The sequence below is a fragment of the Lycium barbarum genome, chromosome 8, assembly GCF_019175385.1.
Source record: "Lycium barbarum isolate Lr01 chromosome 8, ASM1917538v2, whole genome shotgun sequence".
In the NCBI taxonomy this organism is placed as follows: domain Eukaryota; kingdom Viridiplantae; phylum Streptophyta; class Magnoliopsida; order Solanales; family Solanaceae; genus Lycium; species Lycium barbarum.
Genome location: NC_083344.1, coordinates 95815162 through 95874340, shown reverse-complemented (window position 1 = coordinate 95874340; position 59179 = coordinate 95815162). Strand labels below are relative to the sequence as shown.

The following is a 59179-nucleotide window of genomic DNA, read 5'->3' as shown; positions in this document are numbered from 1 at the left end:
GAAAGACGCATTTTTTCATTTATACAAGGGGTGTTTTTACATCAAAAAACCAAAGTCCTACAAAGGCAAAAAATAAAATAACAAAAGGCTAAGTACAGGCCCAAATCTATCCGGAATGGCTGGAGCCAGAGTGCTCGGACACTGTCCGCTCGGAGTCATCAGAGTCGGTCCCGAGGGCACCCTTTGCCTCTTCCTCGATTCTTTTAGCCTCGAGAATAAGGGCCGGCAGATCCGTAAAACCATGCTCGGCTTGCTCAAGAGTGATCCTCCGATACTTCCATTTTTCGTATTCAGCGGCAATGGTAGCATGAGCCTCGGCGGCCTCGACGCTCTTCAAAGCTTCGTCCAAATCAGCCTCGGCCTGGGCTAACTTCACCGCTAGAGCATCCCGAGCCTCTCCAAGAACATTCTGCATATGGATGGCCGATTGAAGCTCGGCATGGAGAGTGTCATTTGCATCAACCGTCTCCTTAAGCTCATTTTTCAGATCATCACACATCCGGGCCCTCATCTCCGCCTTCTCCTCAAACACCCTTGCACGCTCCTAATATCGGACACTCTCAGATTCGAGCAGCCGATTCCTCTCGGCCAAGCTCACAGCATCCGACTTCACCAAATCCAGCTCCTTCCGGAGTTGGGAGAAGGTGGTTTCGAGCTCACCAAGCCTCGAGGAAATTTGAGCGTTGTCTCGGTTAAGGCCGAATTTGTCAGCTTCGAGATTCCGATTGTATTTGGTCATCGCGGCCAGCTCACTCTTTAACTGACTGTTTTCGGCCTTCACTGCGTCAAGCTCGAGTCGGAGATTGGAAAGAGCGACTGCTCGGTTCAACTCCTCCTCCTTCTCCTGAAGAAGGTGCAGATATTTCTCCGTTTCCCGGCCCTGGGCATCCAGTTGGCCCTTAAGGTCGTCCATCTCTTGCTGGGCGCGGACGAAGGCTTCGTTGATGAGCACCACACTCTGCAAAAGGAAGCAAGTTAAAAACTTGAACGAAGCAAGGTTAAAATTCTCAGTGAAGATATGCAAGGAAGGCTAAAAATCATACCCGGTTGGTTACATGCATACCCTCGTTAATGAGGCATTGCCAAGAGACGCCGGTCATCTTCCGCTTGTCCGAATCTGAGACAAGAGGCCTCAGATAGCTCGCCACACCCACCGGGCGAGAAAGAAATCTGTAGTCCTCGGGGATGGTGACCATAACCGATTTTGTCCTCCTCGGCTCCACGCTTGGGGCTGAAAAAATACGTAGCAAGCTGTCCCTGGCCCCAGATTCGGAGGACCGGCTGGCCGACCTCGTGGCCCGAGGGATAGGGAGATGCCCGAATCTCGCAGCTTCGTCGGTAGCGGGAGGAGTGCCCGAGAACATGTCCTGGAACTCGTCAGGCCTCGGAACTGGAGTAGAGGAACTTGGAGAAGCCTCAGTATCTTCAGCAAAGCTCGGGGGCTCCGTAGTTGCAGCAGGCTCATGCTCGGGCGTCAGATGAACGTCGATGGGGACTTCGATCTCCGGGACCGGCTCTGTCCTTCGACCGACGTCAGCAGCGGCCGCCTCCCCGGGCCTTCTTGCCCTTTGCAGGGGAGTTTCTTTGGAAGAAGTTTCACCTGAAATGTTGACGAAATCAACAGACCTCAAAGGAGCCGGGGAAAGAATTTCTTACGCATCTGTGTGTGAAACCGGCACCAAAAGTCCTTCGCTAGCCGAAGGAAGGGGTGGAACGGCGATAGCCTCCTCCGAGATCGGAGCCACGGGAGAATCGGCATCGACTCTCCGAACAATATTGTCGGGCTCTATTTCATCCCGTAAGGTCCGAGTGACGCTCCTCGCCCTCTTCTTCAATATTTTCCCTTTATCCAAGGGCCTTTTTCTCTTGGCAGCAGCAGCAGCAAGGGTACGAGATGCACCCGCTGAGTCAAACTCGGGAGCCGACGTTGTGGGTTCGGCTGCCGACTCCAACCTGGGGTCCACCGATCCTTTGGGTAAACCTGAAAGTCAAATACGCATTGAATACTAATAGTAGAAGGTGCTGTGTACACAGGGAGAAGCAAAATACTACCGTGGTTCTGGGCGACCCATCGACCACGTGACAGGTAGCCCCACGTCCGGTTATCGTGAACATGTTGGCTAAGAAGTGCAGTGACCCATTCGCTCAGGTTCCGGATGACCGGAGGAATATACCCATTGGCTGATATGAATCAGAAAAACGGTGAGAAAGTGGGATCAAAATTCGATGAAACATACAAAAGCAATCACTTAAGGGTTCCGACTTACGCTTGTTGTTCCATTTCTCCGAGAAGGGCATGTAATTGGCCGGAATGATGTCCTCGGTCCTCACCCGGACATATCGCTCCAACCAGCCCCTGTCTCTGTCCTCGTCCATTTTCGAGAAAAATGGATTCCGGCTACGCTTGGCGAGCTTTATTACGCCACTTCGGAACAACCTCAGGGAGTATAAGCGTATCAGGTGGGCCAGCGTGAGCTCCTTCCCGGCATTGTTGGCCAGCAACCGGAGGCATGCCACGACCCTCCAAACGATCGGACCAATCTATGCCAAGGTCACATCATAGGTCCGGCACATGTCCAGGATGACCGGATCAATCGGAGGGTTGAGCTTAAGGGTGAAAGGGTAAGTATAGACATACAAGTAGCCCTCTCGATGGTCAGTGACTGACTCATCGGGCCCGGGGGCGAAAACTCGGACCGGACGATTGCCCCATCCATAGTCAAACCGGACCAGATAAAGTTTTTCCTCGGTAATGGAGGAGGGATATCATCTCACATCATACCCTCTGTCGGACACCGAGAAAGGTTTTTCGACCTCTAAGTCTTTGTTGAAATTGGTTTTGGCCGGTATAATGTCCGAGGCCGTGGGCTCGAAGGAGCCCTTTGCCTTAGAAGGGGAAGTAGCCTCGGTTCCCGGAGACGAAACCGAGGGAATGTCATGAGAAGTGGTTTCAGACATTTGAAAATGTGAAAAAGAGAAGTTGAGTGGATTCGAAAGAGGAGTTAAAAAAAGAAACAAGGGAACAGACGATATAGGAAGTATTAGAAGATGAGAAGCAGCAATAAACAATAACATAATAGTGTAAGAGAGGGGAAAAGTTGCTTCCTTTCGCGTAGAGTAAACGATGAATCAACAACGAATTTGGAATAGAGGATGAACAACTGTGATGAAGATGAAGAAATGCAGCAAAGAGTGAAAATGAAGAAGGAATGGGTCGTAAAAGTGTTAGAATGAAGAGGTAAAAGGGCCTTATATAGGTAAGGGCTGTGACGGTTACGATTCCTCAGCCAACCGGGGAGCGCCACGTGCCCCACAATTAATGAGGAATGACTTGAAACAACGTGCGTGCGGCGGTTTTCAGAGCAGACCATTCGGGATGAGACACGTGGCCGATGGCAGAAGAACGTGGCGTAACTGTTCCTGCCAAAAACGAAAAGATAACGACGGATAAAGGGAGTCACCGGTTTGGTGATTCATCCACTCCCCGTCACTCCGACAAATCTACGATCCAGGAAGTGTGGGGACTATCTGTATACGGTAAAAACTGGGTATATGTTAAACCGGTGAGACCGAAGGCCGAGGGAAGAAAGGGACAAGAACGTGCATGAAGGCTCCCATTATGAACCGGGGAAATGCTTGGACCGGAGCAAAGGAAGGGCGTCATTTGGTCCAGTTCTTCCATGACCAGTTGTTCGAGGCCGTATGTCCGTTTGGTTGTGGCCGGTGGTCCGGGGGATCCGTTACACGGTTGCCACGCGTCGATGGCGTCTTGCTGTGTTCAATTGCCAATCGTACGGGTGTCAGACCGTACGGTATACCTAATCCAACTCATAACTTTTTCTTTATTCTATTATTTTTTATGTTGTATGAAGCCTATGGGGCAACACTATAAATAGGAGGCATTGTCCTCCTTTTAGGGGGTTGGCTTTTTCATATGAAGAACACTTTGTAATAGCAATATATATATACAAAAATCTCCCTCTCAATATCTGATTTTCGGTCAACATTTGTGGTGTTCATCTCTTACATTGCTTCAATTAAATAACACTCATCTATTAGAAAACATACAAGTATATAGTGAACCATCGATTGTTGGCTGCTCCTTCATACTATATTCATATATTTCTTTTCTCCATCGAATAAACTCAAGATATAACCACATATCCTATACCTCACCAAGAAATTTAATTGATTATCCAAATTCGGGGTAAACAATGTGTACACTAGGACAAGTGTTGAAGGAAAACACAAAACAGAACAAAAAGGAAAGGGTGCAAGACTGAGCGTTGTAGCAGTGGCGGAGCCAAGAATCTGGCTAAAGGTGTTCAAATTTATAAAGTAATTTTTTTTAAGTGAGTGGGTGCACCAAATTTTTTAAATCAAAATAGATAATATTTATCTTTGCCATTTCCTTCGTAATTAAAATTTGAAACGTATTTTTGAGTTTTCACTAAAGTTTTAATTGAGTAAAGAAAATCACTCAAGGGAGTCGAATAAAGAAAATCATCGGGCACCAGTAAAAACAAAAGGTTGAAGGTAACAGAAGAGAATTAGAGAAGAGCGAACCAGACAACCATATTTGACGTCGTCCAATGAGTTTAGACGACGAGTTTTTAAACAAACTTCTTGAGTACTTAAAAATCACGTCAAATATACTTTGTTTTTAAATAAAATTAGTAAACTTATTTGGCTTCAGGTGTATAATTTTAAAATATATATTTTTGTAAATTTAAATAAATATTTTTATTAGATTTAAAATTTATATTGAATTGTAATTTTCATTGTCAAATTTTCTTATAAGGAAAAACATTAAAAAGATAGCAGTGAAACCTTCTTGCTGATTTAATATTTTAATGAAGACGTGTTATTATTATTAGATAGAATACTTCAAACAACAAAAAGTAAAAGAGAGATTAGGCCTACTGTTTAGCAACGTAAAAAGCAGTGCTTCTCCAAGGGGTTTTAGAAAAAAAAAACTATAACAAATGCTTCAGCGAGGGTTTGAACCCATGGCGTGAGGCTCTTAATGAACACCCTTAACCACTGAGCTGCAGTATAGAGTTGTTATAAGGGTGTTCATTGTATATACAGAACTTAAATTTACAATAACTTCACCTATGCACCGGCTATAATTTTTCGGCGAAGGGTGTTCATCTGACCACCGTTGCTATAGGGTAGCTCCGCCCCTGCGTCATAGTAGCGCCAAGTGCCTGGATATTATTGGAATCTGAGGCTGATTATTTTGGCAACAAAGTAACAAATTTATTTTAGATTTAGCACAGACCTAAAATAACAATAAGGTAAACCAAATAAAGAGATGCAAAGGACGGGATGTGCGGATCTCAGATGTTACGTATTACTTATAACTTAAAATGCAAGTGAAGAGGCGCTGGTTGGAGCTTACTCTCAACTGGTGGCGTAAGTTTGAGGTAGTTGTTGATATCTGATATGTTGTCGAAGCTTGCTCTTAACTTGAGGATTGTCCCAGTCTATTGATTCCCAAAATCCTTGTTCTTCCCCTACATAGATATATTTGAGAGCATGTGGAACAAACAGTGGTTCTCCAGCACGAAGAGGATGAAAAAATGGCAGTATTTGAAGCTTTGGAAACTCAAACTCATACATGGACATCTAATTCAAGATTATCTAAGAGGGTTCAAGGTAAAGTGTTAAGGGAATCCACCCTAATTTAACACTAGCTAACCTAACTCCATACAAGGAGAACTACTCTCAAAAGAGTTTCTTCAACATTCAATTAATCAAAAGCCCCCTAATGAAATGACAAGTATAGTATTTATACTAACTAAGCTAAGAAGGCTACTAAAGCTATTACAATAATTCCCTTAATGAAATAAGGGCGTTGTTTGGTTGTCTTCACAATGGATGATAAAAGTCTAGCCTCTTTGCATAACTAACCACCATTTGCATAACTAACTACCACTTTCCAAGCTATTTCCCCTATCTTGATCGCCTTCACATATGCGTCTTCAATGCCCTCCAAAGGCTATATCTCTATCACCAACGAGTGTGTAATATGAAGATACACACTTAAGACCTCTTGAAGAACCTCAAATATGATGGATGTGCTCCATGGAACATCATTGCTTTGAGGACGAGCTCCACCACGAATCCTAGCCCTCATAATCACCCTCGAGCCATTCCGTATCATATCATCCTTCCCTTTTTGACAAGGATTCGTCCTCGAATCCGAACCTTGCAAAAACCAAGGAAAGATACACGGAAACATGGTCCTCAAGGCATGACGGTTAGTGTTAGAATAAACCAAATACTACTATGCCAAGGATGCACAAACTTGTGATATGGCCAAGTATTAATAACCACCATGAATAAAAATCCAATACATGAGTCATCAAGAAGTTGATTCCTCCAAAGGTCATGAAATAAGGATAAAGTAAAGGAAAGAATGGATTCAAAATATGAAGCATGCAATACTACATTGGTTCTAGAAGACATAAAGCACATTTGATCCTCATTTCTCAAACAAGAACACCTCAAAGGTAGTGCCATGCCTAAGTCACAAAGGCATCATTGGGGTCAAAAGGGAAAAACATCCACATAGCATGGTCAAGAACACAACTATCCACTCCGTTAGTACCCCTCTCAACATAAGACGCACTCCCATCACAAACATGAGTGTCATCATATGAAAATAAATAGTAAAGAAAAGTGTCACACAAAACGACTTCATCGATGGTGTCTCCAAATGTAGACTCACTACTAGGTTCAAGAACAAGATTAATCTTACTACTACAAATTGGAACACATAAAGAAGAATTGTCAATATGCAAGTGTCACTCTTTTTCTCACAACAATCCCCCCTAATGACCATGCTATTTCCCCCAAGAGGAGGTTCCCATCATAAGGAGGAGGATCATTGTTCCATAGCAGGTTCCCATAGACTTTGTAGCCCCCAAATGTGGCTACAACTTCATCACCACGAAACATGTAACTATGTAACTCACTATCAATACTCTCATCATTATCAAGTAAAACATAACTAAGGGTTGAGAATCAAAGCATGTAATTTTACTCTCAAAAGGATCATTGTCATAACCTTCTACATGGCATACAACACTATCATAACCTTGAGTCTCATCAAATATCAATAAAGTAAGATCAAGAGACTCATCTTCATATGTATCAAACAAAGGTGATGTGTAGTATTCATAATCATTCACATTATCAACTTGGTCAAAATCATTACTAAATTGAGGTTCATGGAACACATCACAAACTCCCTCAATTAGTGGATACTCATTATAAGCAAGTTGATCAACACAAAAAGCAATACTAGTTGTTAGCATGTCAAGCTCACAAGATTTACTAACATGATTACCACATCTACATTCAACTAGTGTTTTATCATCTCCGTTACATGAAAATGTATTATCATTAGTATCACAAGTGTCAACATTAGGTGGACACAGATCGACCTTGCAAGAAGAATTAATTCGGTCATCAAAAGGATCAACTAGTGTGCGAGCACTCTCAACAATGGCATTATCAATAAATGGTAAAGAATCATTAAGCTCAATGCATGGTAGGATTTCTTTCATACTCAAATCGGCATCAAGATCACTCAAAGAAGTAGGAGTATTAAGATAAACTTCTTTACCTCGATGTGCATTCAAATGATCTTCTTTACATTGAGCTACCAAGGGTAAGCTCATTTGACCAATTGGAGGAATGGTCTTGGCCTTCATTCCTTATTTCAAGCATGGGAGTTCTTCACATGAAAAATTCTTTAGTAATTTATCTCCTTGAGTACCTACAATAGAGTCTTCACAACAAGATGAAGAAGTAGAAAGGTTAGAATGATGTTGTGACAACTCCCTCACATCACTCCGCACAACCTCTCCTTTTTCCGCTCTAGAGTTGTCACATGGCTCTCCGTTATCAATTTTGTATCTCTCATGTCTTCGGAAAGGGAATAAGCTCCCAAAATGCCTTTCGAAGGGTTAGGATAACCCTTCACGTCAATCTTCCATTTGGTTGTACAAGGAGCAACTTTCTTTCCTCCTAGCCTTTTAGGAATATGCTTGGTGTCTTTTTTCTTTCCATATGGATTGACAAAGCGACACCTCCAAAATTCCTTTAAGGCACTCCAAGTCTCAATTGGGTTCCCTTTACTTTCTCATGCTCCCAATGCTTTATAAGAATTCCTTTGAGGGTGCTAGAAGCTAGCTCCACTTTCTTCTTTTTCAAGTAGTGGTAACATTTAAAAATCTCATCCACCTTGTGTTCCCATTCGAACTAATCTTCTTCATTAGATTTCAGAAGCAAGGTTGTCCACTCCACATTGGAAACACTTACTTTTGTTTCAAGAGTCCGCCTCTTTGGGTCAATCCACTCTTGAAACATTGGATTTCTTATTCCGGTACCTACAAAACGATCAAACAAGGTTAGTAATAAAAGCTCCTCACCAACACTTGTGTTTGCACTAGTTTCTACTTAGCTAGCACCACTCGAATATTCTCACCTTCTTGCCTTTTACCACTCAAGATGTATCCTTCAACTCATGAACCACCAACTTGAACAAGTCTAAGATAGTACCATGTATCCGTTCAGAATGGAGTTTATGAGGACTAGTAAAAGCAACGGACAAGAGCCAAAGAAGTATCAATGAAATAAAACGAGAAAAAGCACAAAAAGAATTGGCACAAAATAAAAATACGGACACAAAACTAGACTAACATAAGTATGAAACAAATACTTAATGAAAATCTAGTTAGAACTAACAAGAAAAGACAAGAATTAATATGGAGAAGGCTATATTTGTGAAAAGATCAAAATTCAATTACTGGTTATGTTTCGCAAATTCTGAAATTTCTGGATTTGTGATCATTTTTGCAAAATTTGGCTATTTCTGCAATTACTGAAATTCTGAAATTTCAACATTTGTGTTCATTTTCGAAAAAACTGGTCATTTCTACAATTTCTGTGCAAAATTCTGGAAAATAGCAAATCAGTGGTTATCAACATGTTCTTCACCACCTTCATAATGTTCTTCAAATTTGCTTCAAAGTTTTATTGTCATAGATTCTTCAAATCAACCCAAAACTCGAAACAAAGCTTCTCTATACCAACTAGAACATTCCCCATTCATCAATTTTGTCAAACAAGCAAGAAATCAACAAAACCCATCTGTTAATTTCTAAGCTTTTCCAAGAACACCTATGAAGATATGAAGATCTTCAAGAAAATTACAAACTTGAAATTTGCAATTTCTTCAAATCAAGTCCAATTGACTTCAAATTTCGGATCTGGCTCCTCCTCAACATAGAGAACAAAGCCAAAACAAATTAGAATCAATTAACCCTCAAATCAACAAACCCAAATTGTTTTTTCTTCAAGTTCTTCAAACCTTCAAACCCAACAATGGTGAATTCTTCAAATCAATTTGATAACTCCCCAAACTTTAGATCTTGAGCCTCTATCACTAGATAGTTAAAGTCCAATAACTTTGAAGCTCTAATTCTTGCTCAATCATCAGGATCTAAAGCTTGTTCTTCAAGCTTGAAGCTCTAACAATGGTGAAACTACTCAAAACTCCTCCAAATGCAACCAAACTTTGAATTTTGATAGAATTAACCACAAGGAACTCAAATCTAACCACAATTTCAGTCAAATCACAACATAATACCAATTTGTGATTTTTGTTTTTGGAATTTTTAGATTTTGATTTTTTTGTTGTTGAGATTTTTTCGAAATAAGATGAACCTAGGATTAAAAATTTATGTGACAATTCTTTAGCCTAAGCTCTGATACCAAATGATACGATTTGACTTGGGAGAAACTCCAAATCAAACAACAAACGCAAAAACTAAAGATAGTAAGAAATGAATAGATGATAATAGAAGAAAGAAAGGATTAAAAAAACTAACTGTTGTGATTAATCAACACAGGACCTGATATCTGTAATGGTTCACTTTTTACGCGGATTAAGGCATAAAAGATACTACAAACTCGTTGGTGTTCTTTCGGACTTTGTTTTGAAAAAGAATCGCCACCCAATTTTTAGGAAATTAGGAAAACCGAGGGTGAAGGGTTTGTTCAAATATCGTGAAAAATTCTTCGTAATTTAGAATTCTAGATAAGGGTTCTGATGATCCCCCGGGGAAGGTGTTAGGCACCCCAGTATTAAAGATCCGTACTGTACGATTGACCTTCAAATTTCAATGTATGAGGATTTGCATAAACTTTCTGTTTAGTGTTTATTCTTGCAAAAAATCTTGTCATTTTGAGAAAAGAATTTGAATACGTTCCTTTTATATATAAGATACATAGATTTGGATTTACAATATCTGGATAAAATAATCTCCCTCAGTATACAAGGATGATGTATATATTTTTTTTGTTTTGGAAAATAAGCATAAAGTTGTCACCATTACATATGTTTAAAAATATGAACTTGTTATGTTTTGAGTGTATAATCTTTTCTATGCTTTAACTCATACTTTATTTGGATCGATCTGTTTAATACGTTTCGAACGCTTTATCGAAGAACTCATATATACAAATGTTTTTTGTTTTAAAACATACGTCTTTTGTTATAAGTTTATGAAATTTGATCTTGGATTTTTTAGCCAAATAAATTTCCATTTTTGAAGAGGTCTTTCTGTTTTCCTTCTAGGCTTGGCCCAAATAAATTTGTGCATAGAGTTTTAAATAACTGACGACATCCATTATTTTATTCATAAGTGGGCTTTGGCCCAAAATTTCTCTTTTGTCTTTGCTGAACCTGGCCAGTTCTGGCCATGTTTTTCTAAAACCACTGGGCTTTTGGCCCAATATTTTGCTATATTCATTTGATCAAAAAAACATATTTACCCTTGGCTTTATTTTTAAAACAAAACTTGGTTTTTTTAATTAAGAACATGCTTTGATTTCAAAAACTTAGTCCACAAAATTGTAATACTCATGATTTTGAAAATTTCCTTTTAAATTTAAACCGTGTTAAAAAATACCTGGCTTTGTTTTGAATAAAACGTGGTTTAATTCTTTCAAAGAATATATGCTTTGGTTTTTATAAACTCAGTCTGTTTTTCTTTAACAACGTTGCAACACTTGTGGTTTTGAAGTATTCTTTTTTGTTCTTATTTAAAATTAAACCGTGTCAAAATAGTTTAGCTAATTATCTATTTAAGTTTGCCAAAATCATTACGCTGAATCTGGATTTTTGAAAATACTTTTGGGGACTTAGAGTCAATCTAAACGGCATAAGTACCATTATTCTAACACTACTAGTTCACACAATAAGAATTCCACTATGACATGAGTTTTTTACAAGTTTGTACAAGTACATACAAAGCTTAAGGTGAGGAAAAAGAAGGAACAAATAAAGGAAAAGGAAAGACTGGGGGTGTACCAAGCCCCAAGTTGGTCATTTTCACCCATGAATGGGCCTTCTGCGTGCCAAGCTGTTTAATTTTTATCTTCGGGGACTCAATATATTTGGAGAAAGAATTTTTCTTATTGGGCCTCAGGTCCAATAGGCAGGCTGATCCCGACCCGAGTGATCATGTGGTGAAGAGGAAAAATGAAAAATGAAAAAGGAAAAAGGAACGGTTTGTTTATAATTTTTTGAACTCATCACATGTATAACTTACGCTCATATATAAGTTACAAGTTACATAATTATGGCTTTTGATTACACTGTTGGTTTTACTGGTCAAGTCCTTCACAACACAAAGGAGAACAGTCATCACCACCCGTGTTCTCGACGCCTCACAAGTTCCAAGGGGTTTCATGAACCATAGGCATGGCTGGATATTGGGGAGTGGCTAAGACCAGTCCCCACATTATATCAACTGCCCAGACAAATATAACTAAGGAAGGCATCAAAGTCCCATAATTATACACAAGTGTCACCACATATGGAAACAATTTATTTTGCAAACAAGACTAAGAATAAACTCAAGGCCATAGTAGTAAAATCAAACAGGCATTACAATATGATGACACAAGACAACTAAACAGCTCTAAAAGGGAAACACATTAATCACAAGAAAGACCAAATATAACTGCCCTTTTTATCCCTTTTTTCCATCTGTATATATTCTATCTATGACTGATATGTTTACTCTTATACACCTAATACCTCCCTGATATACACATATGATGTGTACATCAAATGTATATCATATGTATACCCTTCCTTCTTTTTACTAACCTGTACATGCCTTATGTGTCTAGTCTCTAAATCCTTATCCCTAAAGCCCATGGCCTAAGGAATCATTCAATTGCACCAGCATCCCATCAAAGGTCTGAAATTTAGAAGTCCTCTATCTTTCATCCCTTCTGAACCCCTCCATATGTACTTATAGTAAATTAGGCAGTATACTCCTTGTATATTCCTGCCATTACCTTTGTCCTCCCAACTCTCTCTCCTAACCAAAGTATATCAGACCTAAACTAAGGTATACTCAAGTCCAAACTAGTCAACAAGACATCTAGTGAGCTATTCTCATAGGTTGGTATAAACTCTAATTTCTGGCAATTCACAGGACAAATGCTAGAGTTGACCCAGCACACTTCATTTCTTACTTTATTAGACACTACCTGATAGCAAAGGCATATTCACAAACAGGAAAGGCCATTGGAAAGGGTTGTCCATATTATTCAGCAAGCAACAATACAGATGCATATACCATAATTCAAAAGGGGTCAAGTATAACACACACTGAACAGGATATAAACAACTTCAATGTTCAAAGGCAGCATACTAGGCAACTTGCAAACCTTAGACAAACCTCACAGGAAGAGAAGGTACACAGACAGGCATATAGAATTTTATGTGCACTATAGTTCAGACCATGAGCAAAGGGACAGAGACCAGCTATGCTGTCTAAAGAGAGGCTTTAAATGATTCTAATGGCCTTTTAGTGATTTAGCTCATGATTTAGGACTTACTCCAAGTAAGCTATCCCACCTATGGATCTAAACAGTCAATTGTGTACACAAGTTTTATCACTCAGTTTCAGTAAGATATTGTGGCAAGAAAAATGAATTTGGTTCCAACTTGTGCCCTCTTCCTTGGTCTAATGGTGAGATTTGTAAAATCATAAGGAATCCATGTAGTAAGCATATGCCTCCACAGGCTTATATGAGTGCCATGATGCCTTTTATGTAGAGGAAAGGTTTTATGGACCAAGTTATGCCTAGCCCTCCCCTTTTATCCTCTCTCCAAGAAATTCTTTAAAAGACTCCCTTATGCCATGTGGCCCAGTCTACCCTTGAACCCAATTGACCATACCAAAGCCTGCCATTGAAACCATTTCTTGACCAGGTACTCAAATAAATTCAGGTGCACACAAGCTCAATCAGACAGAAATTTAGAAAGAGGCCTGAGTCATTTTTTCATTACTAAAGCCTGGTCGGCCCCTATAAAGTCATAGATTGAGTCAATATGTCATGAAAGGATTTCTAAAGTCAACCTTTATTTTGCCTAAGCCTCATAAGCTGATCTAAACATTAACAGGCTTTGTCATGATGGAAACCGTTCTGAGCTAACTTACAGAGGAGCAGGTAAGTCAACATGGCCAAACAATTGCATTTCTGATCATACAGACAAATCTTCTGAATTCCAAAGGGTCTTAACAATGAGATAGGTTAGAGAAGCATATCATGTAAGGAATTAGTCAAGAGATCTGGGTTTTCCTCAAACATCTAGTCTAACAAGTAAGAAGGAAGTTTTATAGCATAATTAGGTTCTCACAGCCATAAGCTCAATCAATATCATCAAGGAAGCAAGTTTTGAGAAAAAACAAGGTGTAGATGCACAATGAGAACAAGAGGCACCTGATCATAAGTAAAAGTAGGCAACCAACACCATGGTCATTACTTAGTCCTCTAATGGTATTGACTTAGGCCATCACTAGTATACTTCCCAATCCTACTCCCCCACCAAACACCTAACTCAGATGACAACAACACAGACAACAATCACATTAGTTTAAAATCTTTTTAGAAGACATAGTGAGAATTCATGATTTAGACCTTACAAGTACTGACAGAACATCATCCAGCTCTAGGTGTACCCCTTCCCCAGATGTGGTTAAACCTTCCTAATCCATCTGAGGTCCTTTGTGTGTCCCAGGACCATAAGAAGAAGTTCAAAAGCATGGAAAATGCCTCAGGGTCCTGAAAGGGAAGCAGGATAGGGTGGGGTCATCACCTCCCCATCTCCTTTTCTTGAATCTCCTTTTAGTAAAAAGGGATCCTTGGTTCCACTTGTCACTACCTCCAGTTCATGCCCAGGGTCACCTTTTACTCTCCCAAGACCTTTCCCTTCTTATGACCTTATCCTCATACCCCAGTGACAAACACCAAAAAGAAACCTTGGGATGGTTTAGAACAACTTAACATTAGCATAAGACTACCACAGTTGGTTCATTAAGCCTTACATAAGCCTTAAAGGTTTTTTGACTAAGTCACTAGCATGACCACTACAACAGACCCAACATAAATGTTTAGATTGATAACACAGATTAATATTCAAACTTCAAACTAGGGTTCTAATTATGAAATGATTTTATCGTTTTATACCACACAACATCTCAGAGCATATATGTCCTTCTTTTAGGATCAAATCACATATGATAAGCAAGACAGACTCAAATACAAAACCATTTTAACTTTACATACCCTAAACATCACCATCAGTCCTCTTCTTGACCCTGTACTACTTGTTCATTTAAATAAATTCAATCCACAACATCCTAAAAAGACAGTTTCAAGCAGCTTCACAAAGACAACCTAGATAGACTCCTACCAAGGTTTTCCCACTATTCCCCTTTTCTTATTTTATCTTCTTAATTGTCAAATGTTGTGTGATTCAGTCTTGGAAAGATGATTTTTCTACACATAACAAACACATAGATACTTCCACACATGGTAAAACAAGACAGACTCACACACACATGTTTTATGTTAACCTGCCAATCCTTAAAGTTCTTTCTTAATGCCATTTTTCAGGATTTGGCATCTCATTACTCAGTTAAAGCAAGTATAACTATTATCACCACTAAACATGCATATTTCACTAGTTGGTTGACCATTTTATGCAAGATGAAGACCATCTTAAGTCCATTTTACTTAACAGTGTCAAAGACCCTTCAAACCATCCCAAGTACATTCTTATTCAAACAAATTCCACCCAGAGGTCAATTCAAACAGGTCCCAATAGTCATTATCTAAACCAATTGTTACAATCAAGAGCAATCAGACAAGCGTGGGATTAATGAACATCTTGATCATAATTCAAGTCCCCAAAACCATTGCTTAAAACATCCAACTAAGTACATTATTAATATAGAATAAAATATCAATCTTTAAGCCTCTTAAACAACCTTTAGGCCAAGCACACTACTAAATAGAATAAACAGAATCAAACCAAGCTCCTTACTTAATAAACCTGTAAACCCTTAAACAACCTTTAAACCAAGCACATTACTAAATAGAATAAACAGAATCAGACTAAGCATATCACTTAATAAACCTTTCACCTCTGAACTAACCTTTGAGCCAAGCATACTACTAAGCATGAATTGAACCGAGCATACTACTTACTAGACCTGTAAACCTTTAAACAACCTTTAAACCAAGCACATTACCAAATAGCATAAACAGAATCAAACTAAGCACATTATTTAATAAACTTTTAATCCTAATTTAAACACATAAGTTATTGTTCACAACATCAAATAGGCATACCACTAGTACGGAACTACATTTTAACTACACATAGAACACTTAATCATATCAAGCTATCATTAATATAGACAGAAACTTAAATGAAAGAAATAAATTAATAAATGGTTACCTTTTTAAAGTGCAACCAGAGAAAGAATGGACTTGGATGCTTTCTTGTGCTTCCAAAACCAAACTCAGTCACCAAATACCAGGCAACAGAAAAGAAATAAAATTTTTAGAACTAGAAAAGAATCGAACTTTTCAGTTAAAGCTTAATAACAGTGATGAAACTCAAATCTTGAGCAAAAATTCAAAGTTCAAGCTTTTTAAAGTGTTCTAACTTGTTTTTTCAATGAAGGATGGGGCTCTATTTTTAGAACCCCAGAACTTCTCAAAACTTACAACAACAATGTGGGACTTGTGGATTGTCCACAAGTCTTCATTTGAAACCAACATACACGGTGCAGATTTAAAGAAAAACGAAAATCAATGGTTCCTTTCACTTTATACCACTGTAATTGACAGAAAATATAAAGAAATTGTAAAGTTGTACCTTAAAGGGTTGTTTGGCCGGATTTCGTCGAGGAAAGGACAAAGCCATTAATGCTTCGTCCTCTCCTCTGACTTTCCCACGTTATACGCTCCAAATGGCAATGGGACACGACGGGGAAAGGCGGGGGATGGGGTGCAACGGTGGAGGCGGCAATACGGTTTTGCCCAAGCTGCCCCCCCCCCCCCCCTTTCTCTTTTTACAAATGAGACCCCTAGGGTCTGAAAATAAAATGAGGGAGGGGGATATACGTATTCCCCTCTTTAAAAGTTTGATGGACCGGGTCTAGTCCATTATGGACTGGGCCTGGTCCCTTTTTTACGCATGGGCCTCCTTGTCATATATATATATATATATATATATATATATATATATATATATATATATATATATATATATATACACACACACACACAATGTATATTTGCATATACATAGTGTATATATATGTATGGAGGGTCGAGGATAAATGGCCCAAACTAAAAAATGCCAATTATTAACCAATTAGGACTTAATATTTAAAACATGACTTGTTAAAACCATTTTGCAGATATGGCCCCAATAATTAATCAAATTAATTACCAAGACAATTTATTAATTAAACAACTATCCAAACACACAGAATCAGAGTTTGAGGGGTTAAATGGTCAATTATTTTTAATTACTCAAATTACCTTGGACAATAAATAGAATAAATTATTCATTAATTTAATTTTTCTTGATTTAATCAATTAAGTAAATAATTATTCGAAAAATTATTTTGCTTTTGATTAATACCAATAAAATATTCCGTAAATGTCATAAAATATCAGTTAATTTTCACACAATTGATAATGTCCTGAAAATATCCTTATCAATTTAAAGGGGTGAAATATTGGTCCCAACTAATTTTTAAATTTTGACCCTCTAAGATGCAAAACTTATTAATTTGTCATCCAAGGACTCTGAGTAATTAAAATAAATTACTGGAGGTAAAAAATTTGGTGTCAACAATACCTACACCTATCAATCAACAAACAAATACATGAATTAATCCAAGGGAGAAAGGAAACTCAAACTCATACATGGACATCTTATCCAAGATTATCCAAGAGGGTTCAAGGTAAAGTGTTAAGGGAATCCACCCTAATTTAACACTAGCTAACCTAACTCCATACAAAGAGAACTACTCTTAAAAGAGTTTCTTCAATATTCAATTCATCAAAAGTCCCCTAATGAAATGACAAGTATAGTATTTATACTAATTAAGCTAAGAAGACTACTAAAGCTATTACAATAATACCCTTAATGAAATAAGAGCCTTATTTGGTGGTCTTCACAATGGATGATAAAAGTCTAGACTCTTTGCATAACTGACCACCATTTGTATAACTAATCACCACCTTTCAAGCTATTTCCCATATCTTGATCACCTTCACATATGCGTCTTCAATGCCCTCCAAAGGCTCTATCTCTATCACCAACGAGTGTGTAATATGAAGATACACACTTAAGACCTTTTGAAGCACCTCAAATAGATGTGCTCCGTGGAACATCATTGGTTTAAGGACAAGCTCCACCATGAATCCTAGCCCTCATAATCACCCTCGAGCCATTCTGTATAATATCAGGTTGTAATATGAAGTTGCTTAGTTTATTGAAGTTTGAGGAAATCTTACTTTGGTAGTCGTGGTTTTTAATTCCTTGAGCAAGGAGTTTTTCACATAAATATCTTGTGTCATTTACCTTCTATTTTACTTAAGGGAATAAATAGGAAACCTGGTTATCTACACTGTTTGGTGGACTCGTATATCTTATCAATCTTCAAGTTTGTCAAATTGATCAAGCATGGATGGGCACTTAAGAAGCTACTATCCGAACTTATGAAGTCACACCATGAAATTTCAAGTCCTTGCATCCCTTGGCAATTTGGCTAAAGCTTCTCACTTGGAAGACCCGGTCGATTGTTTTGAGAACTGATGCTCTGTTTTGCATGTCATTGATTTGAGAAGCTATGTAATAATTATTTTGACTTGCTTACCAAATTTGAAGTCAAATGTATATCATTCGATTCACTTTCGGAAAAGGTTTCACTTTAGAAATTCCGGCATTCAATTATTTGGATAAATTATTTGTTTTGGGAAAACATGCTCTGATTGGCAATCTGAAGATTCCATTAGATTTGAAATATTATTCATGACCCGTAGAGATTGACGGAGCTAAGTTTTGAGTTCATTTGGTTGGTTTTTGACAATTAAATCGGTTTTAGCTTGACATATGCTTATTTATGGTGAAAAGATGGTCACAGAAAGAAATAAGACCCAGATTCAAAATTTGTTGTTCCGTTAGCTTCATATTGATGTTTATGAATTGTGTGAATGGGTGGCATTATTCTCGAGGAGTTCGGATGAGTTTTGGTAAGGAAAAGGATATTTTGGAAATTCTTAAGTTAAGAAATGGAGAAGTTTGACCAGGGTAAACTAGTCTTTTTTGAAGTTTTGTCGATTTCATTAGGTCCGGAATGTGATTTATGACTTGGTGGAGTCATTGATTCGGTTCCCGAGAGGTTCGGGTGTGATTTAGGTTGTTGGTTGAGAAACTAACTTTTGAGAGGATTTGGAGTTAACCACAGTCAATATCGGGTCAAGATGGTCCCGTTTGGATGTTTTGAGAGTTCGAGCAGGTTCATATGATGATTTTGGAATTTTCCACAAATTTTGGTTAGATTCGGATGAGTTTTGGATGGGTTTAGGTTGTATGGTGTTTTACCGTTATATCTGTATCGTAACTTCGGAACTATAGCAACAAGAATCGTCGCGTTTCGCCATCGTATGAGGGAGATATGACCCATTTACTAAAGGAATTCACTGCTGGTTTTCTAGTGTTTAAATAAATTAAAAAAAAAAGATTGGCCTTCGCGATCACGACACGTGGCATTGCGATCACGAAGAAAGAAAATGCCTGGAGAATGGATAAATCGATCAATATGAAATATTTTGTATTTTGAGCATATTTTGAGTTCTAGAGCTCCGTTTAGGGTGTTTTTTGCGGCGTTGTTCTCGTATCAACTAAGGGGTAAGTATCTAACCTTTATTTTGGTGTTTCCCCATGATTATTCCTATTGGTTATCATTGTTATCCGTGTTTGGTTGGAGAAAATTGGGGTTTCAAACCCCAAAGTTGAAAGTGGTAAACAATAGATTTGAGGAACAAGATGAAGGATTTTTGAATGGGTTTTCTGGATTTAGACTAATTAAATTATGGGTAAACCAATTTTGAAATAAAATTTTAATTTTGCCCTTGGGTTCTCGGGTTAGGTTTTTTGGTTCATTTTTGGGTTCCGAATTAAAGTAATGACATATGGGTATCATTGGACTCGTTTAAACTTGTAGAGTACTATTTTGACTCTATTGGTCCCGATTTTACAATGAAATTACAATTTTACCCTTTTGGGCTCGAAATTGGCTTTTTGAGCGACTTTTTGGACCCGAAATATTATCCTAGCAAAAAGGGTGTCTACGGACTCGTATACTTACGTAGCTTTCGTATTTGAATAGTTTGGGATCTTTCAGAGGTTTTGAAGAAGGACAAGGTCGTGTGGTGATCACTTGAGCTTTGAATTTCAAATCAGGCATGTCGAGACTATGAACCTTAACTTAAGCGTCATGGTTGGTTTAATTAGACTAATAAAGAGGGGTTAATGGGGGTAACTAAGGGGGTCTCAATACTTTTTAGGTGACGAGCACTTGTATTGGGTACCGGCGTCATGATAAGGTTGTTTGTGTAATATTCATTGTATAGTCCGGTCTGAATGCCATGCTTTGGGCATTAGCTGATAGCATAGATTGATTTGTGTCTGTGATTGGGATATGAGATCTTTTGTTTATTGCATCTATTCTTTCTACATGTCTTTTATGTGCTTAAATGTTGTCATCACTTTGAAATACTCGTTATGAAAATGGAAAAGAGGCTAAAGATTGAGTCTTTATTGCTTGGCATTGATTGCTTGTTGTGTGTATAGCATATTTATGCTTTCATATGGTATCTCATGCATATTACACTTGAGGATACATATGTTGGGTCCGAAGGGAAATGATTCCGGATGGTTGACGCGAGTATATGGGCCGAATGGCCGAGTGATCTGATTGATATGACCCTGATTAGCAAGTGACTGGTAATGTGAGCTTAGGAATGGCTAGTGATGTGTTTGAGGGCCAAATATGGCTAAGGAACCGGAAGGGAAATGATTACGGGTGGTATATCGACCTCGCGAGTCCCATATGTGTCGAGTTCCTTATTGAAGGAGCATGTGTGTACCAGAGATGGAAGGCCTTGCATTGCATTGTTTTTCATATCATTGCATATCATACTACTTCATTGATTACTTTGGTTGTGATTTTCTTTAGTTGAACCCCACACTGTGGGATTCAACCAGGTATGTTGTTGTTGTTGTTGTTGTTGTTGTTGTTGTTGCTGCCTACTTGAAAACTTGACGGACTTGTGGATTGGAAGCATTCACCTAAGCTTATAACCTGATATTGTTGAGATTATTGTGATTAGAATTATTGTGAACTAATAGCATTTAAGTGTGGAAGTAGCAATCGTATGCCAATCCTCATCTCCGTTTTCGTTAGGATCGATCGACGATGCTGCTGAGTACACATTATTTCCCATACTCATTGTCGACATCAAAATTTTAATTGAATTAATCCAAACGAAATTTGGATTAAATTCTAAGTGATTGATGTGTCTACCAAGTCAAATTTTGTTTAATAAATTTGGATTAATATTTCAATTAAAATTATATGACTTGGATGAAGTCCAACTGCATTTTAGGTCAGTCCGTTAAATTGACAAAATGAGCCCAACTCACGATTCTTCAAGCCCAAGGTCTGCTAGGGTTTACTTAGAGACCAAAATATCGCCGAGCTCTAGCAAGCGCCTATATAAAGGGGTCACCCATCCCATTTCAAGACATCTTTTGGCTATTGGAAGGAGAGAGCAAAAAGCATCTACAACATCTTCTCCAAAGGCTTCTATTACTCGGAGTGGTTGACGGAGTTCCTTCCTGTAGATCAATCCAATGGCTTCTCGACATTCTTGGAGATCAACACATCTCAAGAAGGTCAACATCTTCTTAGTTCGAGAGAAACACTACTAAGGCCCTCGAATCATGGAGAACTACTTAGAGATTAGAATCAGGGGATAACAACGGAGTTGTACTCACAAATTGACTAATAAAATCACTTCTTTTATTTATTTGTTTTGTGATTGTAGAATTTTCCATTTAAATCCAAGTTTATCGCAAACAAATTTGGCTCGCCCAGTGGGACCGACTCTACCCCTTATCTCTTTATCTCACGAATCAGATCTGCAAAGTCTACTACTGTGATGGCCTCGAAAAACAACCACGGCAGTCCATCCATGAATGTTGATGTTGCTACTAGCCTTGTGACTCGTAGGATGCGCAAGGCTAGTGGTTTTGAGGGACCAAAGTATTTCATCTCACTACAAACACTTGGTTCCAACTTCAACAAATTTGAGGATTCTGCGCATTCTTCATCTTCAAACACGGTGAATGCCTTAATGACAAACGCTACTACTGTGATGAAAAACACACTGCGATGATTCAAACTATTGAGGCGCTCAATAAATTTGTGGAAGACAAGGATCTCCAAATTGCCCAACTAATTAAATAATTGGAAGTGTACGGCGGAGGGAGTCAAGTCATGCACCTACTGATCCACCTCATTATGTACCGCAAGAAAAGATCGTTGATGAGTCGCCCGCTAAGTCCCTCAACATGCAAAGTGCAAACATGCTGCTTCACTTGCAACATTCTCGGTCCATCAACTACAAGACATGATATCAAATACCATCAGAGCTCAATATGGAGGACCATCCTAGAGCTCTTTGTATTACTCAAATAAATATACTAAACGGATCGACATAATGCACATGCTTGCCAGATAATACCGGCCAAAGTTGCTGTAATTTGATGGCAAAGGGAACCTTAGACAACACGTTGCAGATTTTATGGAGACATGTAGCAATGTTGGTACACATGAGGACCTTCTAGTTAAGCAATTTGTTCATTCATTGAAGGATAATGCCTTGGATTGGTACATCAACCTTGAGTCGGAATCGATTGATAGTTGGGATCAACCTAAAAAAGAGTTTCTCAATCACTTCTATAGTACTAGTCGTATTGTAAGTATGATAGAGTTGACTTGAACAAAACAATGGAAAGATGATCCCATGGTTGATTGCATCAATCGTTGGCGAATATTGAGTTTGGACTGCAAGGATCACTTGTTAGAGACATCTGCTGTAGAGATGTGCATCCAAGGAATGCATTGGGGCCTCTTATATATCTTAAAAAGGATCAAGCCACGTACCTTTGAAGAGCTTTCCACAAGAGCACCTGACATGGAGTTGAGCCTCGCAAGTCATGGGGAACCTTCCCCAATGGTAAGGAAGGAAAAGAAAGATTTTAAGAAAATAGAGAAAGTGCAAAGAGGACAAATCAAAGAATCCATGGCCGTGAAGGCGACTTCTATCAAAGTCACCACCAAGAAAAAGGTGAAGGATAAGAAAGAACCAAGTCAACAACTGCGTGAAGAGCATCGTCGTCCAACTTTAAAGGAGCTAGAAGCAAAGGTGTATCCTTTTCCCGACGAAGATGTTCCCGAAATTTTAGAGAGTTTGCTAGCGCAAAACGTCATTGAACTCCCCGAGTCAAAGCGTCATGAAGAAGTTGGTGACTCCAAGTACCATAAATTTTGCTGCATTATTGGACATCTTATAGAAAAATGTTTCATCTTGAAAGCGAAGATCATGATGTTGGTGAAAGAAGGGAAGATCGTCATAGACACTGATGAAATGGCAGAAACAAATCATGTTGCTGCCACTTTCCTCCTGCAGTTTGGTAGCCTTGAGCCATTAGAAATTGACTACTGCAAGGAAAGACCTGAAGATGGTCAAGAAATAAGTAACCTTTGTGATGATGATGAAGGTGGAAGTCGGACTCTGGTTACTCGTAAGAAACGAAGGAACCAAAGGCCTCTAAACCTATAATAACTAAAGCTGAAACCATCAAGGCCAAGATAGTCAAAAAGTCCTGCAAAAAAAATCAACGATGCGTCTCCACAAATGTGTATAAAACCTGTCACACTGTGAGAATTCTTTCCTAAAAAATTTCTTGAGGAGAGTCATGTCAGCACAACTCATGTAGTTTCAAGCTCGGTAAACGATGAACCCAGGAAAAATCAAGCAGTGCCTCAACAGTCCAAGGCTAACATCAAAGATATCACATGTTGTGCCACGATAACTTTCTCGGATGATGATCTACTTTTGGGATCCACGCTGCATAATAGGCCCTTGTTCGTTATAGGTTCAATTCAAGAGCAGTACCTGAATTGCATACTCATTGACGGGGTTCAGCTGTCAACATTATGCCAAAAGTAAGATACAAAAAGCTTGGAGTTTCTATCGACGAATTGTCAAAGATCAATTTAACAATCCAAGGTTTCAACCAAGGATCGCAACGAGCCATAGGTATGATTCGTTTGGTGTTGACCATTGGTGATATAAGGTCAAGAATGTTAATCCACATAATTGATGCTAAAATATCCTACAACTTGCTACTTAGGCGTCCATGGATCCATGAAATAGAATAGTACCATCTACCTTGCATCAATGTTTGAAGTTTAAGAAGGATGGTGAAGAAGTAAAGATTGATGCAGATCTCAATCCTTTCACCGAAACTGAGTCATACTTTGCAGATGATAAGTTCTAACTTGAACCTATTGTGCTGAATCAAGATACTACATCAGCTACACCTCAAGTTGAAGTTGGCAAAAATAAAGAGACCCATGTCGATTCAACGGCCGTCAAGATGTCCACGAAGATCACATATGAGGCTTCTGCAAGAGCTTCATCATCAAAGGGTGATACGTTGCTGAGAGGGAAAACAGAATCTCGAGTTTTGCACTATGTTCCACAATGGCGCTACAAGGAAGGACAAACAATGTTAGAAGAATGCACTATGTCTAAGAAATCTGTAGATCGTGGAGCCTTCCAAAATTTGGAGGGAAATTTGGCTATCCCGATTGCAAAAATTCCTTCAATTGTAAGTAATTACTCCAAAAAGGTTATCAGAGGCAAGGAAATAAAGGAGTACTTTGATCCAAAGTCCTTTAAACTCCACTAGAGATCAGGCTATGATTTCTCAAACCCAATGGGATTGGTCAAGCTTAAAGATGAAGTGATTGGTGAGAAGATACATGGACTTAAAAAATCACAAATGAATTTGAAGAAGCAAGGGCACTATTTTTCCATCCCCAAGTTTGGTTTGGGATTTTGTTCTGCCGAGCCTCTTCGAATTTCATCAAGGATAGTAAAAGAGGTGGTTTCTTCCCAACATGTATCAATGGAAGAAGGAAAAGAAGTCGGAGAAAAAGAGGAAGAACGGGCATCCGTGTTTGATCGCATAGGAAGTTCTACTCCAAGCATATCTGTGTTCAAAAGGCTAACTCAGATCGACGTAGGAGTTATGTCCCAAAGATTAAAAGCAGCTAATGCCGTACAAGGGTCCGTCTTCCACCGTTTAGGGGACAAAATTAGATGACATGCCAGAGATATGTTGGGCTTGTATGAAAAGTCAAACTCTCAAACATATAAAGATAATGGGAAGATTCGTAGTACTTTTCCTTCGCGTATGAAAAGAAAGTCCATTTTGTCAATCACTGCAAATGATCCACTAAAGGTGAAGCTGACTACTATTGTTTACACTGGTCTGCATAAAAAAATGAAGCTGGACCACGAGGAATATGATACCACCATCAAGAAAAGTCAAGAAGAGTCAGACTTAACATATACATGCTATCACATTACTGTAGAGGACAACTCATGCTCGAATGAAATGGAGGAAAAAGTCCAAGAGGCACCTCCGTAGTTGAAGGATGGTGTGAAGTCTACTGTGGACGAAGAGTACACTGCCTTTTATACTCCAAAAGGGACATATTGCTACAAAGTGATCCCATTCGGTCTCAAAAATGCTGGAGCAACTTATCAACGTGCTATGCAAAACATATTTGATGACATAATTCACAAGAGAGTGGAATGTTATGTTGACGACATAGTGGTGAAGACAAAGAGAAGGACCAATCACATTGAAGACCTTCGAATTGTTTTTGAAAGGTTAAGGAAGTTTGACTTGAAGATGAACCCACTCAAATGCGCATTTGGAGTCATTTCGGGAAAGTTTCTCGAATTCATTGGCCGCCGTCAAGGAATTGAAAGTTAACCCTAAAAATATTGACGCCATCCAAAAGATGCCAGAGCCGAAGAGCTTACGAGGACTTCGCAGCCTCCAAGGGAACCTAGCATCCATATGAAGGTTCATCTCCAACTTAGTCGGTCGGTGTCAACCCTTTAGTCAACTTATGAAGAAAGATGTCCCTTTTCATTGGGATCAGTCATGCCAAAATGATTTTGAGTGCAGTAAAAGGCACTTAATGAATCCACCAGTGTTAGGCCCTCCAACACTTGGGAATCTGTTGGTACTTTACATAGCGGCACAAGTACATTCGCTGGGGGCATTGTTCTTCCAAGAAAATGATGGAAAGAAGGAAATAGCCTTATACTACCTCAGTAGGACATTGATAGGCGCTGAGTTAACTTATTTCCCTATCAAAAATATACTCTTGGCTTTGCTTTACGCAATAAAAAAAAATTGAGGCATTATTTTGAGGCGTACACCGTGAGGCTTGTCTCTCGTGCTGACCCTGTGAAGTTTTTCATGACCAAAGCTGTCCTCTCTGGACGTTTGGTAAGATGGTCTGTGCTATTCAGCCAATATAAAATCATATACACGCCTCAAAAGGCTGTGAAAGGACAAACACTCATTGACTTCTTAGCCGATCACCCTGTACCTGCAGATTGGGAGCTTTCAGACGAACTACGGGATGAAGATGCATTGTTTATTGAGGTATCCTCAGCATGGACGATGTTCTTTAATGGAGCCTCATGTTATGAAGAAGCAGGAGAAGGCGTAGTACTTACCTCTCCAGAAAAACACATCTTACCATTCTTCTTTGCATTAGGAGAACCATTCTCAAACAATGTTGCTGAGTACCAAGCCTTGACCATTGACCTTGAAATGGCATCCGACATGAAGATTCTGCAACTATAGGTATACAGAGACTCTAAATTAATCATCAACCAACTCTTAGGGATTTATAAGGTGAAGAAAGATGATCATGTGCCCTATCATCAGTATGCCACTTATTTGCTTGGAAAATTTGATCAAGCGTCCTTAGATCACGTCCCTAGGGAAGAGAATCGCACAACAGACGCTTTGGCTAACTTGGCTATGACAATGGCACTAGGAGAAGATGAGTCCACAAAAGTTCATATATCTCATCTCTAGGTTATTCATAAGATCCTCGATTTACAAATCCATGAAAGCCATCACGTGTCTATTCGAGTGATTGAAGTTGAAGATTGGAGACGACCATTGATCGAGTATTTAGAGCATGGGAAACCTCCGGAATACCCATGACGTAGAACTGATATAAAACGAAGGGCACCACGATTTATCTTTTACCAAGGGAAACTATTTTGTCGCTCTTTTGAAGGAATCCTTCTCCGGTGTCTAGACAAAGAATAGGCTCAACAAGCAATGAATGAAGTAAATTCAGGTTCATGTGGCGCACAACAATCTGGACCCAAACATCACTTCCGCATTAAGTGGATGGGATATTACTGGCCAACTATGGTGAAAGATTAATTGTATTGAGCATGCTAGAAGCTGCCAAGCTTTCCAGTTTCACGCTTATTACGTACATCAACCTCCAGAACCTCTTCATCCTACTGTAGCATCATGGCTTTTTGACGCTTGGGGACTTGACGTCGTTGGACCCCTTCCAAAGTTTTCTAAAGGATAGATGTACATCTTGGCTGCCACAAATTACTTCTCACGGTGGGATGAAGCTGCTCCATTGAAAGAAGTGAACAAAGAAACTGTTGTGGAATGCATCAAGTCAAATATAATATTCAGGTATGGAATTCCAAGATACATAATCACATATAATGGCACACCTTTCGACAACAAGCTTGTGAAAAGTCTTTGTGAGAAGTTTGGTTTCAAGCACCACAAATCTTCAATGTACAACGCTCCTGCCAATGGCCTAGCTGGAGCTTGAAACAAGACACTTGGTAACTTGCTAAAAAAGGGCGTGGCAAAAAGAAAGCGAGACTGGTATGAAAAGATTGGGGAAGCCTTGTGGGCTTATAGTACACCATTTTGGATAGCTACACAAGCAACCCTGCACTCATTGGTGTATGGCATAGAAGCAGTTCTTCCACTCGAGCAACAAATTCCATCATTTTGCATTTCCATTTAAGAAAGACTCAAAACAGAGGAAAATGCTCTACTTCATCTGACAGATGTAGAAGCGTTGGATGAGAAGAGATTAGATGCACAACAAAAGTTGGAATGCTATCAAGCTCGCCTAGCTAGAACCTTCAATAAAAGAGTGCAACGAAGGTCATTCCAAGTGGGAGACCTCGTCCTAGCTGTTCGAAGACCCATAATCCTCAATTGACTCATGGGTGACAAGTTTACTTCAAAATGGGTGGTCCATACATCGTCCAAGAAGCATACTCAATTGGGGCGTACCAGATCATGGACAATGATGGAGTGAGGATCGGCCTAATCAATGGGACTAAAGTAATACTTCCCTTGAAAAATGTTACGCTCCTCAGCACACGAGCCTAAATTGTAAGTTGTTATTATCCTTTTCGCAAGAGCTTAAACTACACGTTTCAACACTCCTGGTGTGCATTAGTATAAACTGTGTACGACTTAAAAAAAAAGACTCTGTTAGGTTAAAAACATCAATGGAGGCGGCCTATGCAAAAGTTAGGACAATTAAAAAAAAGTCTGCTAGGTTGAAAACCTAGAAAGAGGCGACCTAGGCAAAATTTAGGACAATTAAAAAAAATAGTCTGCTAGGTTGAAAACCTCGAAAGAGGCGACAAAAGTTAGGACATATAAAAAAACTCATTTTTCTAAACTACGGTATGACTTGATCCTCTTCACCGAGGTACGTAGGCAGCTTAGAGTATTATTTTAAGATCAGTCACATGAGTTAAAAAAAAGAGTATGACGTTACTTGGTTGTCATATTAATCCTTTCAAATGAAGAACCATATATGGCGGAAAAAAGAAGACAATTTGCAACAAAGTGTAAAGAACTATTTTATTGCTTCAATCTTGAAAGAATTTGAAACATCAATGGTTCGAAGAAAAAAATGGATGAAAATATTTACACATCATCCAATATAAAGAATCTAAGTCACAAAGGAAGATGAAACCAAAAATTGTTGCAGCTTGTCTTAAACGCCTCTGTCAAGTTTGCGTTATTCCAAATGATAATGCCATAAAACAAGTTGTGTAATGAACCCAATGTGAATTATGCCTCTATATTCGGCATATTTGTATCATAAGATCAAGTAGTGGGTAAGTTGAAAGCATCAAGCTCAAACTATGAATTGTTCCGCAAAAGTGCGCAGAGTCTGGTCGAGCAAGGCAGAATATGAGCTAAATTTCAAAAATTATCTGTACAAATACATAAAGCTTTTGGCCAAACCCATCGACAAACACCTGTGGCCGTCCACTTCTTTCACTTGAGCACCTAAAGTGACCCTTGTTCCATTTAGACACTTCAGGTGGGCCATTACTATTCCACTTAGACACTTTTTGCACCGTTATCGGAGCAAAACCAACACCAGTCGTCTCCTACGTGGATTAAGTGGCCAATTAAATTGTGCCAGCTCATTTAAATTGTGCCAACTCAATTAAATTGTGCCAACTCATTTTAATTGTAAATTCACTAATTTGTAAATTCGTGGAGTTTTGACCATTAAAAATTGGGGCTTTTGTTACACCTCAGAAAAAAAATTGAGTCCATGAAATAATTCTGCGGGTGAACAGTAGACGCGGATGAACAGTACCTATGAACAGTAAAAATCAGAGACTAAAAAAAAAAATGAAAAAAAACTGATTTGTTTTCATTTTCTACCCCTCTCTCACTCTAAACTCTCTCTAAACCCTCCCAAAACCCTCCTAAAAGCTCTCTAAATCTTTCAAGTTGAACTCCTCCAAATCAAAGCAAGATTTCATCTTAGGAAATTGGAAACTAGTTAGGAAAGGATTATAGTATTTGGTGCTTGATGTGTGGCTGATTATTGAAGCTTGGAGCTAGGATTTTAGTTGAGTTTTCTGGGCAATAAGGTATGTAATATACTCTATTCTTGTTAATTAAGTTATTCATGGGAGAATTCCCTAGTTTAAAGTGAAGGGAATTATGTTATGAAGTCATAGATTAGTTGGTTCATATGGTTGCCTTGAGGGTTGTTTTTTTATTGGAACTTTGAGAGATTTCTAGGTGCTTATATTGCTATATGAGGTTGTTGATATTGTTGTTGATGTTGTTGATAAGTTGTTGTTCTTGAATTTGGGAGAATAAAGTGTATAAAGATATTGTATACAAAGCGTATACCCGGCTGTTTTGTGCCGATATTTGGGGCTATTTTATGTAATTTTCGTGACTGTTTTGTGACAATATTTTGGAGCGGTTTTATGTAATTTTCGTGGTTATTTTGTGACTATATTTTGGAGCTGTTTGGTATAATATTTGTGGCTGTTTTGCGATGATATTTTGGGGACTGTTTTATAGTCGTTATGGACTGTTTTGTGGGCTGGAATATCGGGGGATTGGCTGTAGTTGTTGTTATATTATGGATATACAGAAATAAGGAAGTGTATACAAGCATTGGCATCCGAATGCATGTTGGGCTGTTTTGGGAGTAATCTAAGAATGGATTTAATCCTAGTTTGATATGAAATTGTTGTTGGTATTGTGATTGATGTTTGGCTAAGTTGGAATTTCGAGGATTGTTAAGTTTACAGGGGAAATGCTGCCCAATTTTCTCTAGAATTTACGACGCGTTCTTATAGTCGATTAACTAATGTTAATACAAATTCTCCCGTGAAGGTAACGACGTGACATTGGGAGAGAGCAAGTGAACGATAACATAGCTAAACGACAAAGGTATGTGAGGCTAGTCCTTTCTTTCTAATGGCATGAATCCTATAGCATAAGTTCTTTTCCTCTTCATGAGTTCCTATTTTCCGGAAAGCTAGAAGCCTAAGTCCATAAATGTCTATATAAGATAAGAGATATGATATGATGATGCCATATTGATAATGATGCTATTTATTTCTTACACTCACCTTATGTATTAATTCCTTCAAGGTGAGGCAGAATGTCAATAATTGCTCCATAATGAAATCGGGGGATCACGACCTTACGCCACCCCGATAGAGTATAGTTGATCTTGAGTCTTATGCATGTACTATGATAAGCATATTATGACAAGCATATTATTACAAGTATTTTTTATGAGCATGTCATGATCATATTACACCGCGCCTAGTTGGCCGGGCAGTCACCGCCAAGGCGGGCAGCTATACGGATACACCATGACCTTTTGGCATGGGCAGACACCACTAGTGGGCGGCATGAGATGGTACCCCGGACGCGGGAGGCCTGGACGCGGGCTAATGTTATTGATTATTACACCGTTCCGATATGGACGGGCAGCTTGCATATTATGCATATATGAAATTATGATGAGTATGAGTAAGACATCATGCATTACTTCTTTTATGATTGTCATTCAGATTTAGATGTTTCATATTGATGTTCACATTATATTAACACTGTCTTTCTTTATTATTTATGCCTCTCATACTCAGTACAATGTTCGTACTGACATCCGTTTTCTTTGGACGCTGTGTTCATGCCCACAGGTAGACAGAGAGGTGAGCTTGGTCCAGACCCTTAGTAGCTGTCAGCTGATTGAGAGCACTCCATTGTCCGGAGGTGCTTATGATTCTTCTTTTGGTATATATGCATATTTTGGGCACGACGGAGTCTTGTGCCGTCTATATGTTTAGTATGTCAGTAGAGGCTCGTAGATACGCAGTGTGGGTCAGATGGTCTCACAAGATGTTATTATTATGTATATATTATTTTGATGACCGGGAGGCAAATGTATATAAGTATTTATGTTTCTATATAAAATATGATTTTCCTACAATTCGTGTATAAAATTGGAAAAAGGGCATTAAATGAGTAAGATGAGTATTAGAATGAGTGGTGCTCGGTGGCTAGCCCCGGGTACCCGTCACGGCCCCTAGCTGGGTCGTGACAGCTTTTGGGCTGGCTGGATGTGCAATGAGGTGGCGCCCCCTTTGGTGTTGGTTTTGCTCAGATAACGGTGCAAAAGGTGTCTAAGTGGAATAGGAATGACCCACTTGAAGTGTTTAAATGGAACAAGGGTCACTTTATGTGCTCAAGTGAAAGACGTAGACGACTACAGGTGTCTGTCGATGGGTTTGGCCTAAAGCTTTTGGCTGTGATTGTTATATAGATTATTGTTTGGGGAGTTATCTTTCTAAACAAACTGGAATCTCATCATTTCAGCGCTCCTACTTCGAGTTATGAATTTTCTACCACCCAAGCGTAAATCTGATGAGTTGAGCGAGGCAAAAGTTGAAGCTAACTTTCAAAAATTATTTGTACAAATCCATAAAGCTTTTGCCGTGATTAGATTATAGTTTTGGCATTTCTCTTTCTAACGGAACTGGAATCTCGTCATTTCGGCGCTCCTATTTCGAGTTATGAATTTTCTACCACCCAAGCGCAAAGCTGGAGAGTTGGGCGAGGCAGAATTTGAGCTAACTATAAAAAATTATCTTACAAATTCATAAAGATTTTGGGTGTGATTTTTATTCAAATCATAGTTTGGGGAGTTTTCTTTCTAATGGAATTGGAATCTTGTCATTTCAGTGCTCCTACTCCGAGTTATGATTTTTTTTGCAAAAGTGCGCAAAACTGTTGTGCTAAAACGGCAGGCTGACATGTCAGATTCAAAAATTACTTATGAGCAGGGGCGGAGCCACATTGGCTCCGGGGGGTTCATCCGAACTCCCTCAGCGAAAAATTACAGTGTATTTTCAAAGTTAAAATTATTTTGTTATGTATATATAGTAGATGTTGAACCCCCTGACTTTTTCGTGTATTTACCTTTTAGAATTTTTGAACCCCTAGATGAAAATCCTGGCTCCGCCACTGCTTATGAGTTGCACAGAAGGTATTCAGTGCTAAATTTTTTATATGTTGCAGGTCTTGGCACTTGGTTTCTATAAAATATAAGTGGTTCCAAATTGAATGCTGGTGCAACAAGATATAATTTTTTTGACGACACTATGCTAAGCCGTAAAGTCAACATGCAGCAACTAAAAGAAATGCACACAATTTTGGTGTATCCAAGCAGAATGTCGATGCAAAAGTATCACTTTTATTACTTCAGGGAAAAGTATCATTACATCATGATCATGATCCGAAAAAGAAAGAAAACCCAAAACAAAAGAAAAAAAAAAACAAAAAAGAGAACGTTCATATGCAGAAATCAAAATCATGGAAAAGGCTTATAGCTAAGGATTTGTTTGCGACTCTCTCAACTTCCTCCTTTAGCTTAGCTTGTTCTTCTACCTTTTCTTTGGACAATGGACTAGTTTCTTCAATGGCATGAATCTCGTCTTTAGTGGCGGTGATACTCTTTTGATTCTTGGACAATTTATTTTGCTGCTCATCAATAAACAATGTGGTCTTCTTCTTCTGAGCAGTCAAGACCTCTATCCCTTTCTCGATTTTTGCAAGGAAAATTTGTAGCTCTCCTAGATGCTTGTCATCTTGATATTTTCCTTGGTGGCAGTATGAAGTCGTTGTTGCGCAGCAGAAAGTAGCTCTTGGTGAGAATCTCTAGTCATCTTTTGAGATGTAGACAACCTCACGACATCATAATCTCCATGTTTCTTGAAACAAATTTCAAAAAAAAAACCTCCAATGGAGTAATGTCGATGATGTCGAACTCCTGAATCCCTTTAAGAGTCATGGCAACACCTTTTTCCAACTCTTTGAACCTGTTCAAGGATTTCGCAGAAAATTGTGTAACCCATTCACATAAGGTACGCCACATTCCAGATACATAAGTAAGTTTGAAGTTGGGAATAAACCTTTGCGGTTCGAAATTTGAAGCAACATGCTGTAAAAGGCGGACAATATTCTTGGAGACATTAGAACACTTAACTTGATTCACTCCAGGCTTCACTGCATTAATTAAAGCAGGTTAGGAAAGAGAAACATTTTCTGAAAGAGGGAGGTTTAACTTTGTTGATGGATCTTCGTTTGTAACTTGAGCCTTGACGTTATCAAGCGAAGGGTGAGAACTCTTCACCGTGTCGGAAGGATTTGGGCTTGTGATACAATCCTCAAACATATCATCACCAAATATATTACCAGACATGTCGCCTAGACCAACTGAAAAGAAAATGAAAGAAATAGATTAGTATCCAAGTAAAGAAGCAAGAAAGGGAAATATAAAAGAAATAAAGTTTACTTTCTATCCATATTCTGTCAATGGCATTGTTGAAACAGAGGCACCATCTCCAAATATTGCGGTATCAATGCTAATTGAGTCCAAATCAACGAACTCGTTATTTTGATCACCTAAATCCTTAGGCTTTTTCTTCAGACGCTTTCAATGTTGTTCTTCACTAACATTGCTCTCATTTGAACTAGAGGCTGCACTAGTGATCCCAACTTCATTGGGTGAAACAGATGGTTTAGTTTTGTCCTTTCAAGGCGACACAATGCTTGGTGATTCTTCAACACCTTTGTCCGACGACTGGTAGGCTGCTTTCTCTTATGAGAGACGTTGGTTGCCTCAAATGTGGTGGCAAGTGCCTTGAGTGTCAATGAAGGATGCTTAACTCCTTTATCCACTTGTGTATCCCTGCCCGTCAAAGTTTTACACTTAGAAGCAGCCTTGGCAGTTTGAGGAGGATTGTTCAATGTCGCTTTGGACTTGGAAGAATGAGAAGACTTTACCTGAATATTCAGCTGACGTTGGTCCTTTGGTTGATGAAGAAATATAATTTTTCTTCGAACCTCTTAAAATAATGTGGGTACTTCATCTCAACACATGCTCTCGATGGGTTGGCCATCAATCCGAATACTCACGATTCATAAGAGGCCCCTCGTTCGATGGACATATTGGTATAATGATTTTCGAAGAGCTTCCAAGATGAATGCAAGAATCCGAGAGCTGCATCAAAGCTAGTAGGGAACCATCATAATGTTGCTCTATGAGAACACCATGAATATCTCGACAAAACCTGAATTGTCGACTAAACCTGCGTGGGCTATAAGGTTCCACAATCAAATTTTCATCATGCCTCAAGGTGACGAAACTTGAATGAAGACTTATGAGAAAATCACTCCAGGAGTTGGAAAGTATTCCATTATCATCAATACGCAGCTCTTTTCCTTGTAACAAGGCGAGATGGTGGAGGTTTTGTACATTTACTTGTTGAAATAACTTGCGAGCATCAACAAGTTCAAAATGCTTCGCCATCTTTTCTCCAGAAATCTGCCACATTTGCACACCCTGTTGCGGACGAGTAACGTGGTAATAAGTTTCAAAACACTCACCTATCCATACATACACATATGAATGGGAAGAAGTATCTTGCAGGTACCCAAAGTCTAAAGAAGTGGAGATCTCTCCACGATAGATACTTGCAAGGACCGGGACCGCCAAAGAAAATTTCTCTCCACGAGCCATCAAGCTTGCAACTTTAAAAACACTATCATGGACGCAATCAACCTTCTTGTTTGGAAGCATGAATTTGCAGAGCCAACATGAAAGGAAATTCACCAAATAAGTCTCATCTCTTAGTGATTCTTCTACGCCTAGCTCGACAAAGGGGGCATTCTCCTCTTCGGTGCGTGGTAGAAAAATCATGTCAATGTTTCTTGAAGGATCACAAATCATCCTTGGCTTAGTCCGGTTCTTAGACACCTTTGGTGAAGGCTCGACATATTTTCTCGGTCCTCAAAACTTGAACTGATAAGAAATGATATGTTTTGATGACATGAAAAATCCTAAGGAACCAAATACAATTAGGTTCATCTGTTTGAACTTGGTTAACCTTATGATATCTTATATGCTGCTTATCTAGCATGCTTCTTGAAGGATCATATGCCTGCAGGAACTGCTCATATATGAGAGACCAGATATGTTGATTCAGAAGTACCAGATGGGATGAGATCTCCAGCCTGCTCAGCCAACAATGTAGTTGTAAAGCTACTCACAGTGTATCAAGAACTTACAACGTGTTCGAAGAACAGATAAGGAACTAGGTTCCTCTAGATAAAGGTTCTGGTCACTGAAGTTGAAAGTCCAAATCCACAACTGCAAAGTGAGCGGCTGAAAGTACAGTGCAGTTGTACAACAGTACCTTATCAAGGTCGATTGATTAACGGTCCAGATTTCACGAGTGGTCATCTCTACTCTCTGTCTGTCTGTCTGTCTGTCTCTCTCTCTCTCTCTCTCTCTCTCTTTCTCTCTCTCTCTTTCTCTCTCTCTCTCTCTCTCTCTCTCTCTCTCTCTCTCTCTCTCTCCCCGTGCATATAAAGACATCATCTTCTAAGAGAAGACTTATTCTTGCACAATCTAAAAATTGCTCCATGCAAAGTGCAAGTATCCACCTTTCAAGGTATTCCTCAAGAACAGAGCCACAGCAACTCGAAGGACCAGGTCCAGAACTGAAGATGTTTTAGGTCCTTAGGTTGTTGAGTCTTTGTTCTTTTGTGCTTAAACTATAAGCCTACTCTTCCGTGAAAAGATGTTGTTTGAAGGTGTCCAAAATTCTCAAAGTTGCTTCCACAAGCTCTTGAGTGGTACACTAGGCTAGAGTTAGCTTAGTTGTATTAGTGTGTGGCTAGAGTTAGTCACTGTGGTGAATTTTCAAAGGGCGCCTTTGAGTGGTACACTAGGCTGTGGTAAGTCTAGGTGTATTAGTATGCTTGGCTAGGGGTAGTCAAGAGTGAGGGTTGCATAAGTGTTATTGTAAGAGTGAAGGATTATGGGAGTTAATTCCTAGCTTACGATAGAGTTGTAACCTGAGTTGCTCGGTTAGTGGAGTTGAAATCCTACAGGGGTAGGTCGTGATTTTTAATCCTTGAGACAGGAGTTTTCCATGTAAAAATCTTGTGTTGATTCTCGTACTGCATTGCATAAGGGAACTGGTACACGACCAGGTTCCTCATATACTGTTTGGTGGACTCACGACCTGTAACAATTGGTATCAGAGTAGGTTCATTCTAACACCTATAAAGGATATCCATCACGGCTAGTTCACTAAGCCTAGAGAAAGGAGAATCTATCACAAGGACACCAAGATCCAGCAGAGAATATCATGGATGGTGGAAGGGGAGAAGACATAACTTTTCATGGCTAAGGATCTAAATTGTGGGACATCATTTGTAATGGACCTTATATTTCTATGAAAAGTTACGGGGATGGATCTGGGACTAGTCAAAAGATTCAGAAGAAGCCAAGAGTTGACCGACCCAATTTTCGGAAAAGGAAGAAAGCTGAAGTGAGAGGAGGCAGTCAAAAATTACTTTAATAATGTTTACTTTGACAGTGACTACTCAAGGCTTATAAATAAAAGAATGAATGATTTCCTCTCACTCAAGGCCTACCAAGGAGGGAGTGTGTCTTGTGGAAATGGCAAGAAAGGTCACATTGTTAGCCGTAGCAAAAATTGGTAAGACATCCTCCCATGAACTGAAAATGTGGCATAAAAGAACCTAGTCCCTCTATCACTCTACTTGCTAAAAGTTGATTCTGCAAGACCGAGGACCAGGTAGTAGACATCTTCACCAAGACGCTAAGCAGGGAGCAATCTATAGGAGATGGGTTTGATCGAGCTCAACTTGTTGCCCTTCCTCAAACTTCTTCAGCTTAGCTATGTCAAGAGGAAAGGTACAAGGTTAAAAGGTGTTTTTCAGAAGCATCTAACACGCTCTTGTACCGTTACAGGTACACACACTTGGCAAGGTCAGGACAGCGCAAGAATAAGTAACATTGCACATTGCACATCTCAGAGCTCTTGCCTCTTCTTCAAAATTGTCAAGGGTCCTGGTGTCCATTACTCAGGTTAGTAGTCTCTTCAGTGCTTAATATGTCAAGAACTATCTAGAATGCAATGTCATTAAGACTCTTCCGCTTCCTATTTCGATTTGAGCCCTTTAAATGCCTGTCCATCCTGAGCCTCTTCTTACCTCAAAAGAAAATCATTCCTCTTCAGATCTTGCCAAAAAAAAATCTATATTTGAAATCTGAATCGTCCTTCCCAACTCGCTAGAATCTAACCCCACCATATCATTACCAGATCCTAAAGATAGTCTGAATCTAGTAAGTCCCACTTCCATCAATTATTCTAGAATAGATAAAGGACTCTATGAGCCTTGTGTTGACCTTCTCCTCGATGACTCTAAATGAGGGGGAGTGAAACAGGTTTAATATCATGGAAAGTGGAACTGAAATTGTCAAGGGGTTTGAAGAGGCATTAAAGGCAAAAGAAAGCGATGAAGGAACTCAGAAGGATATGATGATGAAACAGATGAAGGGGAAGGAACCTATTAGGAAAAAAATGGATGCAATCCACACTGCATGCAATCCATTGGAAGAAAGATATATGTCACGAGTAATCCTTGTGGTAGTGCAGAAGAGACATCATGCACATCTTCTCCCTGCGAATCACAACGATCCTAACATGACAGACAAGGATGGAAAGACCTTGCCAGGTACTGTGATAGATACCAAGATGTGACACTTTATAAATCCTAATGTTTATTGGTATAGCCATGCTAAAATTCAAGGTACTAGCCACCCAGCTTATTACCATGTACTGGTTGGTGAGAACCGAGTCGGCGCAACTACAAATTGGTGATGCTACATATGCAAGGTGCACACGTTCGGTCTCCATGAATCCACCAGCCTATTATGCATATTTGTTCTCCCGTTGTGCATGACATTACATTGAGGATGCCTGTGGAAATCATGGAGAAATGAGGATGCTCAAGAAGGCAAAAGGACCATGTCTCAGTGGTGCTGCAAAGGAAGCTGACTCTTAGCTAAAGACTGGAAATCTTTATCTAGACCCACTAATTCTTCGTTCTTGAGCCCTTCCTAGTCCCCCTGAATATCTGACCCTTTGTATTCCATCGCTTAATGACTATGGCACTCATGGCAGTTTCAGCATCATATTTTGTACTAACTAATACTACCATGTTTTTGGTATGCTTAATCTAATCTGGGCAACTACTCTGATTTGTGCAACGATCTTAATACTTATTGTTTAGTAGTCTTGCTCTTTTTATGTTGCCCGAGTGGCCATGAGTTAATGCTACTGAACTTCTTTTTGGCTTATGCTTTCTTTTATTACTCTTTTCAATGATGCTAAAAGGGGGAAGAAAACAAAGGGGTGGGAAGGGAGGAGGAATGGTGTGAGAGAGATAGTTTGTCATCATCAAAAGGAAAGAGGACTGCAACCTGGGTAAGTGAAGGATTGATCCGCAGGGAGAACAAATGGGAATCTGGTTCTCAGGGGGAACTTATGAGTTTATCATCATTAAAAAGGGAGAAATTGATATGTTATGTCATGATTTGTTTTGATGATTTAACAAACATTACTCAAAGAACCAGGATACTACTATGTATCTCGAGGTCTGAGACTCAGGGGGAACAAATGAGGTATCTGGGTAAGGGATTTGGTCCTTAAAGGAAATATAAAGGATGTTTCTTTGTCATCATCAAAAAGGGAGAACTTGATAAGAAATGATACGTTTTGATTACATGACAAACCCTAAAGACCCATATACAATTAGGTTTATCTGTCTGAACTTAGTTAACCTTATGATATCTCATATGTTGCTTGTCTAAAATGCTTCTTGAAGGATCAGATGCCTGCAGGATCTGCTCATATATGAGAGACTAGATATGTTGATTCAGAAGTACCAGATGAGATCAGATCTCCAGCCTGCTCAGCCAACAATGTAGCTATAGAGCTACTAACAGTGTATCCAGTACTTACAACGTGTTCGAAGAACATATGAGGAACTATGTTCCTCCAGATAAAGGTTCTGGTCACTGAGGCCGAAAGTCCAAAGCCACAGCTGTAAAGTAAGTGGCTGAAAAGTACAATGCAGCTGTACAATAGTACCTCATCAAGCCCGATTGATTAACGGTCCAGATTTCATGAGTGTTCATCTCTACTCTCTCTCTCTCTTTGTGTGCATATAAAGACATCATCTTCCAATAGAAGTTTCATTCTTGCACACTTCGAAAATTGCTTAATCCAAAGTGCAAGTCTCTACCTTTCAAGGTGTTCCACGACAACTCGAAGGACTAGGTCAGAACTGAAGATGATTTAGGTCCTTAGGTTGTTGAGTCTTTATTATTTTGTGCTTAAACTGTAAACCTACTCTCCCATGAAAATAAACTGTTTGTAGGTGTCCAAAATTCTCAAGGTTGCTTTCACAAGCTCTTGAGTGGTACATTAGGCTAGATTTAGCTTAGTTTTATTAGTGTGTGGCTAGAGTTAGTCACTATGGTGAATTCTTGTAAGGACCCGCCTATTCGTTATTGAAGCTCCCGTAGCCCGTGCATGAAAACCCAGTATATCGCCTTAAATTTAGTCCCCGGGTGGGTTGTAGTGTTGTATTTACCCGTCAATTATTTTAGGCAAGAGTTTAAGAGTTGTGGGGCTAGGGAGTAGGTTCCCAATATAACGGGTAACTAACCGCCATAGTGAGTCCGCGGTAGCGGAGGTCAGTCCGCTACAGCGGTATGCGTGGACTAGAATTCGCGTTTAAAGACTTATTTTGGGATTCTTCCACTTTTATCCACAAATCCCTCTCCTAAGCCGTCATTAGGGTATTCTCAGAGTAAAACACTTTGTGACTAGAGGGATGAGGCTCTCTAAACATCCTTCGGGTCATCTTCCTTAAAGATTTCTCCATCCCGATTTCCGGCTCCAAGACGGGATGATAGGTGCTTCATGAACATTTGCGATAGCTGCTCTATAACGAAGTAGGTTATGGTTTACTTGATTTAGACTTTGATTAGTAAATCGCATATATGTTATAGAATTTATGGGACAAAGCATGATTAGGTTTTAGGACACGGAGATCAGATGGATAATTGTTATGTTAAGATGAATGCTAACTTCTGTGTGCATCGTTCCATTAAGTAAATAAGTGAAACTAGATGCGTAGTCGATATAATGGGAAGGGAAATAATGTAGTAATTGTGGTTTGTTATAAATCTAGTGAGAGGGTGGTTATGTGCAATTATCGAGTTGGCCATAATAGGGCCTTGTTGCACCATGGGCGGGGGCGACCTATTCCTAAATTATAGGTGTCCCCACTAAATATTCACACTGTCATCATTCTCTGTATTGAGCATGCGAGAGTCGTCAGCATTTACTCCCTGGTGGATTTCAGAGTGATTCCTTATTCGTATTTTTGATGAGTTGAGTCGGAGTCTGGGCTTGGTTGTTGCATGATGTGGTGTATTCTTAATGTATGCGTCTACGTAGAATATCGCCAACTGTTAGAAAGGAAACTTCTTAAGTCCTGTTGTGGTTCATGATAGGGTGATCGTATCTTGATTTTCATATGATTCATATTGTATGACTGATTTATTCATGTGATTAACTTATATGAAAGGATAGCGAAAGAGTTTATATATACCCTTCTTGTGGACTTGGAGTACTCCCTCACTCATGATTATTGATGAATTGATTCTTGAGCCTTGATATTACTTGTGATATGGTGATTTGTGTTCCCTGATATTGCTTCATTAATTATTTACACTCCTAATTGATTGTGTAACGGAATTACATTGTGATGAGAATGATATATAAATATGAAAAGGCACATTTGATAAGGGGTGAGGATGTGGCCTATGTTAAAGGCTCGTGATCCGAGGTAAGATTGTGAAGCGAGGGTACATGGACGCCATGGGTCCCCTGCAGGTCATGGCTAATGGGTCAAACATCACCATTTAGGATGTGGGTACGGATATCATACTAACATTGATTGCATTATACTTGTGTGCTCATATTTTGTGGTTGTGGCAAGGCTGATCCCGATTGGATGGCATATAGTTATGGTTATTCCGGTAAGTGCAAATGATCTCCCCTGATTGTGAGAATAAGGCGTTTACAATTAACCTCAGAACCCGTGATAAATAAAGTAAGGTGGTTGAGTTGACCCCGTTAGCGTGGCTAAGTGTTTGGGAATTATATGAACTTGCTATCATTGACTGCATTGATTTACTCTTATTACTTGATACTTGATAAGTGGCTTGGGTCTGGTGTCCATTATGGGATATGGGTTGGTTGAGTCTAATCATTAAATTTCGAGTAGGGTAAAGTAAGGGAAATAAGATAAGAATTAGTGGTCCCACCAAGTGTTAGTTGATAAAAAGGTTGAGTTCTATCCCGTATTTATTAATATGGTTAAATTGGCTGGGGAATCCTTCATAAAAGTGATAATGTGATGACTGTCGGCCGTACTTCCAAATATTACTTGGTGTAGTAATGAGTTATGAACCTGTTAATTCAGAACAGTTTAATTATGAGTAAGAAATAAAGAGGTGTTACGATTGCAATCGTCTATTTATTCTGTTGATCTTTTATCGTGTTGCGTGAACTAATCTTAGTCGACCTATGATGCTTACCAGTACGTGTGGTGTACTGATATTACTCTTGCTACATCCTTTTTGGGTGTAGGTGGGTTTCAGGTGTTGCTTGAAGGTTTCTCTAATTGCGGTGGTAGATATCTTCCTTCAGCTTCTGTACATCTCATTCCTAAGGCGGAAGCTATATCTTTTTTAATTATGTTATCCCTCTAAAATTTAGAAGCTTTTGTACCGATTTAGACTAGATCTTTGGGAAAGTGAAATTGTTTTTAATAATTAAAGCATGCCCTCGTAAGGTTTACTTTATTTCCTGTTGTTAGTTGTATTTGTTTTCAAAACAGCGTTACGACGGGGTTGTGTTGGTAAGGGTTTGCCTATCAGATAGTAATATAGTGGGTGCCCGCACGATCCACAATTTGGGTCGCGACAATTCTCAAAGGGCGCCTTTGAGTGGTACACTAGGATGTGGTAAGTCTAGGTGTATTAGTGTGCTTGGCTAGGGGTAGTCAAGCGTGAGAGTTGCATAAGCGTTATTGTAAAGGTGAGAGATTTTGGGAGTTAATTCCTAGCTTACGATAGAGATGTAACCTGAGTTGCTTGGTTAGTGTAGTTGAAATCCTACAGGGGTAGGTCGTGGTTTTTAATCCCTTGAGCAAGGAGTTTTCCACCTAAAAATCTTGTGTTGATTCTCGTACTGCATTGTATAAGGGAACTGGTACATGGCTAGGTTCCTCATATACTGTTTGGTAGATGCACAGCCTGTAACAAGAACTTTTCCCAATCACATAATGGATTTCGTCGATGACACCTTTTGTAAGTCGGTAAAACGTCAAAAACAAGTACGAGCAACTTCCAGGGAGAAAAGGCTTTCCTTGATTATCCACATGTGTGAACTCCTTAGCAGACGGATAACTTCGTTGTAGAAGGACCCATGAACAGGAAGACCTCCAATGGTTCTCAAGTCCCACAAAGATATCGATAACTCTCCAATTAAAGCAGAAACTATGTTGGTGGATGGACGCCAATTCTCACAAAAATCCTGAAGCACGTTCTCATTATGGTCGTATGTGAACAATGACGCAAAAAAAGCATCATAAATCTTTATGTGGTCCAGAGTCTCTTTGCTGTGGGAAAGCACATCTTCGACCCACTCCCAGTAGCTTGACATATATCGGACCTCACCAAAGCTGGAAGGAGGAACATGCCAAGTGCTGAAACTTTCATAACAGCGAGGAGAACTAGCAACAACAACATTTTGATGAGTGGAAGGCTTCAAAAGGGGAACCTTAGCAGTCAAGACTTTGGCCAAAAAGTTGTCCATGACGTCCTTCGTTTCAGTTGTCTACCATTCTGGGAGATAGAGGGGAGTGTCCAGCATCTTTCTAACAAGCGGGAAGGCACCAGTCACTGGAGGATGAACTTTCAGGGTGAGAACTTTGGCTCGCGAGTTCTGCTTCTTCTCCATGATCTCAAGATAAGGGTATGGCATCTCACGGTCACTGAAATACATTGTCATTGCGAGGAATAAAGATCTCACACCGTTGTTCTAAAAATCACCATAAAAAGAAAAAGTTACTTTGGTGAAGACATAACTTGAGGAATCAAAAAACGTCAAAATCTGAAGTGAGTTCTAAAAAAAATTAGCTTTAGCCATGCAGGAGGAATTTAGCTTCAAATATTTGCTATGTTATAATTCCCCTTTTCTAGTGTCTCAAAAAATCAAACAGCTTGCGATTTCAATTTTTCTACAATGAGATATGGATTTTGCACGACAAAGGTATGAATCTGTTGAATTGAAAAATAATCCAAAACGTGATATCAATTTTAAGGTGTCACCTGAGAAGAAGCAGAGAGTATTTTGCTCTTATTTTTTGACATGTTATAGCCTTATGAGTCTAGATTCACAACAATCAAGCAGTTTGTGATTTCGATTATTCTTTTATGAGATATGATTTTTTCACTACGAAGGCTCGAATCTGCTGAACTACAAAAAAAAAAAAAAAAAAACATAAGACTAAATTTAGGGTGTCACTTGAGAAGATTCAGCGGATGTTTTGCTCTCATTTTTTGACACGTTATAGTCTTACGAGTCTAGGTTCATAACAATCAAGCGGCTTACGATTTCAATTTTTCGACAGTGAGATTTGAATTTTATACTACAGACGCGCAAATCTAAATGATTGAAAATCCCAGACTACTAAGCGAATTTTGAAGAGTTACCTGAGAAAGTACGAAGTGTATTTTTCTCTGGTTTCTTGATATAATGGAGGGCTACGTATCTAGATTGAAAAAGCATCAAGTGGCTCGTCTTTCCACTACTCCTGCGGCAAGATACTAATATTTTCCCTAAAAGCACAGAAAACAGTCAAGACTGCACAAAGCATAGCGAAAAGCTTAAATCAATTAAGGCGGCTGTAAGCATTGAAACCTAAAAATCACTATAGACCCATGGCTTAGTTAATTCCAGGAGTTCCTTTGGTTTGCAACTGAAATTCTTATGGAATAGGCCTTTACCAAAGAAGTGCTTATATAGAATTTTGAAGACTTGCCCTAGGTCTTCTTTCCATCTTAAGCTTGATCTATTAACGGTATTCTCAAGATATTCCAACTTCATAAGGAGATTTTCATCCATTGGAGAAGGAAATAATCAAAACCGTCAATTAGATCGTATGTTACCATGGTAAACGAGTAAGAAAATCTTTTCTTCCTTACACACAAGAAATTTCATTTTACGGGAAAAGAAAATAATTTGTTCAGTTGAAGTTTTTAAATGAAATGGTGGTTGAAACTTGAAAACCTCGCCTTATTGGAGTAAAAAAAAAAAACTCACACATATTTATGTCACGACCCAACCCGCCATGACTGGCACCCACACCAACTCCTAGTGGGTGAACCAATACGCCTAACCATCTACTCATTCAATCCATTTTTGGTTAACCAATTCATAACAGTTAAACACCAGATATATCAATAATTAGTCATGCCATAAAATAATAACGTAAATGCAGAAGTCCTAACTCTGACAACCCTAAAATTCGAAAGTCACCATACAAGGAATCTAATCCAAAACATGTCTAAGGAATGTATACTATCTAAAATAAATAACCGTCAATGTCTGGAATAGAAATAGACATTAGATAAAGAAGATCTTCGGGCGGTCTGGCATGGATAGAAGCTCACCCTAAATCTATCAGCGAACGGCCTCAACGCTAAATAAGAGGTCGGGAAGCAGTCTCTGGATCACAATCTGCACTAAAAAGAATGCAGCAAGGTAGTATCAGTACAAACACTATGTCCGGGTAGATATCATAGGCCGACTAAGATTAGTATCATGCATGAATCACAAAATAAAAAAAATAGACAGACCAGTCAACAACACATAATCAAATAGCACAACAACAAGTCAACCAAGGATAAACACAATCAAGTCATCCAATGATATCAAATCAAATCAACGAAAACAAACACGGAAATAAGTCTACCAACAAAGACCGGATACACATTGTACACATATGCTAACTGATGTAATTGCCCAGTAGTCATGTCCTGCAGGGGACCCATGTTGTCCATGTACCACTCATTCTGGATCCACTCCTCGGACCCTAGCTCACAACCGGTCAAATGTGCCTATTCATACCTAGGCCTCATCCTCACCCCCGGTCAAATGAGCCTTTTTTTTATATTTATGGTCGCATCGCTTTCATTAGTCAATTTTATCATTTTGTACCTCAATCTCACCAAGAAGATCATATTAACTTCTTACCACAACATCATCAACCTGTAGGTCCCAACATATCGAATAGTGGCACGAAGCCCACATAATCACTCAATCAATAGCATATAGGAACTTCAATCACACACATTGTGCTTGAAGACCAGACATGCTTTCTCCTATCAATTTCACAACACATATATTCAACTAATCAAAGTCTAACTCAAGTAGACCGTAACCTACCTCAACTGTAGAGCTGGAACAATACGGATTACTCCGCTATAGCCTTTCCCTTCCGTAAAGCCTCGGAACGCTCAAAGTCTAGCAATTAAGATGCTAAATAAGTTACAAACACTCTAGTCAACATTATCAATTCAATAAACACCCTTCCACCTTACACTTTTCTAATGGGTGAATGATTACCAGGTGTAAATCATCCTAACATTGGCCTTAACAACCACAACTATCAATTTATGAGGCTATTTAATCAAATTATCTCATACAAAAAGTTTCTATGGTCAAGCTACCATTTTTATGAAACCCTAAGTCTCAAATCACTTAGTTCATGCCTCTAATGGTTCAATTCTCTACTAGAAAGTGATAACCCAAGATATTACATGAATAACACTCAAAATATTCATAACCCACCAACAATTAGAAGTCTATTAAGTTCTAGGGTTACTATTCCCAATTCACTATTGTAGACCCATAAAAGGGATGATAAACATAGAGATGAAAACGTAATAATGGAAGGAATGGTTGAGACTTACCTCTCAAGGATATTCTTGCCCTATCTTTGAATTTTGCCCTAGGTGCTTGTGGGGAACTGTTTTGGAGTTTTAGGAATAAAAATCGAAACTAAGTGTTTAAAAATCGAGATTCTGTCCCCGCCGATCACTGCGGCGGTGCACCCGTCGCTGCAGCAGTCCCTCTATAGCGGGCAAGTGCTCGCCATAGCGGACCAACCCAAAACCAATCCTCCACTACGGCGAGCCTGGTCGCGCTGCAGCGGTCCCGCTACAACGGTCCAGTGCCCGCCATAGCGGACACCCCGATTCCTAAATGACCGCGACGGCGAGAGGCCGATCGCTATAGTGGTCCCGCCGCAGCGGTAATCCTTCTGCTGTAGTGGTACTACTGAACCAGTATTCTGGCTAATTTCCCAGTTTTTCAACTCTACTATGCAACATTTCATCCGAGATCTCACAAACATAAACAAAACATGCATATAAACATAAAAACACTATACGAACTCACCTGTGGCCTCGGAATTCCCAACGGGGTTCTAATTTCCTACGCCACCCCCAAATGAACTAAAACACAACAAATAATAATCACCCATAAGACAAGTTTTCAGTTCTTAGACTTATACAATCGAGTTTCTATTAGCTCGTTTTGCCCTTGGGAAGGTTTTATTTGGTAGGGTGATCCTATATCTGCTATAATGACCGAGAGGGCTGTTACACCAAATACCAATTAAAATACCGTTCATCCTCGAGCGGACAAGGGTGAGGAATCTAGGGAAAAGTACCTGTCTCGGCGAAAAGCTGAGGATACTTGCTACGCATATCTAATTCTGTCTCCCAAGTAGCTTCCTCGATTGGGCGATTCTTCTACTGAATCTTCACAGAGGCCGTTTTCTTTGATCTCAACTTATGAACATCTCTATCTAGGATAGAAACAGGCTCTTCCTCATATGTCAAGTTCTCATCTAGCAAAACCGAATCCCAACAGATTATGTACGAACCATTTCCATGATACCTCTTTAACATCGAAACGTGAATATCGGATGGACGCCTGATAAGCCCGGAGGTAAAGCCACCTCCCCCACATACTTGAGAATCTCAAATGGCCAGATTTATCTCGGGCTAAGCTTTCCCTTCTTCCCAAACCTCAAGATCTCGGACTTTACGGTCCGCATACTTCTTTTGCCTACTCTATGATGCCAGAAGCTTATCTTGAATCACCTTCACCTTCTCTAAGGGCTCTTTCAGAAGGTTTGTACTCCAAGGTCTTACCTTAAACGCATCGAACTAACCAATAGGAGAACTACATCTCCTCCCATATAGCGCTTCAAATGGGGCCGTATCGATGCTCGAGTGGTAGTTGTTATTATATGCGAACTCTGCCAAAGGTAAGGACAGATCCTAAGTCAACGGAGGTGACCCAGCTAGCCTGCCCTCCACCACAACTTGGCATCTCCCAAGAACTGGAAGGTCACAAACTCAACACCGTACCTTTCCACCCCCCCCCCCCCCCCGTCACACCCCATTTTAACCGGGTCGATTTAAGGAGTATGACATATTGGTGATTCCTGTTTATTTTATTTAAGGAGTCGCCACCTAATTAATTTAACGGTGAATTAGGACACCTAAATGTTAACTAAGGTAAAGTTAAAACTAAACCTCAATTAATAATCTGCTTAACCAGTATAATTCTAGGTAAGGGCTCTATATTATCCTAAAGGGAAGGGGTTAGGCATCCTTTAGAATCCGTTAACTCACGGTTATCCGACCAAACTTAGGTTAATTAATTGAAATTAAAGATGTAAATGTGGCATTTGGATTTTTAAGAAATTGGTTTGCTATAGGGCTAACGTTTAAAATATAAGCTACTAAAATAAGATTTGTAAATATCTCTAAAATTTTAAATAATAAGGTTATTTGAAATAAACTTACGAATATTATTAATGTTTTCAAAAATATGATAATGCTATTTTTTTTTTAAAGATAATCTTATAAATATTGCTATGGCTTTAAAAAGTGTTATAAAAAAATGAAATTTGCAAAATATAATAATTTGCGTATAAACAGAAGAAATGCGGGTTGCGACGTTTTAACACTTGAAACGAATTGATTTTGCAGTTTAGAAAAGATGGAGTTTTCTTTCTCTTTTCCATTACTCTTTATTAACTATGCTTAATTTTAAAAATGCATGGTTGATTCAAACTTGGAGAGCTAAAAAAAAAAAAAATACTGGTCATGTTTGCATATTAGTGACATTTCTCAAGATGAAATATTTAGATGCTTGGTTTAACCCACCCGTCCCATTCAACTAACTTGCTAATTCTGCTAAGGTTTATCTAAATTAATATAACAAACAAAGAGTTAATTGCATAATACAAATAAAAATGCAAAAAGATAAAATAGAGGAGTAAATAAGTTAAATGGGCTCAACCCATTTTTAAAACTGCTGTAATCTGGACTGCTGACGGGAGTGGGCTCAGCCCATTTTTTAAAACATGCTGTGGGCTGTCCGCATCTATTGGGCTTGGCCCAGAATTCATATTTTCTTTGCTGCAGATAGGGGCTGGATAGAGAGAGATCACATTGGGCTTTTAGCCCAAACCGAATGCGGAGGAAGAACGAGTCTCTCGGACTCGTATGCGATGTTCATGCATAAGATTGAAAGCAAAGTATTAGTATACGATCAACCGATAACGCTAAACATGTAAGATGTAAACTCAAACAAATAAACATGTTATATACATACTGTGTATATTTAGGTATATTTGAAGTATACCTTATGTATACGTAGGTATATAACCTCAGGGTTTTAACAACATTAGAGCATTTAAAGCACACATTCTGCCCAGTAGTGGCAGTGCACATTGCAAGGCGAAAATTATAAGAAATATTAAGGCAAACGACATCTGCGTGGCAGTGGCTGTAAGTGAAGAAGGAAATGAGGATATGGACTGCTCATTAGCACAAGGAGGCAGATTAAATGCAGCTCAAGTATTCACCATGACAGGTAGAGTGAAAGCCATAACGGAAGCACTTTAGACAAGTAGTAGTAAGTGAAAAGAAAAAGGGCATGGATGTAGGATGCACCTGGGCAATCAGTGAGTATAATAGACAATGAAAGGCTTCAAAGACTTAAGGTTCAGTATCCGGGTTTAGTTCAAATAGAGCATCCCGCATTTATCGACGACATGATAACCTTACTTATTAAGAAGAAAGTAACTAAATCCAGATGGGTGTATCAGTATACGCAAGTGCCAACAAAGGTCGAGTTCAAGACAGTAGAAATATCGACATATTTTCTAAAACAAGCCAACTAGCAGGCAAATGGATGCAGAAGTCAGGGGGAGATGGAAATGCAGGCTGCTAAGGCTAAAATATACACATGACCCAACAGGCACAACACCTATAATCGCAAATATAAAAAAAAGAAACAGCTTGGACCAAACTGTGAATATTAGGAACAAATAATGTGCTGGTTTTGAATATTAGGAACAGATGAATACAGGACCAAATTACTGGATGGACTGAAACTTATTTATTGGCCCTATTCTAACATTAATAGGTCCAAACAGCCTGAACTATAATGGAACAATGAGCCTATACCCAGAACACACAAGATAACTAAGTTAAGAAAAACAGATTGGACTACGACTGGTCTCACTAGGCTGCACTATACATGACACCATGACTAACTTAAGATACTTCCATTACTAAATATGATCAATCATAAGAACTATCATATAATGAAATTAGGTTCAGTAGACAAACAAACAGATACGAGAGAATGCTATAATTAGGATAGACTAACAAAAACCGCTAAGCTGCCATTAGTACGCCTATTGCCCACATAACAGGAAATAATTGATAAACAACTAACCACACCTAATTAGGCATATTGGCATATAGCAGTAAATGGATCAGTAGATAACTAGCTAACGTATACTTAACTAAACATATGTAGACAGCAAAACAAACAAATTCACAAACACACACAAAAAAAGATTAAAATACAAGGAGGGATTCAGACAAACAAAATCATTCATATCACATTGACAACATAAACGAAAAAATTAATCATAAGGCAAAAAAAGCATGCCGGATGCATAGGGTTAGATGGGCACAGAGCTTCTAATTATGTCGTAACCATATAACAAAGGCCTATCAGGCAATCTATTGAAGCAAAAGAAACAGATTACTAGAAATCGTCTTGACATGATTATTTTCATATAAGACATACTGATCATACTGAAAAAGAAAAAATGGAACCCGACCTAATACATGGTGGCTAACAGAACTGGGCATAGATCCCAGGCTTGAGACCAAATCAAATCAGCAATCAATACCAACATGTCATATATTCATTTTTCATCGCATCCAAACCCAGGCAGACTATATTCATGACAGAATAAATTATTTGAACAGATAGAGTAGAAGAAATATGACGCCGACCTGTTGTGGGTGCAGCGAATTGAGGCGTCTGGTCTCGAATCTACACTCGAGACTTCAAATCTACCGCAAAACACTATGAATCACGATTTGTATACCCTGAATCCGAATAGATGTCAAAGGCAAAACAGAGCAAACGATGTGGATTTTGACTCGATATTGGATAATACTAAAAGTAAACTAATGTCGTCTGTGGGGGAAGTTTACTTGTGACTCGAAAACCTGTCCAAAAATAGCGATTTTTTGGGGATTTTCAGAATTCGTTTTCTTGTCCAAAAAAAAAGCCCCTTTTAATGGATGATGAAACCAATACTTATAGACTGATTTTCGGTTTGAGTTTGAGAGGAGCGGGGACAAAAAGGAGTGGAGCGCAGAGGCATGGGAAACAAAGGAAGGTGGAAGGGGCAGAAGCGGCAGAGGCAACGTGGGGGAGACGATGACGATGAAAGAGAGAAGTGGGGAACGACAAAGTGAAGTGGAGATGAGGTGACGATGACGATGAAAAAGAGGAGCGGGTGGTGTGACGAAGTGGTGAGGTCAGACGCGTGGGGGTAAAGGTGCGGTGGAGATGACAGAGGGGTGCGTGTGCGGCGGCTAGGGTTTAGGGGTAAAGGGAAAGAAGAGGAGAAGAGAGGTATGGGGGAGACGGTGGTATGGTGGAGGCGGCGATGGGGAGGTGGAGAAGACGATGGGAAGGTGGAGAGGCGGAGAAGGAGAGAGGGAAGGGAGAGGAGGTGAGGCGCGGCGGAAAAGGGAAAAATAAGAGGGGAAACCTCCCTTATTTTTTGTGTGAAACGGGTCAGACCCGGTCCATTTATGGACTGGGTCAATTTTTAAACCGGGTATTAAAAGAATGGGCCATCGAATTAAAACCCGGACTGATCTAAAAGTTAGGGTAAAAGATATAGGCTGGTCAGAAAATATTTATGAGTTGATTGGGCTTTGATTTGGAATCCGATAAATCAAAAATACGGACTGAGTGCAAGAAATAGTTTGGCTTCTGAACTTGAATAAAAGACCCATTTTAATTAATGATATACCAAGGATGACAGAATATTGCCTAATACAAAAAATAATTATGCCAAGATAAATGCGACGCGCGTGCGTGAGCTGGTAAAATGCTGAAATGATAAAAGTTGTGAACTATAATAATAATAATAATAAATAATAATAATAATAATAATAATAATAATAATAATAATAATTAGTAACTGTAATATAATAATGAAACACCAGCTTTTGATAAAGGCTAATAATTATAGTAAAATATAATATATATATTTTTTAATTTTTCATAAAATGTTAGAAACATAAATAGGTATTTTGGAAGAGAGGTGGGACAAAATTGGGTGTCAACACCCCCCCCCCCCCCCAAAAAAAAGATCTTATAGAGCCTCTTATGACAATCTATGATGAACTCGTACGCATCTTCTGACTCAGTACTATAGAATACCAGAGGTTTCATTTTAGTGAACCTCCAAAATAAATCATGCTCCTTTCCGGTCATCACTGCCCCTGCAACTGGCCTCAGAAAAGCCTTGAAACCCGAAACTTCATCCAAACGAGGAGTCACGGCTGCGGCATGCTGAACTCTCAGAGCCTGAACTCTGTCCGAACCTGGGGCTACTATCCCTGCGCACCCACTTACTGGAACCACCAGTATAGCCCCGGTCTGGCTAACCCATGTAGCTAGTTCAGCACCTGAGCCATCGCATCTAGTATGCCTTGAGCAGCTGCAGCCCCTGGCGAAACTGGCATTGTCGCTGGCTGGGCTGGTGCGACTGCATCTTCCGCGGCCTCATTAGGAGCCACTGGAGGCACGGGGTCAACTGTTGGAACTCCGCCCCCAATCGGCGCTACTCCTCTGCCTGCGCCTCTACCTCCACCTCTTTCTCTGACTGCTGCCCTACGCGTTCTCGCCATCTGCGAAAAAATGAAGGATAGTCAGATACCAATTTGAATCATCCAGATGCCAATTGGAATCAAGTAGCACGAAAGAAAGACAGAAAAGGGAATTTTTCAAGTGTCTGGTAGCCTCTCGAAGATAGGTACAAATGTCTCTGTACTGATCCGCAAGACTCTACCAGACATGTCCTTGTACGACGAGATCGATGAACCTAAAGCTCTGATACCCACTCTATCACGACCCAACCCGCCATGACTGGCACCCACACTAACTCCTAGTGGGTGAACCAATATGCCTAACCATCTAATCATTCAATCCATTTTTGGTTAACCAATTCATAACAGTTAAACACCAGATAAATAAATAATTGTCATAAAATAATAACGTAAATGCGGAAGTCCTAACTATTACAACCCCAAAATTTGAAAGTCATTGTACAAGGACTCTAATCCAAAACATGTCTAAGGAATGTATACTGTCTAAAATAAATAACCATCAATGTCTGGAATGGAAATAGACATTAGATAAAGAAGATCTTCAGGCGGCCTGACATGGATAGAAGCTCACCCTAAATCTGTCATCGAATGGCCTCAACGCTAAATAAGAGGTCGGGAAGCAGTCTCTGGATCACAATCTGCACTTAAAAGAATGCAGCAAGGTAGTATCAGTACAAACACTATATACCGGTAGATATCATAGGCAGACTAACATTAGTATCATGCATAAATCACAAAATCAATAAAATATACAAACCAGTCAACAACACATAATCAAATAGCCTAACAACAAGTCAACCAAGGATAAACACAATCAAGTCATCCAATGATATCAAATCAAGTCAACAGAAACAAACATGGAAATAAGTCTACCAACAACGACCGGATACAAGCTGTAATCACATGCTAACTGATGTCATTGCCCAGTAGTCATGACCTGTAGGGGACCCATGGTGTCCATGTACCACTTGTTCCGGATCCACTCCTCGGACTCGAGCTCACAACCATGCCACATCCTGACCCCCGGTTAAATATGCCTGTTCATAACTAGGCCTCATCCTCACCCCCGGTCAAATGAGCCTTTTTATATATATTCATATTTATGGTCGCACCGCTTTCATTAGTCAATTTTATCATTTTGTACCTCACTCTCCCCAAGAAGATGATATTCTCAGCACAACATCATCAACCTGTAGGTCCCAACATATCGAATAGTGGCACGAAGCCCACATAATCACTCAATCAATAGCATATAGGAACTTCAATCACACACTATGCTTGAAGACCAGACATGCTTTCTCCTATCAATTTCACAACACATATATTCAACTAATCAAAGTCTAACTCAAGTAGACCGTAACCTACCTCAACTGTAAAGCTGGAACAATACAGATTACTCCACTATAGCCTTTCCCTTCTGTAAAGCCTCGGAACGCTCAAAATCTAGCAATTAAGATGCTAAATAAGTTACAAACACTCTAGTCAACATTATCAAATCAATAAACACTCTTCCACCTTACCCCTTTATAATGGGTGAATGATTACTGGGTGAAAATCATCCTAACATTGGCCTTAACAACCACAACTATCAATTTATGAGGCTATTTAATCAAATTATCTCATACAAACAGTTTCTATGGTCAAGCTACCATTTTTATGAAACCCTAAGTCTTAAATCACTTAGTCCATGCCTCTAATGGTTCAATTCTTGACTAGAAAGTGATAACCCAAGATATTAGATGAATAACACTCAAAATATTCATAACCCACCAACAATTGGAAGTCTATTATGTTCTAGGGTTACTATTCCCAATTCACCATTGTAGACCCATAAAAGGGATGATAATCATAGAGATGAAAATGTAATAATGGAAGGAATGGTTGAGACTTACCTCTCGAGGATATTCTTGCCCTAGCTTGGAATTTCGCCCTAGGTGCTTGTGGGGAACTGTTTTGGAGTTTCATGAATAAAGAATTCGGAACTAAGTATTTAAAAATAGAGATTTTGTCCCCGTCGACCGCTGCGGCGGTCCACGCATTGCTGCAACGGTCCCGCTATGGCGGGCAAGTGCCCGCTATAGAAGACCAACCCAAAACCAATCCTCCACTGTGGCGAGCCTGGTCTCGCTGCAGTGGTCTCGCTACAACGGTCCAGTGCCCGCCATAGTGGACACCCCAATTCCCAAATGACCGTGACGGCGAGAGGCCGGTCGCTACAGCGGTCACGCAGCAGCCGTAATCCTTCCACTGCAGCGGTACTACTAAACCAGTATGCTCGCTAATTTCACAGTTTTTCAACTATACCATGCAACACTTCACCGGAGACCTCACAAACAAAAAAAAAAAATGTGCACATAGACATAAAGACACTATACGAACTCACCTGTGGCCTCGGAATTCCCAACGGAGTTTTAATTTCCTACGCCACCCCCAAATGTACTAAAATAGAACAAACAATAATCACACACAAGCCAATTTTTCAATTCTTAGACTTATACGATCGAGTTTCTATTAGCTTGTTCTACCCTTGGAAAGGTTCTATTTGGCAGGGTTATCATATATCCTCCATAACGACCGGGAGGGTCGTTACAAGTTATGAATTTGCTCCAGCGTTTGTTTGGTCACGTGAATATGCCTTAAAAAATCACAGTTGAAGTGTCATTCTCTTGCAAGGAGGAAAATTGATCAGAGAGGCAAATCCATATACAACAAGGAGCCAAGTTCCCATAATTTAGTGATGCGTGGAAGGACCTTGCTTATATCATGGAATTATTACTCAAATACAATTTTTGATAAATAATTAAAGAAACTTGGCTTCTTTGTTAGCCAAAAAAAAAAAAGGACGACAAAGACGTCCACGTTAACAAAAAGACGCAAAACAAAAGGTCTTCGTACTTCAAATCTCGTCATCAAGTTTCGGCAAGCCTACCCCTCGACGAGTCTTGAAGTAGGGGGTATTTGTAGACATCGAAATTTGAATTGAATTAATCCATATGAAATTTAGATTAAATTCTAAGTTATTGACATGTCGACCAAGTCAAATTTTGGCTAATAAAGTTGGATTAATATTTAAGTTAAAATTCTATGACTTAAATGAAGTCCAACTGCATTTTGGGTCAGTCCGTTAAATTGACAAAATGAGCCCAACCTACGATTCTTCAAGCCCAAGGTCCGCTAGATTTACTTGGAGACCAAAATACCCCCAAGCTCTAGCTCGCACCTATATAAAGATGTCATCAATCCCATTTGAAGTCATCTTTTGGCTATTGGAAGAAGAGTGCAAAAATCATCTACAACATCTTCTCCAAAGGCTTCTACTACTCGGAGTGGTTGATGGAGTTCCTTCTTGGAGATCAATCCAACGGCTACTCGACATTCGTGTAGATCAACACATCTCAAGGAGGTCAATGTCTTCTAAGTTGAGAGAAACGCCAACATCTTCTAAGTTCGAGAGAAACACTACTAAGGCCTTTGAATAGCGGAGAACTACTTAGAGATTAGAATCAGGGGAAAACAACGGAGTTGTACTCACAAATTGACTGATAAAATCACTTCTTTTATTTATTTGTTTTGTAATTGCAGATTTTTCTATTTAAATACAAGTTTATCACAAACACTCATACTACACTTGTTGCACCTTTTTGTGTGCAGATTTTGTCCCTAGCACTAATGTGGCTTTAGGCTTCGTCAATCGTTGAGGAGCCTGTCTTGGAGGATTCAGGGTGAGCTGCTAGCTGATCTGTGGCACCAGATTCTTCTTCATTTACTTATTCGTGTCTCCTTGTTTTAGACAGTTTATTAACTACTATCTCAGACGTGTATCATATTCTTAGTGGTTCTTGTACTTGTGACACCAGGTTTTTGGTGGTTGTACTTATTCCGCATATTTATGAATATGAGACTTTGTTTATGACTCTTAAATGACTTTATTTATTTCTTTCCGCATAATATACTTGTTAAAATTTGCTTAATCGATTGTGGATGGTTCGCCTACCGGGTGAGGGTAGGTGCCTTCATGGCTTTGGAATTTGGGTTGTGACATGACTGTACCCTTATGGGTTGTACTACATTTCCACCCTTAAGGTAGTAATAATGACTTCTTTGCTGGAAATTATACCGGGTATTCATACAAATCTCCAACACAATAATTGGTCAAACCATTTAGAGTAACCCGAAAGAAGATTGGCCGGCCACAACATTCTCGACTTTCTACGAATTCATTGAAATCACACAAACTGAGCATCTTACCCCCAAATTCTTCAAGTTGTTTCATCCCCTCTAGATCCATTGCTCGTATAGAAAATGGAGTCATGAGGTGCACAAAGCTAAGTTTTCTACAACCTTTAAGCAATAAGGCATTCAAATTTTCCAAGTTTGATAGAGCACCAGACAATACTTTAATACTGGTATAGCGTAGATCCAAGACACGTAGACAAGGCATGAAAATGAAAAATATGTATGGAATCTTTTAATTTGCAACAAGCGATTCTCTTGCAACAACAAGGTCGTCTGTTTCAAACATTTGTATAGTACGCATGGAGAAATCTGATCTATACAGTTTTATATCAAGGATACCTTATCAAGATCTTCAGACCATTCATGCAACTCAAGCATCTCTATCAATTGCATTCCAGCTTTTACCATGAAGTGATCATAATGAGGATGGCTTGTGATTTTTATAGTCATTTCTCGTATCAAATCATGCATCTTAACACATTTATTTTCATGTACATCTACTTTCTAACAAACATACATTTTCTAGCTTATTCAGTATTGCATGGTATTGGTCTATTTGCGCTTGCCTACTATTCCTTGCATTTATAAATCCCTCCATGATGACCTTGTTGACCAACTCAACTTCAGAATCTCAAAGTCTTCTGGATATAGGCAACAATACAACAAGCACTTTTGTAATCGGGGATTCCTTAAGCGAGTATAACTACAATGAAGAATAGGGAACACCTCACTCTTCATATCATCTTGCACCATGGAAGATTCTTCAAACTCTTGTAGCGCGTCCTTCCATTCAAAAATGTCATTTACTCCCTTCATAAAACCAGCCAAATATTGTTATAATTCCGGGGGCAGCCCAGCACATCTCTCTGCCACTTTCATTGCTATTTTTCCTATTTCAATCGGGAGTTGTACATTATTATTATTGCCACGTCCAAGCTTCTCCGAGAATAACTCCCAAGCTTCTACTTCAGAATTCTCGACTTTAACATTCTTTTGGCAACCAACTCTACGACATACTTCAAGTGATCGACTAGTTATGATTGTTACGGTTCACTTTTATTCGAGACATAAAAGCTACTTCGAATTTGCGGACTCTTTTGGAATTTTATTTATGTTTTTTTAGAGTCGTCACCTAATTTATAAGGAAAAGTAGGAAAACCAAATTTAAAAGGTTTACTCAAATAAGAGGAAAATCCTTTTAAACTAAAGTTCGAGGTAAGGGTTCTGGTGATTTCTCGTGGATGGCGTTAAGACACCCCGATATTAAGAATCCGTAGAATATTGTTGACCTTCGAGCTTCAATGTGTGATTTTGTAATTATTTACTTATATTCGTTTAAAATCTTGTATATCTTGTCATGGCATATCATTTTTTGAAATATTTGGCGAAGAATTCCTTTATGTTTTGAAGAAAAGAAAGTTAAGTTCTTTTTTGGAAAAGGCATATAAGGTTAGAAGCAGTCATTTCATTTCCAGACCAAAAACACACCCAAGAATTCTCTTGGACAGAGTTTCACTTGATTTGGTCCAAATGGTATGTCTCTTTTACCCTTACAAGTTTTTTAATAAATAGTCTCAAGTGTATGTCATTTGTAAAATGCCATCTGATATACGTAAATTTATAAGGTTTAGCAAAATGTATATATTTAATGAAGGTCAACCTTATCCTTTTTGAATCTTTTCCTCAAACTAAAGCCCAAATAGAATTTCTCTTGTTTATTTCAACTTAAAGTGGGCTTGGCTCAAAAGGTTTTTGAAAAAGCCTTTAAGTTGAAAATCATTTGAAGTGCATTTCATTTGTTTTCACAAGTCAAGTAAGTTATTCTTCTTTTGAAATCAGATTTTTTACTATCTTTTGTAAACCCTTGATCTTAAAGAAGCCAAGTTGACTTTCAGAAAAAACTTTCCCTTTATTTCCAGTTTTCGGAAAAGTTCCAGTTTTGAGAAAAAGCTAATCTTGTTCAAAATGTATCCACTGTTTTCAGTTTTCGGTTTCGAAGGAGTAATTGAAAAAGGGTAATTTGTACGATTGCCCTTCATTGGGAGCGGTCTTTAATTTTTGCCCCTCAAATTGCTGGTCTTTAATTTTTGTTCTTCGCTTAAAATATCTCGAGGTTTTGAATTCGAACTTCAGCTTAGTCATAAAAAATAAAAAAATAAAAATTCGCAAGGCCAAACTTTGCAAAAAAGTCTACTTATGCG

General features: G+C 39.1%; 1 pseudogene; it reads right to left on the bottom strand.

Annotated features, from left to right (window-relative positions):
* Positions 1–5406: 5406 nt before the first annotated feature.
* Positions 5407–58016, bottom strand: LOC132607979 (uncharacterized; annotated as a pseudogene).
* Positions 58017–59179: the final 1163 nt, after the last annotated feature.